The sequence below is a fragment of the Quercus lobata genome, chromosome 12 (genome assembly GCF_001633185.2).
Source record: "Quercus lobata isolate SW786 chromosome 12, ValleyOak3.0 Primary Assembly, whole genome shotgun sequence".
Classification (NCBI taxonomy): domain Eukaryota; kingdom Viridiplantae; phylum Streptophyta; class Magnoliopsida; order Fagales; family Fagaceae; genus Quercus; species Quercus lobata.
The window spans coordinates 41,300,871-41,370,841 of NC_044915.1; the positions used below are offsets into that span (position 1 = coordinate 41,300,871).

Genomic DNA, 69,971 nt, shown 5'->3' on the forward strand with positions numbered 1-69,971 from the left:
ATATTTATTGATAAAATTAAAATAAGAATAAATACAAGTTGGAATATCAGAATGAGAGGAAGCGATGTTTGCGGTGGTCACATGTAACTCTTCCATGGCCTCATGCACTCTTTGCCAGTATCCACTGGTTTATGATGCCATCACTAACACAAACCCACACCAGTTTGTGAAAAAAAAAAATGTCACGTACTCACGTAGTGCTCAATATTTTAATGTGTTAATAATATCTACAAAATTCTACTAAAAAAAAAAAATCAAATCATCTTTTCCTTAAAAAATCGAAGTGTAAATGTGGACTAATTGGTCAATTTTTTTGTGGAGACATATCAGTGAAAGAAGTTATATTATTATTACCTATTTTATTTTTTTTCCAAGTAATTATTAATTCTATAGCCTATACATACAATTAGTAAATTTAATGAATTTAAGTGTTTTTTTTTCTTTACGGGATCATCTAATGCATGTTATGGTAACATTTCATAACTTGATTTTGGCCAACAAATTAGTTTTCTTCCTTGAGTAATTTTCTAGTTAGAATTTTATTTGTGGTTAACATATTAAATTAAAATAAGATAGTCAAGAAAGAAAATATTAAGCGCCTAAAAAGTAAGGTAATTATGATATAAAAGTTTGTTTCTCTGTGAGAAATTGTTTGAGAAAAATATTTAAAAGTAGGACTTATTAGTCTGGTAAAAAAATTGTACTCCCTACTGTTTATTTGTAGAGAATAGTAAATTCTCGTGCATATTTTACTTTCAAGATATGTTTGGAACCAAAAGAGATGGAGAAGAGAACAGGGAAAAGTGTTTAGAATATATAACAAAAATTTTAATGCCATTTATTTCACTCAAAAGTATTTATAACTTTGAAAAGAGTTTTTAAGAAAAAGTTGGCCTTATCCTTAATTTTCTTATTTTTCTTCTATTTTTTGATTGGTCTGAGTCTTATCCTATAGGATTATGGCTGCTCATCTTATTTATTCACTCTTGTATATTTTGTAATTGAGTGACATTAAGCAAACACCAACCCTATGGGCTTTGGAGACGATTTTCCATGCTCATAGAGTAATTCCTAAGGAAAAGAAAAGCTTTTTGTTCTTTTTTAATGATTATTCAAGGGCATTAATTTCCAGAATTCTGATGATTTGTTGAACTAGCTTTCATGGAAGAAAAAGCAACTCCACTAAATAAATGGATGCCACCCTAATAAGGTAAGTGGTACCATGCATGCTGTTTGCTAAAGAGTAAAGACAATGATGATTATAATACTTATTATTATTATTATTATTTGATAATTATCATCAACTGCTAATTAATAGATGCATGGGGGAATATTTTCCATGTTCTTTCTCAACAGGCTGTCCTTTTCAGAGACACTTCTGCTGTAATCACTTGGGAGCCCTTTTTATTAGTGAAAACTTCCTCAATTGCCCTTACATGTTTAACAAGTGAACCTTTAAATTAAGCAGCATTATCTTTTCATTAATAATTAACACATGCTCAAACCCATTGTTAAGCATTTTTTCATCAAAATTCTAGCTAGAACAAACTAGTTTTTCCACAGAACAGAAGAGCCTTTATACGAAGTTCAAATCTTAGACACTCATAGATGAATGGATATGATTAATATTCTAGAATTGAAAAAGGCTTGAAATTTATATTCCCAAAAAAAACTAAAATTTTGACAATTTGATTTTATTGTATTCTCTCATATACCCAACATTAACTTGTGTCTTTCTTTTTTATTTTTCTATTCTTTCTTCTCTCTCCTCTCTCACTTTCCTCTTCAGTCTTCTCTCTTTCTCATAACTTCTGTTCCTCTTGGGTTCACGGTTTGAGCTCCACTTTGCCAAATGCCACTGGACACAAAATCCACTTCACCTTCGGAGTGTTGCCGCCGATATGGAGGTAGAGCTTGACAGTGGGGTGATTTGATTTTGTGACTTGGTAGGTTCGTAGGTCTCTAACTGGCGTGGGCATCAGCATTGAGGGGAGATTGGCATGGGTCATCGGCTAAGAGTTCAGTATGGGTCATCGAGTTGATCAGCGTGGGTCTCTGATCGGCGTGGTGGTTGTTGGAATTGTGGTTTGGTTGTGATTGTGATCAGCGTGGGTCTAGGTTGTGGGTTTGTGATTTGGAATTCTGGTCGGCTGGGTATGGGTTGTGGGTTTGTGATTTGGAATTGTGATCGGCTGGTGGTTTTATTTTATTTTGTTTTTTATGGTGGTGGTTGGCAGCGGCTAGCCGTGTGGGTTTGCAAAGAAAGGGGTGGGTTTCAGAGAAAGGCAGAGACATAGATACGAAGAGAGAGAAAGAAGAGAGAAAGCAACATACATAGAATAAAAAATAATATTTAAATGAAGTGCTAAAAGAAATAGAATCTTTGATGTATAATGTATTATAAAATGAGGTGTTAAAAGCTAAAAAATAGTATTTTGAGATGGTAAATGCTAAAAGTTTTGCCTCCTTTGATGGGAATGCTCTTAAGCATTTGTTCATCAAAATTCTGGAACAAACTAGCTAGTTTTCCCACAAAATAGAAGAGCCTTTATACAAAGTTCAGATCTTAAACACTCATAGTTGAATGGATATGATTAATATTCTAGAATAGAAAAAGGCTTGAAATTTATATTCCCAAAAAAAAACTAAAATTTTGACAATTTGATTTTATTGTATTCTCTCATATACCCAAATGGATAGTTAGGTATTGCAATCATGAATGAATGGTTGGGGGCAGGTACTGCAAGTATGAATTTGAATTCATACTCGAACGTTGAAATAATCTAACAATTCCACTAAACTACAAGGTTTTTGGCTAGTACGCGTATATCATCATGCATAAACACGCTCAATTCTCGCGAGTGGGCATGAGTAGACGTAGAGATGCAAAAGAAAATTCAGATAGTGAGTGGAGATAGAGAAAGACACGCAGAGTTTCCACATGCAAGTGTATTGTTATCATGGAGACATGGGCACCATGGCCAAGTCTCTTTTCAAAGAAATGGGAGACATTGCGACATTATCTCATAAACCTTCCCACTTCCTCACGTGCACTTCACGTCGCCTAAGAAGATAAATATCTTATATAGAAGATCTATATCACATATAAATCAGTTTATGGTAGATAAACCACGACTTTGTTACCTTTAACTCTTATAGAAGTACAAAATATGCACTTATCAAAAAGAAGTACAAAAGGGTTTTGAAATAAAAAAAGAAGTACAAAATGGTAGATGCCTGAGACAATCAATGCTGAGACAAATTTTAAGGAATTCTAGCAACAAGATGAGCCAGAGAATTGAATTCTTGCACCCAAATCCCAATCATACAGAACTGTCAAAAGCAACTCTTAGTGATAGTGAAAAGGACAGCCCAAGAAGAGCAGCATGACTCTGATCCATCAATCACTATCTTCTAACTGTAGTCTCATCGCGGCACGCTGAGACCTAGTTCTGAACAAAATTGAAAAAAGAAATGTATTAGCCAATGCAATACTAGTAAATGCTTCATAAAAGAAATGGGCTTATTATGATAGATAAGTCCTTAAGAAAGCTATTTGACTTTAATTTTTTCTATCCATCCGAAGAAGCTAATTAACTAAGGCAAATAATCCTTAGAAGTCAAATGAATTAAAAAAAAATCAGGATTAATTACTATAGTGCAAGAGTTAAATAGTTGCCATCTACCATTACCACAAGGATAGAAGAAAACAATATAAAAGTGATGCTCATGCAACTTCATAAAAGAAACTAATCCTTTAGTTCAAAACTATTAAGAAATTACTGGGGGAAAAGAAAATCTTAGTGGACATAATTATAGCTAATTAAATTAGCAGCAATAACCAGAAAGATAAACTAATTGCAACTGCAAGAGAGTACCAGCTGAAAGCTTGAAAATCCCCCACCACAAATAAGTACACACATTGGCACAAATTATTACATTCAAATTTGATAGTATCATTCTGAATCTTGGCCTGAGTTAATTGGTAACACTAGAAAATTTCTTCAAATCAAAATTAAAACAGTGGAAGTTTTGCATGGGAAACAGTCAAATTTGGACATTGTTTCAACTTGCTGGAGTCCTAGAAAAAACCCCAACTTTGGCAAGATGCGCATACTCATTGGTTCTTGAACCAATGATGAAAGCAAGACAATCTTACTATGAACACAAATTTCATATAGTCTAAAAGTGGTCAGGGATTCAGAAATAAATAAATAAGTGGTCAGGTGACCAGTGTGTGAAGAAAAAAAAAATTTACAAGATTGATTGTGCAACCAAGTCCATGTATTTTAAGCTCGTGAAATACAAGTAATCATGACACTTTAACCAGTGGACTTGGTTTATATATATATATATATATATATATTGGTAAGTTACAGAAATAACCAATAGGTGTTAAACCCACAACCTCACCCTCCATCCATTTTTATCAGACAAGGAAGTGTTATTTAAGTTGGAGTCTATTAGCCCCTTTAACCACTGGACTAGTTATCATTGAAAAGCTTCAAATTGGAAGCAAAAGGTATAGGGGCCAATGAGCTCTAGCTCAGCAGGCACCTCCTCTTTTTAAAGTACTAAGATGAGGGTAAGGTCTTGGGTTCAAGACCCATCGGGTGTGTGTGTAACTTATCAATCAAAAAAAAAAGAAAAAAGCAAAAGGTTTGCACCAACCCTTATATCTCTATGTAATTCATCAAAATGGTAAGAAAATGTGCAATTAAACAGGTCAAATTCCCAGTTATAAGAATTTAATACCATGGCATAATGAGCACTGGTACGACTAGCATAAAACTAAACAAGCTTTTGCAATCTATTAATTTTAGACTTAGTGCATACTTATCAAAGAAGCCTTTTTCAAATCAGTGTCAGGTGCCAGGTGGTCAGTTTGGTTTTCTCAGTTCTGCCTACACCCCTATCATGAGCTATCAAGTACTTCTAATCACATAACTTAAAAGTCTAGGGTCATGCCAACAATATAACCTATAACAATTTAATTTTACACCTCCTTGAGACAATACATTGATGTTTAAGTCAGTATATTTATGAGAAACGACTTTCTAGTAAACACATATTTCTTTTCCTGGAAAAAAGAAGGGAAAGGAAGGGAGTGGTTAGTGATATAATTCAGCAACTCACACTAAGAGATAATTTTGAGAATAACCATAATCTTATCATAAGAAAACAACATTGAAAGCCAAGAGCCATAATGTATATGACACTAAAATATGATGGAGACCATCACAAGCATGATAACATTGGGTCATACACCAGTATGCCTATGCAAGCAGAGCTCCACATCATACTTTCATAAAATATAAGAATAAACATCTTGTATTTATGAAAAAAGAAAAAGAAAACAGAGATTAAATTAAATTTTCATTGTGTTTTATTTGTTACGGATGATCTTCAGTAGGATACATACTGGTTATGTGAGTGTGTGTGTGTGTGTGTGAAAGAGAGGGAGAGAGCCCTATGTAACTAACCAATTATCATTAATAATTCCCCACACAACTCTCCCAACTTCTTTTCAAGCAAATGTTAATATTTCAGAAGTCTCTTCATTGGTAATATTTTCAAAGCTTCGTATAATAACTCCTTGTGCCAATCATGACAGAAACTTCACCATTCCACCCTTTATCTAAAAGGATGATACCATATAAGTCAAAAGTACCCCCTTTGGTTTTTTGTTTGATAAGAGGTGTAAGTCAAAATTACCTTATTATCTATTAATATAAATCTTAAGCAAAAATATAATAGGAAGCACCGTAATGTCTCCTCAATTTCCCCCTTTCTTGGTCTTCCTCTCCTACAAGCTACCTTTATAGCAGTCCCTTGATTATCTTTCCCTCTATCCATTTTCATCAATAAACTGGCCCTCTGACATTGAACAAATTGAGGAATTTGTGTGTGTGTGGTTGTGGTGGGTTTAGGTTAAGAGAATTTGTGGATCTTGGGTTTAAAACCTTTTAGAAGAAGAGTTAAGGTTCAAAAGAGAAGGAAAAGAAAGTAATTAATAGAACATAAACACACACACACACAAATATGTGTGTGTGTGTGTGTGTGTGAATAGTGAAAAGAAATGTGAACACATGTCAGTATTTGAGAGAAGAAGAAGAAGAAGAACCCTATGGCCAATGTGCCTCAATACTCAAAACACTCAATAGTTTTATTAATTAACTCTAACTTGTTTGAGTACAATAAGACACTCATAGAGCTCACTCTTAAGCTTAACTTCTCCTAGTAGAACTATGACTTTTTTTGTTTGTTGATAAGTTAGTAGAATTATGACTTCTACCTTGACTAGTAAACAAAACTTTAGTAGAATTATGACTTCTACCTTGACTAGTAAACAAAACCCTAAATAAATTAAATCAAAGCCCACACATAAAGACCTAAGTTGACAAGAGCCTATTATTGATAGAATTTTTATGAACGTAATTATTACGTATATTATCCTGCTGCAATTAGCTTTTAGCTTGTCCGAAAGGAAAAACTTTGGTGCAGATATGATTGAAGAACTGCCTCTTGCTCATATCTCTCATCAAAAGGTGCTATTCGATAATGTCCACCTAGCAAATCCCCCAATAGAAGTGACCAACCAGGGCCCTATTGATTAATGAAAGAGAGGGTTTATGCGATTGGGCAATTCTACTCCGGACAGCAGGCAGGTCCAAATATATGGCCTACCCCAAGCAATGCTTTTATAAAGTAGCTGGCATAAGCTTGTGTGATCCAGCAATGTCCATGGTAGTAACTAGCAATGCCTTGCTGCAAAAGGGTACATTAGGAAAAAGTCTAATACACACCCTCGGCTCTCTTATGAATTATGATGACAAACATTAGCCTACTAACTAATAGTTTACCTGAAATTATTATTTGACTTCCAAATTTTATTATTCAAGAGACTAGTTAGTTAATATGTCAATCCCACACAGACCGCTGCATCCCAAAGGCTGGTTCTTTTCATCTAGCATGCGTGCACACACACAAAATTACTATTTTTGTGTCTATATTCTTGATTTATCCACTATGTCGGTATGGTAGGTTCTTCGAGCCTAGTTCTCATGCCGCAGATAAATTTTGATTCATCCACTTTTTTCCAAGGGTTTCATGATTGAATATTGAACTCATTTCAAATATGTATTGGGCATTGCTTTTCTATGCCACACACACTCACCTTTTTCTTTTTTTCTATATTCTTGATCTATCACTAGGTCAATCTAGTTGGTTCTTTGCACCTAGTTTTTGTGTCACAGCTATATTTCAATTCATCCTCTTTTTCTAGTGGTTTCATAATTGGACATTGGACCTATTTTATATGATGGGAGTTGTCAGTGTGAATGTCACGCAGGTGTGGAATTGAAACTGGGACCTCATCCTCCACTCCACATTTGTGGGGGAGGAGATTCCATTTGGTCCCAACAATCATTGCCCCAGCACATGTCTAATAACCAAATATAAGTTAATATCAAAAAACAAGAAAGGTAACAGGGACGTTAAATAGTTCAGACCAAACCTTAAGCATTAAATTAAGTAAGAAAATTAAACTCTATCTTTGCAGTAGACCATTGATGAAGAATATTTGTGCCCCAAATAACAAATGTTAGTTCATCCAAGCAGAAAACCAACTGCTATAGAGGCAAAAGGATATGATCCTTTCAACTACACGCTAAATCTTTTCTTCCAATTCACTTTAGAGGCAAAAGATCAGAAAAACCAGATAGCCTGGACCTTTAAAGGAGTTATCAATATTGTATGCCTAAAAAAGACCCTATAAAATAACAAATGCTTATTCTTTTATAAGCAATCAATCAAATTACAAACACAGGAAGACTTAAAATCCAATAACAACTAATTATAGAGTAAAAAGTTGCTTACAGATACTACATATAAAACAGTGGAGAAAATCAAACTCCTGGGTTTGCACTGCAAAGCATACCCTGAGACAACGACCTGGAGCTCGTAGAATCGAGTCCAAGGCACGACGTGAGCCGGGCCGAAGAGACGGCTGAGTGGAGAGGAAGCAGAGACTGAAGAGCACCCAACTGAGGAACCGACCTGAAATTTCAAAATTTTGCAACTTTGTTAAAAATTTTGCTGATTTTAATGAAAACCCATTTGAGAAATCGACCTGAATTTACAAATTTCAAGCACCAACGGTCAAAATTCGAAGAATTGAAAAAAATGACAAAAATGGGGGAAAAAGGGTTTAAGGGGGGCTTGCCCTGGAGTTGTGAGAGGAGAACGGGCCGTGACTGTGCGAAAAGAAGGTGCCGATTTGGGCTTAACAGTGGGTTTGGTGAATGCCGATTTGAAGACAGAGAATGTTGGTTGTGAAAGAGATCTACATCGATAGGCCATTGGAGAAGACAGAAGAGAAAAATTGTTAGGTGTTAGTTTAGGGTTTTTGGTTTTGGCAACTGAGAGTGAGAGGGTTTAGCGTTCTTTTCTTTTCTTTTCTTTTTTTTTTTTAGAAGATTTTTTTTTAAAGGGAATTTCCAAAATGTTAGGCTATAAAAATGATTAAACAAGAAAAAAACTTTGTTTATTTTTATTTATTTATATAATAGATGAATTAAGCTCAACTACAAATTTAGACGTTGCTATAAAACAAGTGATACTCAAATAAAATAATGTTTTTGTAACTAAGATTTGATTTAAGTATATATAATATTATATATTTATTCAATCTGTATCATATAGCCTCTATATTGTATTGTGTAAAACTGTAAATTTGAAAACAAGTTCACAATATATCAAATAATAAAATTATTATTTATAATTTACTGATAATATAAATCCATTTTGTATTAAAGATTAAATTCTTTTTAACAATGATGGTAAATATAATTTTTATATGTTCAGGAGTAAAAATCGGTTTATATAATTAAATAAAAATATATAATTTAGTTGTTAATAATTAGCATAAATTTATGAAGTAAAAAATAAAAATTAGTCATGGTATTTACTGTTTATAAGAAAATAGAAAGCTAATTAAGTAATTTGTAAATAAGCTTGGATTTATTTGATAAGAAAATGAACTAAACTTAAATATGTAATATAGTTTATAGAATGTTCTCTTTCTTCCTCCTCACCCAACATTTTTTCCTCTCATTTATAACTCATTATTAATGTTTTTTTCTTTGTTGAAAAGAACTCTTTATTAGTGTTGATTATTGTTTAATAATTTGTTTGTTGTTTTATCTATTTGCTGATGGAGAATGCTAAAGTTATTGCAAACTGATGTGGACTTCAACAATCTAATAATTGAATTTTTTTTTTTTTTTTTTTTTTTTTTTTGTGTGATTTGTATCACTTCAGTTTGTAAGCTCTATGTAATAAAATTTATAATTCCTCTAGCATTACTCTTTGTTGTCATGCTAACCTTATAGAGTTAAGGATACATGGATAGTTGTCATTATACTCATTACTTTCAACATTGATGTGATTAGCAATGTTCAATCCCCCTCCCTCCCCACCCCCTTCATATCTGAATTTGGGTCCAAAGACATGCAAATCAAAGCTTGATACATGTTCGACAACAAAAACATAATCAAAGGCAAACCGGTAAGCCAATTATCAAATGGACCTAGTCCTGGTGGAGTGGATTGAACTCATGGGCTACTTATAGAGCAAGTGCCACAAGCAATTGGAGTTGTAAACAACCTAAATTGAGCTAAGTATTAAAAGTTAAAGATTGTTCATTTTATTTTATTTCAAATATGAACAGAACTTGAACTCATCACCAAACTAATTAGATTATACATTCAAACTTGGTTCATTTTCTTATCGAACAAGCTAGAGCTTCATCGTAAGCTACTTGAATAACTTGTTTTTTTTTTTTTTTCCCATAGATTAACTTGTTCTTAGAATCTCTAAAACCAGAAGAAATGGATATTCAGAAGTCTGTTTCTAGCAATCTCTGATGGAAGTAATGAGGCTACCAAACAGACTACCTAGAATTTTTATTATAGAGGCATGGATTATGAAAGTTGACCTGCCAAAAACAGAGGTGCTGTGAGAGGTGTTCATCTGAATTTTCTTATGTTTCTGGGCTCTGAAGAAAGAAACAACTAAGGTATATAGGATGATGCAACATTCATTCAAGTGTACATGGAGTACCTTATGTGATATTGGCATATTGCAACTCTTTGTGGATGCACACAAGAGTATACCGGTAAAGCATTTTCAGATGTTTTTTAGACTTTAGAGAGAGAGACCTGGTGAGCTTAAGGTTGTTTCGACTCTAATGATCTAATCATCACCTTGGTGTCACTCCATCGCAACTTTCAGGAAGGATAGATAGGCTGGTCATATTTTCTCATATTCTGATGTCTAACATACTTGGAACAAAATATAAATTTTCAAATAAAGTGGAAGTGACCGGTAGTATAACACAAAGAAACATTGATACAATTCATGTCCTTTTTAATTGCCAAAAGAATGAATATTAAGTTAAAAATTTGCACTTCTACATTTGATCTTACATATATTCAAATCAGTATAAAGGAAAATTCAGGATACCTAACTCCCTTTCTATTACTTAACTTTCTCCAGCTATCTAGGGATTATGTGTACAAGACACCTAATGGCATTTTGTATTAAAAAATAAATAACATTTCTCCTACGGAAAATGGACTAAGAAAAATAAAATCTCAATCAGCCACTGCTTGAAGCATAGAAAAATAAAATCTCAATCAGCCACTGCTTGAAGCATGGTCTGCAGCACCTTGGCCATGTTCTCTTCTCTGGATCACAAAACATTCTCTCCCATCAGAAATGCAGCAAAAGTATTGTACAGAAAACTGACCGGAACTTAGAGACACAATGAAAAAGGTGTTTTTTCTTCAACAATGTCAGAGCAAGCACAGTTTTCCTGTCACTGAATCCACTGATTCTTTTGGTCCTGCTCAAATTAAAAGCAGCAATTAATAGATTTACAATAGAGAAAAAGGTATTTTTGGTTGGTGACTTTATCCAATAAACATCAGTAGCTACAAGGCAATAATATTAATAGCTGATTGTTTCATCATCTAAATAAAAACTTTCACAATACTTACTGTGGCCTTGCTAAAAGTTGTATGAAAAACAAGCAACAAATAACCACTTTAGTGGCAGAGAGAAAAGCATACCAGGTCCAACGGCAAGAACTGTCTTTGACCCAGACAACACCTGAGCAAAAAATGTAAATCAACTGAAGCTGAGACCCAAAATGCATACTTAACACAAATCCTTTAAGATATCTATAATCACATTGATATTACAAAAGTACTCAAAAGGTTCCATAACCCGGAGTTCCATAATATGCATAAATTTGACAGAGAATATAGCTTCAACATTTATTGTAGCATTTACAGGAATCTCGCAAAAGTAATACTAATAAAATAAAGCTATAACATTTACTGCAGTCTAATTGAGGTAAAGTTCTGATCCCTTCATTACACAGAACAACAAAACCTGCAGCCTATGAGGTGAAGCTTGTGACTCAAATCCAAATTATTAAGTGCTTAATACCTGAGTACCTTGTAATTCTAGATTGCAAAAAAAAATGAAGGTTCAAATGGTTCTACTGCATGTTAATCCACCAAGTCTTACACCAGTCAGCAAATGAAAGAACAAACACCACCCAAATGAGAAGTGGGGATGTAATTGCATAACAGTGGACCAATCATCAGTATCATTCGCTGAAAGCCACAAAAAGAGCTCATTCCATATTTTCAGGACAATACCTGTGTTCTTCCAGCATCGGCAACAACAAAAGTTGGAAGGCCAATGTTCTCAGCTGCTTCCTTCAGCTTATTCCTGATAAAAAGCAATACCCACAAATCAGCAAACAAAGAGATTTGTCTCCAATAAATAAATAAATAAGAATGTTTCAAACAAGAGAGATGTTGCCATATCTAGTGAATAATCTATCATTTGCAATGAAATCACATGCTTACATTTCTTGTTGATTCTTGCATGTAACAACTATTTTGGGTTGCCCACATTGCTCCCACTGTCTTAAAAGGGATCGATGGCTGCACTGAAACTTGATGGTATTATTTTCAATCGTAATATGAAAAATATTAATAAATACATAATAAAAGTGGGGTTGTCTAGATTCACTTCATTATTAAACATCTTCACGAAAAGTAAGAAAATACACACTTATTGTCATCTCTGTATTCAAGACTAGAAACTTGAAAAATTACCATCTTTGGTTGCACGCTGCACTTTTAGATACTGTAAATTTTCTTGAGTTAAAAGGAAAAGGAACTAATTTTTTCCTTACATGTGACCAAGTACACAGTTTTTGACATTTTCTAAACAATTCTACCAAGCAAATAATTTTTATTTTAACCATATGGCTAAAGATGGTGAAGAAAGGACAAAATATAATAGTGGTTGCTATTAGAATAACTTTTAAAGATGTAAAAAAGGGTGCGTGGTCGATCAAGCTGACAGTCTGAAGCTTGAAAATTTAGTGCACATGCAATATAATAAGGAACAAAGTTGCAGGTTCCTCTGCGCAAGGAGGAGACTCATAATCAGAACAATGATACCTTTGCATCAATTCCGCATACATGCCAGTGGCAGCATCTGCAAGATCATAAAAAGAATATTTAGTCATCTGTTTAACAAAAAAAGAAAAACAAGAATTCACTGCTGAGTGAAGAGAGACGGGAAGTACTGGACCAGAAGAAATTAAAAATTGCAATCAAATGGAACACCACAATATTAATAGGAGTTTTAGTATCTTACGAGCACATTGAGATGCAATCTTTCCTGATTTCATCTTTAAGTCTTGTCTAACTATGAGAACCTGAGATAAGCACTTCACCCTTTGAAAACAGAGAATTTTTCAAGAAACAGAAATGTCAAATCTACCCAACTACCACAACCGGATATAAACACGCCATTTGAGAAAACATAGAATTTTTCAAAAAAACAGAAACATCAAATCTGCCCCATCAATTGATCTGAAGCCCAACACATAACTAACTCCATAGTTTCAGACATCCAAACAACTGTCTTGGAGAGGTACAACTGTATTGGCTGTGTGCATATAATGATCATTTTTTTTTTACTAAAGCAAGTCCCTAAACAAACCCAATAAGGTTCACTTTGTTCTTTCCATGTCTTAAATCTACAGCTATAAACTGACTATACTCATCAACACAAGAGAGTAAGAGAGTCACAACATTTATCATTAAAATTGAGGATGCATTTGACAGGCCCGAAAAAATTTTATGGCTTTATTGTTTTATATGTAGCATCTGAATTAAACTGGCACCCTAGAAGCTAGAAGCATCAGAAAGAACTAACAAAAGGTCAGTATTCCGCAACCCCCCCCACAACACACACACACACTATATATATATATATATCTCAACAAAACAATTATAGGAATTCAATAAATGTAGCAATACATAATTTTCTACTACCATTTGTGAGCATCACTACTAGTTCCATTGGAAAGTGCTGCTCATGATATAAATTCATAATAAATGATAACCAAACAAGATTGGACACTTCAAGTTAACCTCCAAATGTAACCCATATGGCAAAACAACTTAAAAAAGCATAACCCATGAAGTAAAATTCTACAATAACAAAGTTGCAAGCATAAAAATTTCGTATGGAGGTCAAGTAAATAAGGCAAAACAAACCATTTTGAGCTCTTGGTCACTGTTATTTGAGACAGCAAATTGCGGTTTGCCTGGTGCGAAATTTTTCTTATTGGTTTTGTTTTTGGAGGGCTTAGATAGATCCAACAAAAGCCCAAGAATGAAACCAATGACAAGGCCTGGAATAAAGTTCTCTGGGTTGAAACTTAATGCTAACCATTGTCCTTCTTGCTTTTGCTGCTGCTGCTGCTTCTAATTGTAAAAAAAAAAAAAAAAAAAAAAAAAAAAAAAAAAAAAAAAAAAAAAACAAAACAAAAAACAAAAAACAAAAAAACAAGAAAAAAACAACTTAAGGGAGGATATTCCGGATTGTCTTTTCCTTCTCCTCTATTATCTTGGAAGCCAAACAGAGAGAAAACAAGGAAATTTAATTTAATTTAAAAAAAAAATTAAACCCAGAAAGAAAAAAAAGGAAGAGATGAAGAGAAATACTCACCTTCTTTGGAGACTGGGAAGAGTTCCCAAACGAGCCTAACATGGTGTTTGTTGTGGCTTTTTAGAGAGAGAGAGAGAGAGAGAGAGAGAGAGAGAGAGAGTCACTGTGATGTTATGGGCAGAGAGATTGGGTGGTGACTGGTGAGTATGGACGAGTGGTGCTGTTGCCTGTGGAAGAAAATGGGAAAAGTCATGGCAGTGTCCCACCATGCTTATGTGTCCTTAGATTATTTCTCTCTCTCTCTCTCTCTCTCTTCTTCTTCTTTTTCTCTTTTTTTTTTTTTTTAATTTAATTTTTTCAAAATATTAATTGTAGGCAATAAGCACTTTAAAAGACCCAATAAAAAACCCTAAATTTATGTTATCAAAAGTTTTAAGATATTTTAAAAGAATTTTATTGTTTATATTAAATAATTTCAATCAATCAACCATGATTTTTTTATATTATAGATTTGAGATAGAAATTATACTTTAACTTAGTTAATCTAAACATATATATATGTGTGTGTGTGTGAAGTTCTGAAAACTTGAACCTCGGTCAGAAACACATGAAAAAGTCAAATTCATTTGAGTTATTCTCTCAATTTTTCACCCTACAAAAACTTATATTTATAAAGTGATTATCATGTCAAGGGTACACGATAATTGTTTTAATTATTATAACCCATGAGGCCCAAATATGTTGTAAGCTTATGCATTTGTAGAATAAACAAATTAACCCTATGAGTAATCTAGATATGGTTTATGGCTAACCTAAGATTCTCTAGTATATAATAAATCATTCATTAAGTTAATTGTAAACACTATTCTCAAAAAAAAAAGTTAATTGTAAACACAAGTTAATTGCAAAGATGTAGATGTCAAAGGTGCTTGTTGCCTACCTAGAGCTAATAGGCTGAATCATGTTATATTTTTGCTATTGTTTTTCTCTCTCCTCTGACTCAGTTAACTTTCGTTTTTTGCTTCGGTAAAAGGACACTCAAAGAATATATTATTTATGCTTTCTATGTTCCCCTTGCAAAATACACATAGGAAAACTCCAAAATAACCCCACTGAACAAGTTTATCTCTTGTTGTTAATGCGTTTTTCATTGTAAACCACAATATTCTTAACCACACTCCTCAACTTCCTTCATTCTAAGTGCATTAACAAGTTGCTGCACATAATTAAGTAATAGCCAGAGTTCGTGATGGTCCATCTTGCTGCATCCTCATCATCAAATCCTCATATCTAACAGGTTTCCAAACCTATGTTTTGTTGATAAAGTTATAGTTCACCTTTGCTTCAGCCTTGCTTGCTACATCATATAAGCCAAACTTTTTTTTTTTTTGATAAGATAACAGCCAAACTTTATGAACAAGATAGCAAGGTGCCAATTATGATGCCATATATAGTTCTTGGAAAATGTTAACAAGCATCATTTTGTGCTTGTTAAGGTTGGATTAATATGGGTCATTCTTAACAAACAAAAAAAAAAAAAAACAAAAAAACATAAAGCTGACCCCATAGCTTATATTAATATTTCTTTCTCTCTATGAAACTGGCCCTACAACTTATAAGACTGCTAAAAAAATGACATAAAGTTGTTAACAATCGCCTTACGCTGCTTGTTAACACAACCCTTCAAAATTTATAAACTTTTTGACTTCATCTCTATTAAGTTTGAGGTAAGTCAATTACAAACACAAAGAAAGTACGAAAGATGTTGGAAATATGCATGATCCGTATGAATATATACAACTTCCTCATGTGGTGTAAGAGCATTCATAATTGATATGGTATATGCCAAATGTAAGGAAAATTTAGCATGTGAGGCCCAAAGTAGTTCAATAGACAGAATGCTAAACATGTAAAAATGTAAAAAAATTTGTCATAGTGCTATAGTACCATCGTAAATATATGATAGTACTGTAGCTGAATGGTATAAACAAATATAATATTTTAATATACTCTCTCTCATTATTTCTCTTCCTTCTCTCTTTCTCATCTACTATCTCCTCTCTTTAGACCCAAAACCCCATTTGCTCTCTTCGATGACCCTCTCTCTCTCTCTCTCTCTCATCTGGTGGTTGTTGTGGGTTTCTCTATCTCTCTCTCACCGGTTTTTTTTCCCTGGTGGTGGGTTTGTGACTGATGTGGATGTGGGTCAGGTGGTGCAGCGGCAGCAAGGGCAGGGGATTGTGGTGGCGTGGGCCTAGTGGCTTGGCTGCCGCCGATGAAGCATAAGCTGGGGCCACCGATGAAGCATAACCCTCTCTCTCTCTCTCTCTCTCTCATCTGGTGGTTTGTTGGGGTTCGGCTATGGATTTTGGAATTTGGTTTATTGGTGGTTTGTTGATGATTGGTGGTTTTCTAATTTTGGTTTGTTGGCGTGGTGGTGGTGATTTTGCTATGGATTTTGGATTTTGATTTGCTATGGATTTTGGCTGGGTGGCGAGATCGGTGGCTGAGTTTGATTTTGCTATGAATTTTGGGTTTTGATTTTGCTATGGATTATGGCTAGGTGACAAGACTAGGATTCTGGGTGGCTGGGTGGGTGTTGTAACTATGTTGCTCAGCGGAGGTGGGTGGTGTGACTCAGAAGCTGGACGGTGGTAGTAGTGGTGGGTGGTTGAGAGAGTAAGAGAAATAGAGATCAAAGAGAGAAGTGATAAATATTTTTATATTATTTCTATTTTATTTTATATTATTTTAATGTGTAGTATGGTAAAATAAAAGTTGAGATGTTAGGTGTATTGTAAAATGATACTGTATAATTGATAAAGTAAATTTTTGAGATGGCAAAATAGAATGAGATATGATTTGCAATTGTGAATGCTCTAATGATAAGCATTGATGCAAAACTTTTCCTTTGTTGTTTGCAAATGTAATAGCTTGGTGTTCAATTTATATCACAAAAAGAAAATCATTAAGCCATGTGGGGTCAAGTCACAAGTCACATTCCTTTGGGTTTTAGAAAAAAAAATCATCTACCATAAAAAAAAAAAAATAAAATAAAAATCATATATTATTATATATATGGTTTTGAAACGAGGTTTGACTAATAATATTCTGTGACATTAACCTATTGGATGGACATCTTTATGGGTTTCGTATATCCAGAGGCTCAACCATATATTTATCTCGTATAAGACCATACGGCTCTACGAAAGGCCCATGACGTGCCTTATAGTTTTCCATTACTACAATTTACACACAAAGACACCAAACTCATCAAGCTCTGGCATTCTCCACCTTAATGGTTAATACTGTTTCCCATACCCACCCGCAATCCTTCACGTGTCCCACAAAACTACACAAAGAATCTCTTCCAAATTCCCCTCCTCCCTACAAAACCCCCGTATCCGACACGTATCTCATTTTCCTATAAGGACTCCATCCTTAAAACCAATAACGACACGTATCAAAAAACGACACGCTTCATTTTCTCAAAACCAAAATTTACCACCTTAACTCCCGATGGAGTCTGTTGCCTCCACTTCTTCATCAACATCACACAACCACCGTCCTCAGCCGCGGTTCAAACCCACGCAGCCCATCGCAGACAGGATAGTCCGAGCCCTCCGCCACCAACTCCGCCTCCTCCACCGCTCAGAATCCAAGTTCTTCGTCTTGGGTGCCACGGGAAATGTTTACACTGTAACCTTATCAGCCACACCTTCATGCTCGTGCCCTGACCGTTTAACACCATGCAAGCACATCTTGTTCATCTTTATTCGAGCACTGGGTGTTCCTGTAGATGATGTTTGTCTTCGTAGGAGGACTCTGAGGCCATGCCAGCTCAACCGACTACTCGGCTCGCCTACCTTGCCTGACTCACTTGCAGGGGCTAGCGTACGCGAGAGGTTTCATCAGCTATTCGTTCAAGCAAGGCAAGGTGACAATTTGAGACCAGTCGTTGAGGTAGAAGATGGAACTACGTGCCCAGTTTGCTTGGACGAGATGGGAAAGGAAGAGAGAGTTGTGAGGTGTGGGACTTGTAGGAATCCAATTCATGAAGAATGTTTATTGAAGTGGAGGAGAATTAGGGGAAGAAGGTCAGCTAGTTGTGTGATATGTAGGGCAAGGTGGAGGGGGAGTGATCAAGAACAGTACTTGAACCTGGCTGCTTTTGTTAGCGAGGAGGACAACACAGGTGATCACGGCGGCGGTGGGGGTCTGGGTCTTGGTCTTTGTGGTGGTTAAGTCTATTTCATCATCTGATCTCCGGCAAGAAGGAAAATGCATGTTAGGCTTTGGGTTTGGGATATTTGTTAATTTGTATATATTACATGCGTAGAACTTTGTAAATTTTTAAGGGTTAAACAGTGTTTTCGACTTCAGTTTTTGTTTAGGAAATTAAATTATGTTGTTCACTTCATTCTTAAGATTATAACATCCTGGAATAACGAAAAAAAGAAAGAAAAAAGAAACCACCAAGATAATGATGAAGTAATTCATGGCTTTCTTCTCAAACAAAGAGGAAAAAATCATGGCTTAGATGTTTCCTGATATTAAGGTCCAAGCTAGCGATCTTGGTAATAGAAGTTCCCAATTTCATAAATCCTATCATTCTTTCACTGTATTGCATGCCAACCTTTTTCCTGCAACAATCTCCTAAGAGGAATGTGATTTGCCCCTGCAATAAATGCATGTCTTCTTCTAATTAACCTCAACCCCAGCTGCACCTCTGTTTCCTTCTCAATGCCATTTCCCTCGTAATAACTCTTGCTCCGGTTATCGCAGAGACGCAAACACATCTTGTTCATCTTCGTAAGATGGTATACTTCTGATTGTATTTTATTTTTTTAAGTTACATATTGTGTATGTTAGTTTTTTCAACCCATAAGACATAGCCCAACCAATCATATGTATAATTTTTTTTTTTTTTTGGTTGAGATATAAATATTTTTTTAGTACCCTTATTTTAATTTTATTCGTTATGATTTATTTTAGTATTTTGAGAATTTATTTGAATGAATTTGAAAATTTAGAATATAATTTAGGGATATTATGTGAATTATAACAATCTATTGAAAAGAGAGCTTTAAATAGTTGATAAAACCTTAATTTTTTACTATACTTGGAATATGTAAGCACAACTTATTGACCCAACTCATATTGGTTTCTACATATGTGATGGGTTGGGTTGAAAGAACTTTCTAACCAAACCCATGCATAATTTGTTATTTGAGAGAGAAAAAGAGATTTTATTGGATGTATATGAGTTTGAGTTTTCTTGCTAAAAGTCAAGAATATTATTAAAACTACACAAAAGCAGCATCCTTCCTACAGGCATCCAAGACTGCAGCAGGAAGAATATGTGAATTACAACAAATAGAAGACCTATGAATAACAGCAAATTTAGCTAGACAATGAGTTGCAGAGTTAAACTCTCTTCTAACCAAGTTAAAATTACAACTAACAAAAAATTTGCTAAAGTCTACAACATCACAAATCATAGATTGGAATCATTGGATAGGCCAAGCAACGGTGGAACAACCTTTTTTTAATAGCATCAAAACAACTTTTAGCATCACCATCCACTTCAATTTTTCATCAGAGTATTGTTATCTCTTTTGTATCATCTATATTTGTTCATGGTGTTGACTTTTGTGTGTTTGTCTATTGTTTTTTTGAAGTTATATTTGTTTTTATATTTTTCTAGCTTATAATAATTTTCACAATTAACCTGTGTGAGAGTGCTATCTAGAGGTCTTTCGTGAAACAAACTAAGTTCGATACCTAGGAATTTGAATGTGTTCTCTTTAGAGATTTTGCTAATTATTTTGTGGATCCAATTATATTGAGAAGAAATATGTCAAGTGAGTCATTTACGAAACCTTTGACAATTAGCACTATGATCTCTTATGCCGAAATGAGAGAGAGATAACAAACAATTTTAACATGTGGCAATGCAAAATTATGGATTTCTTAGTCCAACAAGAGTTGGATATTGATTTGTAAGACAAAACTAAAGAGATGTCAGATAAAGGTTGAGAAATATTAATAGATAGACTTGTGGCGCGCCATCCATATGTATTTGACCAATAATTAAAAATATTTTTTTACTAGGGAAACATAGGCTAAGGAATTGTGGGAAAAAATTGGCCGACAAATATATGACCAAGAATGTGGAGAATCAACTCTATTCTAAGAAAAAACAAAATATTAAACTCACTACCACACAATTGAATTATTTCAACAAAATATTAGCTAATTTGCAATATTTAGAAGTAGATATTAGGGATGAGAATTTGCTATTAAACTCACTACTTGATATATATGAATATCTTATTAGCGCATTTTTTTTTCTTTCTAAAATCTTATTACCACATTTTTTTATGAGGATTAATACTACATTTTTGTATGGAAATTATGAGATTAAATGATGATGTGTACAGTGCTTTGATTAACAATGAATATTATAAGAAAGATAAATAAGCTTATAGGGATAGTTTAGTGAGGCTTTGACAATTACAAATATGGATAAGTGAAGAGTTAGAAGGTTGTTCAGTCTTAAAAAAAAAAAAAAAAAGAAGGTGGTTCAATTTTCATGAGAAATAATCAAACATATGAGATTTTATATAAGATTAATATTTTGAAAATTCAATTGATGGATTAATTTTCACTTCTCTTAATAATGTGAACATCAGATTTTACAATTATTCACAAACTCACGTTTTGTATATATTTTTAAAAGATAAAAAGGTTTAAATATTAATTATTCTTATAATGAGATAGTTATTAATCTTAGTCCATCTTGAGATTTTGCAAGTAAAGAGAATAAAAGCATATAATATAATCTAACAATTATTTTTCCCAATCGCCAAAGGGGGCTTGGCTGAGTGGGTAAGGCTCGGACACTTCATGCAACACACTTAGGTTCGAGTCCCGCTGCCCACAAGAGTTTGTTGGTGGGCATCCTTAGTGGGGTTAAAATCCCGCACAGGCAACAACTATAAATATGGTTCGTCTGGTGCCCTACCTGGGGGTGTAATATAACCATAAATCCCCATTTTTATTTATCAAAAAAAAAAAAAATATATATATATATATATTCCCAATCAAAGTTATGGATTATACACATTGAATTGAACCCATATTTTCCTCAAAAAAAAAAAAAAAAAAGGTGTTTTGGACCCTTCACTCTTCAGTCGTGCCCCTTGTGCACGTTAGCATGCCCAAGAGTCTCTCCACACACTCTTCGCAAACCCTCCCAAAACCCTAGAACACTCTCATACACTCCGACTCTCAGCTTCTCCGTCCACAATGCCCGGTGTAACCTCAGGCACCGGCGACGGAGCCTCCGTATCCGGCACCGGAGCTCTCGTCCCGTTATCTCCAGAGGCCCGAAGCCCCTCCGTCTACCCGCTCCACCACGGCCTCAAGCCCCCACTCGCTCGCATTGCTATCTCGTGGGCCAGAGGCAACGCCCTCCGAGTATCGTTCTTTAGTCAGCCCTCCGGCGACGACTCCAACGGCGCCGTCGAGGTCGGTGGGAAGGTGATCGAGGTGAAGCTCACCGACGGAGATGGAGATATCGGCGACGCGCAGTTCCGGAAAATCGCGTACGGTTCGGTCTCGCCGTTCGCGCTTCTTCAGAGCCGGAGGAACTCGCTCGCGACCATGTCGAAGATCTCGTCGCCGTATCACTTTGAGTGGTGAGGAATTTTGAGGAATTTGTTTGTTTTTGCTTTTGTTTGAATATGTTTGGTTGCCTAGAAAGCTGAGCAGAAAGATGCAAAAGCAAAAGAAAAGTTTAAATATTGCTTTAATTTTTTTTTTTTGAGCAACGAGGAATTCACATAAAGAAATTTAAGAATTTTGAAGCTCTTAGTATTGGTCTTGTTGTTGTTATGTATGTTTTCAATTTTGCTTTACTTAGATTTTGTTATTTGTTTGAAGCTTACAATGATTTTCAATATATTAAGAAGGCTGAAATATGATTTTTCTGGCTGTTCAATTTGAATCCATTCCATTTAAATAGCAAATTCATTCAATTTGAGAATGCCCTTCACTGTATTTTGCTGGAGCAATAGTTGAATGTGTTAAACTGTTAACAACATTGGGAGCTATTCTTTTCATAGGTAACATTGGGAGCTTTTCTGTAGAGAAGTGGATGCCTTATTCATTTGAGGATTTCTGATACATATACTGTTTCTTCATAGAATTTTGTGTTTACTATATGGTATTTGACTCTTTCTGCGAAAACCAGGTGGGAGTATGTGATGGAGTATAGCAGGGACATAAAGGCACTTCTGGGCAATCCTAAGTCGCTTGCTAGTCCGTTGATTGATGACCCAAAGACTGTTTTAAAGGTGAATCTGCAAATCTTGATGTTGGGGCTCTTTGACTGTGTACTAATGGACATGGGTTCAACATTAGAATTATAACTTTGAAACTCAATTTAAAAAACATTTATGTAGAATGTTGAGGAGCCAACCAGTTTGAAAGCTGCGTGGGAGCTGATGGAAATATTTTATGCAGACAAGCAATCTCAATCATGGCTACCTGAGCGGCTTGTTGATTGGTTAGCTGTAAGGATCTTTCTTCCACTCTCGATCTGTTGATTAAGTACATTTTGCCATTCTTTCCTTAGTGGTGATCATTTGTGGCTCTGTCATTCTAATGGTGCCATCTTTTGGCAGGATTACGATTGTCTCCTCTCCTCTACACAAGCAACAATCCATTCAAAACTTGTGGATTTTCAGGAAGAGCTTGTTACTTTACAGGTTTGACACTATTCTGTTCTTTCCATTTTGTTCATTCTCATGATCTTTTATCACATGAGACTTCACCATGGTTCATACATATTTAGCTGGGTTGCAGAACATTTTGCTATCAAATTATTGTTACTAGTTTTTAGAGTGGCTATCAAAAGTAGGGTGTTTTTTTTTTTTTTTTTTTTTTTTTTTTTTTTTTTTTTTTTTTTTTTAAATTGAATGCAAACTTTGTTGGCGCAAGGATGTTAATTATGAAATTACTTCTGCGGCATACCATTTTGACTGTTTACCTGTTATTTTTAAGTTCTCTTACTGGTAATATTTTATTTTTACTTATCAAAAAAATTGTTTTATTATTTAGTTTCTCTAGGAAGGTTGGAAATTTTATGATATTCTTCTATGCAGGTCATTGAGGATAATCCTAAATACTGGGAAGTAATATCATCAGCACTTGCAGTTGGCTGGCTAGATATTGTGGTTAGTCAAGTCCTCTTTTCCCCATCTTTTTCTTATTTGTACAGTCTTGTCTTTATTAATTTACTTTGTTGTGCTTTACATTTTATGGTGCCAAAGGACTAGATATATGCTGTTTGTTTTCATGCAGGTGAAAATGTTGCGATTGCATGGGTCTTATCAACTAGATCAGATAAACAATCGTGAGGTTTGATAAATTTACTATGACTTATTGAGTATAATAGTATGTTTTAATATATGTACAAGTGGATCACAGGTTCAAGCTCTAGGGGGAGCATTATAAGGTAGATTAGGATTTCTAACTCAACTCCACCAATATATATATATGATGCGGGAGACACAAGAAGATTTTTATTTAAAATTATTTATGTTTGCAAGTCAGTTTTATTTATATGTTTTAGGTACTAGTAGTTTATTAGGTTGTTAGGATTTTAATTTGGAAGGAAGGTTTTTTTTGCAATAAGGCAATTAGGGTTTCCTACGCGAATTAGAACTAGGGTTTAGTAATCCCTTTATAAGCAACCTATTGTACTTCTTGAGGAGATAGTTGATATTTTAATGAATGAAAAAAAGAGAGACCGCATATTAGAAATCCTTCATACAAGAGAAAGTAGGGGAATGCATCCTCAAAATGATTCTTTTTTCTTTTAGTGGTTATCTCCTAGACAATAATGCAAACAACCATTTGATTGGTAAATGGGTTTATTAAAACCTGGGAACTTGTAAAATTTGTGCTGTACTTAGCCAAACAAATTTAGATAAATGTGGGTCATTTGATGGTCCTTTTTAACTATATCTATGATTTATGTCCAGAAGTTAGTGATGATACTGCAACAATTGGATTTTTTGTCCCACTCTTGACTTATCTCATCTCTGTCCTGCATGTAATTAAACAGACAGAAAATGGACTGGTAGAGGCAGTTGCTGTTCTTATTTCAAAAATGCCACGGCTGCGTCCTGAACTGGAATCTGGAAGATTAGGTGAATGCTATAAAGCCAAGCCTGATTTTGTCAAGGTATGTTTTAGTGTGCCAAATATGAATCATTCTTTCTGGTTTTTGAGATTTTTCTTCCTTCATTAAAAAAATAAAAAAATAAAAAATAAATAAAAAAAACTTAATATCTTTTTCATTACATAGGCTTGGGAGAAATGGAGGGCACAAATTACTAAGCTGGACTGTAGTGCATATTGGGTTCGCTGTGGTCACCACCAGACCAGGGAGGGTTTGAGAAATATGCTACAACTCATGCTGGGAAATACTAACAGTCTCTGCACCGCAACGTGTCATTGGATAGAGTTGTTTATTTCTCACTTTCTATACATAAGGCCTTTCACTGCGGTAATGCTCATTACTATTCTGATTTGTTTGTCTGGACATAAATAAAATTTTATTATCTGTGTTTCTATTGTCTTGCTATTAATTTTTTGTCTGTTTGTTGGAGTCTGAAGTGTCTACTAATTTCTTGTCTTGAATCAGGGTTTAGAAAGCATGTATAATGTGGCGCAGAAATGCATGCAGTTCAAACCAATGTCTGGTTCCCATGGGTTGTTAGGATTAATTATTGGAATTCTAGGAGAAAATACTGAGGTGAGTAATGTTAATAAGATAACGGTACTATACAATCTCTATAAATTTCAATGTTCTTTATGTTAATAAGATAATGGTACTAAACAATCTCTATAAATTTCAATGTTCTTTTTCCTTTTGCCTTTCACGCTCTCTTAAACTCTATCGGACTTTTTAAAATCAGGTTGTCTTAGCAGAATGCTCCAGAGAATTTGGCCCTTGGTGAGTTATGACTTTATCTTCTCTTTCTAATTTTTTATATATAAAGCCATGATTGGAGGTGCCATTATTTTTCCCCTTTTATTTAACTTGAAGTTAGGAATTATAGATTGCTAAACGAAATAAAACTTCAACATGCTTCTGTTTTATTTTTGAGATTTTTTAATGTAACGTTATATGTCACTTATCAATAGGATGGTTGCCCATGCCATAGAGTTGTTGACTGCTGAGAGTGATCAAGCAGAAACTCTTTTATGTGAAGAGCATGATAACTTGGGGGGAATCAGCATAGAGGAACTCCATCGGCTTGTCTATGCTCAAGTTCTATCTTCACATTCATTGACTTGGCAAGTGAGTACAAGGGACTTGGATAGATTGACAATACTGTCATAGTTGAAGTATGACTTATAATGGCAACTAGATTATTACCTTTTAATATATATCATTTTGAGAATCACTTTTACGATACTGTCCAAAGGAATTGGTAACCAATTATGTTTTCCTGATGACTGAGGAAATTTTATATACAACCGAATTGGCCATTTGAAGCTTTTATTCCTCATTTGGCCCAATGACGCTATTATTTAAATTATTTGATAAAATTAATAGTTTTCAAAATTAATTATGTGGCAAATTAACATGGTCATAATTTTTTTTTTAAATGATTATATCAAATTCTTTATTTCAAGAAAATTTTTAAGACATTTTCATCGTCAATTCCATGAAATGTTGTATCTTGTTCCTTATGATATCATACCCTTCCAACCATAATTGCCTTTGTGCTACCCAGTGTTCAGTAGTTTCAATAGATTTTTAGTGCCATCTCTAAGGGTCACTTTCTTATTCCAGACTGTGCCTTGTAAATATGAAGTTCTTTTTCTTTCTGTGTGCATATGAACTGTTGGAAGTTGACTTGTGCCTAGCTATTAATCAACAGGTCTATCAGTATCTCTACTTAGGTGCTTTTTGATATTTGAACTAATGTGTGTTTTTCTCATCTCAAGTAATGCTTATAAAGTTTCGTGCCCCTATATGCTTATATCAAGTAATCCACACTAACATATTCTAGATTGCACCTTGTAAAATATCATATCTTTTTAATTTTTGCACGCATGTGTGTGTATGAATTGTAAAAGTTGACTTGTGGTTGGCTGTTAATCAACATGTCTATCAGTATCTCTTCTTAGGTGCTTTTTGTTTTGTTTTGTTTTTTTTTATTATTATTTTTTTATTATTATTATTATTTATTTGAACTAGTGTATGTGCTCATCTCAAGTAATCCTCATAAAGTTTGATGCTCCTATGTCTTCAGATAGCTCCAATTTATTTGGCATCATGCATAAAGCAGGGAATGGGTTTGCTAGAGATTTTATTGAGCAAGCAACCTGTTCAAAATAATCAAGTACTGCTTAAGGTAATTAATTCACCTTTCAATGTAAGGTTTTTTGGATTTTAGTGTCCTATAATTTAACGGAGATATTTGTGACTGATTCAAGTTGCATATATTTTTATGCAGATTATAGAGATATGCCGTCTGTATGAACTTGACAGTGTTAGTTCAAACATTATGAAGGTATATATTATTTGGTGTAGCATGCTTGTACTATATATGATTATAGGGAATGCACTGCATGCTGTGTTGGAATTATGCAGCATGGAGTTTGGTAAAGATTATCTCCGTGTTCTTTCAAAGTTACATTTTTGAAAGAGTTGCCAGAAATTATCTTTATGTGGAATTCTTGTTAAAGATTTTCAATGTGTAGATTGCTGGAGTATACCACTGGAAGCATGGTAGGAAAGGTTCTGGAGTATTTTGGCTTCAGCAAGCCCGCGATGAAGTTCGTCTTAATAGGATTGCTCAGCAGTTGTTTGATTCTGTTGGAAAGTCGATCTCTGATGAAAGTTTCAAGGTGTATATCTTATGATTCCGTTAAGTCAGGCAACCTGGGATTTCTGTTATATTTTTGTTTACATCCTTTGATACTTAAAGCCTCCTGCAAAACCATGAAGTCTTGATTCTAATTAAATTACTTGATGAAACTCATGTTGTCTATTATTCGTCCGTGCAGCAATGGGAAGGTTTGATTGAATTATTGGGTTCTGAATCTAAGACTGCTGGCGGTTTAGAGTTTCTGCACAAGTAGGATTTTTCTCATATATGCATTCTTTGAGCAGTGGTTTTCTTCATCATTTTTTCTCCAGTCTTTTTCTGGTCTAATCCTTAAATGCATCACAGGTACAGGGATTTCAAAAAATCCCTAAAGCAGGTTAATGATGGAAAAACTAATGATGCGGCTCGGCAAGCTGTAGAATCGCTTATATCGGTAGGTGTTACTTCTACGTTTTTTATTAGTTGCCGTCCTCTATAGTTTTTAGTTTGTTGTATTCAAGCTCTTCCAAATTAAGCGGTCAACATTTGTGCCCTCAAAACAAACTAAATTATCAATCTACCGGTCCATCATATATAGAGGACCCCCCCATGGTGGCAAATGTTTTGGGATTTGATTTGTCATCTCCCATTATAGAGTAATGCTTGTTCTTTTGCTATCTACTGAGTGAGGGTTTCCAATCTTTTTAATAATTTCTTTTATAATGATTCTGTAGCTTATGAAACCGTTCAACACCTCAGTATTCAGCACCTGTAATTTCTTTTTAGATTTGATTTTTGATCATTTCTTTTATCTTGATTTTGTAGCTTATGAAAAACCCATCAACACCTCAGCGTTTTTGGCTGCCTCTTCTATTTGACTCGGTAAGTTCTCATACGGTACAAGCCTCAAGGGTTAGTGATTGCTAAATTAAGACTTTCTCTTTCTGCAAGTTATAGTCTTTGCAATAGATACAACAACAATAATAAAGTCTAAAGGCCAAAATTTGATTTCAGCTATAGATCATTGACAGATAATTGGGTTTGGTCCCATCTATTCCTCTCTGCATTTTATTCCATCTAAAATCACACTTTCTATCACCTCCTTCCAAAGTAAATTTAGGCTTTCCTCTACCTTTGTTTTTTTCATTCCTTTGACTTGAATCAAATCTGTGAACACATATAGGAAATGGCATAGCTGATCCTTATTATTCACTTTTCATTATATCTAGGTCCAATGAAGCACATTACTAATATGAGATGCCCCAACTTGTATTTGTAAAGGATTATGTGGCAAAAAGATATTTTAGATTTAAGGTATAATCTATACAGGCCTGTACTATTATTGACTTATTCTAATTCTTTTGTGCAGTTGAAGCTTCTCAGTTGGCAGGAGCGTCCTCTGCTAAATGTCTCACAGACCAACCTTTTGTTGAATAAACTGCAAGAGTTATCCATGGCGAGGCTGCGTCCAGATTTCATTGAAGCTGACTTGCCGAAACAGGCCTTAAGCTCTGTGAGGCTGGCTCTTGCTACAAACCTTGGACGTGCTATCCTGGAAGAATGATGGGGCCTACTTTCTGCATAACCAGCTTGCCATTTCGGTACTGGGGCTGTTGGACAGCATGTAGGATGGCTGTTTCAATGTGTTCTGCTGAACATAGCATGACAAGCAGTCTTAACAAAAAGTTTAGAGAAGCTGAAGATCATTATGTTGCAAAAGGTTTTTGACAGTCGCATATGTTGTAAATTGGCATGATAGTCAACTGATGCATCCACATATCACATGAGAAGGGCAGTTGCAAAGCGCTTATTAGCAAATTTTGTCTAGGATTGCAACCAAGAGAGAGACAGAGCACTGGTTAGGTTTTCCTGCCTTGATGTTTATTTGTATGTTAACCATTCTGTTGCTTTAGTAAATATCTGAACAGAATTAAGCTCAAAGTAACAGTGTAACGGAATTCAGAGAACATACTCCGATAGCTTAGAGGCCCCATATTTATTGGGTTTTTGAGTGGGGTGTGACCGCTAAAAAATCATTTGGAATGAATTTCAATGTACGTTTATAGTAGTAGAATCATTCATGAGAAAGTATAAACAGGAGCCTGTCACATTATCTATTTATTGATCAGTATTTCAATTCTTTAAAAGGCAATAGACTGAAATTCCAGTCAGTATCTGATGTAACCTCTGAATAATCTTCTTTCTACACTAGTTCGAACATGATGGAAGCTAGAATGAAGTTATCACAACTTAGGCATTGCAAAGTAAATACTCCTCGAGATGCACCAAAAGAATAATCTAGAGTCGATCATATACAAACTAGCGCACACAGTATACACACTGAATATAAATCTGACTGCAATAAGAGCAGCCTGGTTTATAATACATACTAATAACAAATACCAGTACTTGTATGAAAACAATAATGCTATACTATGCCTTGTACCGGTAAGGCCTACAAGCCACTACAATGAAATTCAACCAAAAGAGGGGGGCAGCAAAAACAAAAGAATGGGGGGAAGATTTAGGAAGAGGAAAGAACCACTAGTGGGAAAAAAATTTGCTGCAGATTGCGGTATGGAACAGACAAGAATATCATCGAAGGAATCTCATGGCTTTATACGATGAATATGAATCTCAAAGAATATCCACTATTCTTCACAAGCAAGCCTCTTGGAAGTTCCGCACTCTTTTTGTCTCTACTTGGACTTTGAATCGTCACAAATGGTGGCCAAAGTAAACCAAGACGCTTGGAATGTAATATACAAAGATCACTGCTATTTCTTAAGGCACCTAAAGCTCACCCACCCATGAAAATAAGGAGCCCTCTCAATTGGGCCATCTTTACTAAATACAAGCAGAACTACGAGTAGGTTCTGCAAATGCAGTACCAATGCAAGAAGAGATTTCCCTAGTTTCCATGCCCATGCACCGCAGCCAAGTTTCTCACAGCTTTTTAGGCAAATTATAAGTCTTCTTTAGAAACCTCGTAGCTGCTTCATCATTCCTGTAGCACAAAACACGTAGAAGTGTGTTTGGTTCAGTTGGGTTCCAATTCCCAGAAGTTGGAGGTAATGGAAGTTTGGACCTGGCAGAAGAGCCATATGTCTCCAAGGTCACACGTCTAAACCGCTCAATGAGGCTCTCAGTATCGGTTCGGAAAAGTGGAAGCACACCTGTCACCATAGGAGAAAACTTGTCTATCAACTCAGAAGGCAAGCCATCCCCACCAGCCAAGAATAGATCTTTGAGAGATCTGTAATCATCCTCTATTATCTGAGAGTCTTGCCGGGAGAAAGCACGGGAGGGGCCTCCAGCAAGCAACACCAGCAAGAACCCATCAAAGGATGCTCTCATTATGTCAGTAATCATCCGTGTTCGAACTCTTTCATGCACAGTGTCTGAAATGATCATCAAGTTTTTCTCAAGTTCCTGAATAAAAGGCTCAATCCTAGAAGACGATGGCTCTCCAATGTATAAACCATCCCATAGAACATGACTTAAATCATGGAAAACAATTCTATAAGCCACAGCCTCACACAGTTGCTGAACTCCTTCCACACAAGCAACTGGTGAAAGCTCAAATTTCTTTCCTAAACCATTAGAAAAGTCCTCTGCATGAGCAGATTCAGAATTCCTGAGATAAGTGATTATCCTCTTCTCCAAGGCTTCCAACTCAGTTCGGATTTGTTGCAAAGTGTTTATACGAACACATAGCTGAGATATCCCAAAGGAGTTATCACCATTCACTGTTGCAACCTGAGGATTTCTCTTCTGAGAATTTGGTGTTTTTTCTTTCTTCTTCCCAAAGCTGCCAAACTTTGATCCTACAGTACATCTGGTTAATGATGGCATGGTGGGAACAAACGTAGTTCGTGACCCTGATTTCAAAATAAAGAGTGATGATTACCACATATATCACGCATCTGAAGCTATATGTTCATAATTTGAGATTTGTGAAAGCACTTACCACAGCCTGATTTTGCCTTGGTTATGTAGTATTGAACACATCTGTCAAGACCAGCCATCAAGTCAGGAAGCAATGCAGGATGCATTGGTATTGGCAACTGAAAGAATGCAACCAAAGTTTCATCTAGAATTCGCAAAACTTCAACAGCAGATGGAGCAAATCCTTCTTGGTTTGCTCTTGGATTCCAGACCTAAATATCATAATGAACAAGGTTAGGTGAAGGAAAGATGATAAAGATCTTTGTTCATTTGCCAATGGTCCCTGGACCAAATGCCATCTGCTCCCCTCACAAGTGACAGATGGAGGGTAAGATCATGGATTCACTCCCATGTTGGTGCATGGGTTGTGTATTTCCCTAATTTGAGATAATTGTTCATTTTTATAACAGAATTATTAGTGTCCATCTTTAATTGTTTATCTGCAATAAAGGATGCATAATAAGAAAGGGCATTTAGCATGGTCAAGTAACCAATGTTTGTCACAAGATTTGACAAATGTTGTGTTCAAAATATTCAGGATATTCATTTTTATTTATTTATAAATAATAATAATAATTGTGGGGGATGGACAAACCACAGGCATTAGGTACCACAGATAGTGCTAGACTGCTAGTACCACTGGGCTATCACTTGAACCCCAAAATATTTAGGAAATTCCACCCAAGGAAACTTGATATCATAACTGGTATGATGTTAGATAAATTCTATGCGTGCAACCACACATATAAAACAAGTCAAGCTTTTCACTTATACTACAATGAATAGAAAATATAAAGATGGAAAAAAAAGGGGGTGGGGGGGGACTGAGACGCTTCTTATCCAGCTGCAATACATTTGCCCATGAGCCCACAATAGGATCCAATATAATTGCCAATGAGCTGTGACTCAAATGGCACTTCCTCCTCCCAAAAGGTGTAGAGAGAGTACGGTTGCGGGTTCATAACCCATAGGGCGTGTAACTTATTAAAAATAAAAGACCCAGTATAATTACTAATTAGTCATGATGACAAACTTCAATAACAATGCATCAATAGAGTGAACATATCCTCAAATGAATAATGAGTGCACACCTCTTGTTGCAGATTCCTATCAACCCATTCCTTCAGTGTGTCTAATCTTGTTTTCATCCACCCTTTCACCAGATTGGCAATAGCAGCTTCAGCCTCATAAGGAGGCATCTCACGGATTATTGCCTTCCCCCCATCATCACTGTCCACCGAATCTTCCACAGCTATCTGCACAAGATCCTTCTCCAGCTTATCTGCAGCCCTCAACACTTGAACTGCATCTGGTGTCAACTCCATTATACCTGATACAAATTGTTTTAGCTCATTCCCATAGCAAGCATGAAGGGTGGCTACAGCCACCCCAGCTGCTAAAGGATGCCATATCTTCAATATTGGACTGAACACCTTCTTCTCATTACTTGCCAGCTCACCAACATCCTTAGCAAGGATGGCCAGCACAGGAAGAGGATTTGGCTGGTTTTTGGATGCTCTCCTGCTAGAGTCTGCCTTTTCCATTCGCTATATAATAAAAATTCAAACATTATTTCAGGTGATACATCCAACTTAAAAGAACCCAAAATAATATACTGCAAAAATATGAGTAAAAAAAATGCTTGCTGCCAGGCAGAAATAACACAACCAATAGGTATCCTCATCTCTCTCTCTCTCTCTCTCTCTCTCTCTCTCTCTCTCTAATAAAAAATTCATGCCACCCAAACCTATGTTCAGTGTCCGCTTGAGTCTTGGTTGAGTTCAAACTTAAAATGAGGAAAGGTACAGCCATACAGGTGTATTGAACTAAATTTGAGCAACACAGACAACCTAACTTGAATACTAGAATGCTAAGATTGTTATATAAACATGTCAACATGTCAAGCATATAATACATGGTCTCTCAGTAAATAGGGGACTGACATAATAAAGTTGGTTGCTCATCATGCCCCCAAAAAAATTTGTTCTTTACGGTTATAAAATCTAAAAATTTAGGACAATTAATGTCTTGCACAAATATTTGCTTTTTTTTGGACACCTCTCCCACAGCATTATGGTCTTGTAATTTTACATGTTCTGAAAATGAAACAATGCACATGCTATTTTGTTGAAAGTTTTTTGGGAGGTATATTAAGAAAGCATCCAACATATTGCAACAGACTTGCTTACCAAATTCAATTCTTTATACATGCAATGTAAATAACATAGGGTCTACTAACAATGCAAAATCCCCACCGTATCACATTTTAGACCCTCTTAATAAAAGAGGGGGGGGGGGGGGTGGGGATGAGATGCAGACTGTATGGACTTGCCTGTGCAAAAGCTGTGCGTATTGATGACCTGATGTAAGTGTCAATCCTGTTGCGAGCCACATCAACTTCACCTTTCCTTTTTCTGCGATACTCATTAGATATATCTTCAACCAAAATCCTAGCAGCTGATACCCCCAGAGACACAATGCCCTGCATGGAATCGATATTTCCAGCATCAAAAGTATCATGATATGCAAGGAGCCTTTTCTCTGCCCAACCCAATATCGAACTCAATGTAGAACTCAAGACCTTGGAGTACTCTGGATCCTTTGTTATTTTTGCATCTTTTGCAACTTCTGCAAGCTGAGCATCAGCTGCATACAGCAGGTCCATCTCAACTTGGCCAGTTGCAACAAAACGGTGAAATAAAATCCACGTGAAGCAAATGTTATGGAATATTTGGTTTATTCCAAGAATTACCCAGGTCTTCTTAATGTGTTCCATTAGCTCATCAACTTCATCAGCAATAGACGTTTCGTCATTAGCATCAAAGCAAGCTTCTAGAAGCATTTCATAGAGCCGGAGATTCAGCGGAAATCCATCTGCCCAGTGGCATGTCTCATAGATAGAACCTTCAGATGATCTGCTAGCAAGAGCCGTAACAGCACTACGAAGGACTTGCAGCGATTCATTATTCTTCCCAGTTTCAATGGGTCTATCCAAAGCCCCACGAATAAGTTGCCGCAGCCGCTGTGCAGCAGAATTTGACTTATCCAATGGCATTTGGGGATGCAAAATTAGACCAGCCTCAAGAACTCTCAGAGTCCTCTTTTGCCACGCATCATATTCTTCATGATCAGTAAAGTCCGAAAGCTTGAGCTGCTGTAATAGCTCTAATGGAACTACTACTGATTCAATTCTCCTTCCAACCTGTCACCAAAACACGAAAACAAGGCCATGAAAAGCCGATTACTTAAATGCAACAACGGTTATAGTTGTTTATCCAACACTGAAACCACATTGTAGCATAGTAACAAAAGCTCAAAACTTTCAAAAGTAGTCAATAATTATATCCAGAACTATAGGAGACAATCCAATAAGGAAATGTATTTGAAACCCAAATATCAAAAATTGAATAGAATATCCAAAAATTTATCATGATCCATATAAACTCAATTCCATCAGATCAAACAACAATTAGCATAAACCCAATAAAACATTCAACCAAAATTCCAAACTTTATCAAATGGGTTAAAATTTAATAGAACTAACAATCAGAAAAGACTAAAATTGAGTAATTCAAAAGCAGAAAAGTTAGATCAACGAATCGAAAAGCAAAAAGACCTGACTAGCAACGATTCTGAGAAGAGCTCTACGAACTCTGGAATCCATAGCCTCAGAGACACCCATTTGAGTTCTCATAAGCTCTCCAACGGTCAAGGGCCTCCTCGGCTTGCCGTGACCCGAACCCGAACCCGACCCCGACCCGGGGCTTTTCTTAGGGGACTTGAGTCCGAAAGCTTTCTTGACTTTACTAGCTGCGGTGGAAGTGATGGATCGCTGTAACCCGGGCGAGTTGGGCGAATGGTGACCCGGACCCGAACTCGGCGAGTCGGAATTGCTGGCGCCGTTGTTGAAGTTGTTGGAGGAGGAGACGAAGCTGAGGGGTTTTGCGGTGGAGGTACGGCAGACGGCGACGAAGATCTCGTAGGCGGTGAGGCGGAGGTCGGAATCGGTGAGTTGGGTGGTGGCGAGTTGGCCGAGTGGGGAAGGGAGATCGGGGGCCGTGGGTTTGGCAGGCATTATTGGTGGCGGAATTGGTGGTTGAATTGGCGGCGGAGTCATCTCTCTCTTGGAGTGGCCCAGAGACAAGTCTCTGAAGAGATGAGCCATTGTAGAGAGAGAGAGAGAGAGAGAGAAGGAAATGAGAAGAAACAGTCAGAAAATATATGGACTCAGTGGTGATGAGACAGTAAAATGTAGAGTATACAGACAGAATATAATAAAAAGCAAAAGCCATCTGTATCCGTGAAACTATATGATATGTTGCTGTTGTGTTCTTACCTTTTTGTTTTTTTATTTTATTTTATTTATTTATTTATTTATTTTTGGAAATAAAATGGATGAATAGGTTTTTGTTCATGCTTGTATGATAGAAAAAAGTAATATCTTTTAGCTAATTATACCCAAAATCTAGCTAAAAAAATAGATAAAGTAGTTTTTTGAGATGTCAAATAACTAAAAAAATAACTCCACTGTTATGAATGTTCTAATAGAAAAAGTACTACATTTTAGCTAATTATATTCAAAATTTATCCACATTAGTTTATATAAAGTTGTGTAAAAATATATAGTTGTTACAAATTTACGGTAACCGTGTAAATTTACTAAACTTTCGCCGACACTTTTTTTTTTTTTTTCTTTATGTATTTTGAGAATGATAGAAGAGAGCGTATGATATTTGTTGCATGTGAAAAATGATATTTTTTTTACTAAATTTGATATTTTAAAGAAATATAATGTAAAATATATAATTTGATGAAATGTTTTAAAAAGTGAGTATGTAAAATAGGAAAAAAAATCTTATGTTAAAATAGACAAAGTTTGCGTAAACTAATGTGAATACTATAAATGTACAAAATGAAAAATAACAAAAACTAATAGAAATATAAACTTTAGAATGAAAATGACAAGACTACCTTAAGGTACACAAAAACACCCTTGGACCCTTTTTCTTTTGATATAATCAATTTTACATTTTAGTTTCTATTTGGCATAGTTTCAATTTATATTGTAAGTTTTATAAAAGTATGTGTGGGTACCTAAGGCATGCTTGGTAACGTCTTCAGCATGCTTGCAACGTCCTAGTCGTCCCATATCGAATAGAAACCCCCCCCCCCACTTTCTACCTTATAAGCATTGACGCAAAGGAGTAGTGGTAAGAAGTAGTGGTACACTACTCCTTCGCGTCAATGCTTATAAGGTAGAAAGTGGGGGAGTTTCTATTCGATGTGGGACGACTAGGACTTTGCAAGCATGCCAAGGACGGCCAAGGACGTTACTTGCATGCCTAGGACGTTGCCAAGCATGCCTTAAGTACCCACAGTATGATTATTGTTATTTTTTTAAGATAGTTTCAACTTAAAACGTCCGTTTCTTATGATAATTCTGATAAAAGTATGATTTAGTGAAATTTTAAAATGTAGTATTTAAAGTTATACAAGAAATCTATAGGCACCAAATTTTTTAACAAAATTTTCAAATACTCAAATTTTTTTTCTTATGTTTTAAGGTGTGTAATAAGGTGAGTAACGGATTTGGGCCAATAAGAATTCGGTCTTGGGTTCGAGTGTCCTTCACTAGTGAGCACATTAGTGTTTATCTTTATCTCAATTGCTTTGGACACCCTCTACACATTTTTCTTTTTCAAAAAATATTGTAAATTTTATATAAATTCTGGTGCCTCTAGTGTGTGTCTTTATATATATATATATATATATATATATATATTTATTTATTTATTTGAAATGGCCTATAGTATTAAATAAGCGGACACTTTTTTTTTTTTTTTGGATAAGAATAAGCGGACACTTAAAAAGGCGTGAAGTTGAATATTAGAGGGTGGATTTTGTGGACTTTCTAGGTAACACAATCTTGTCTGAGTGAATTCATCTCCGAGCACTATGTATTAATTTTGAGTTTAAACAGTGTTTCTTCTCGCTTAAGTTTATGAGTTCAAACAGTGTTATTTTTTTCCTAAGTTTCTCAACAACAAAAAAAACTTACAATTTTGATCAAAGCTTTGTTGACAAGCTAGTTAAAATCAACATGATAGAACTTTATATAAAGAGAGACTAACTCATTAAAGTAATAATTTACGTAGTCAGTATGCACGACAATTTTACCATCCAATTTGTTTTATTTTTATTAAAGAAAAATAATAATAAATAAAAGTATGCGGGGATATTATATGTTTCTGAATTCTGACACAAATTTACAATTATTTATTTATTTATTTAATTTTCATTTAAAAGGAAGTATTTATTAATTAAGAGTGTTCTAAAGTTACATAATTGGCGTCGGTATAGAAAATATATGGTCGATTTGGTCTCCACATGTTTGTAAAAAAGGTCAAGCACATTTCATGTTCTTAATTTTATTTATCAAAACTAAAAAAGCTTTCTCATATATCCCATCTCACTTGTATTTATGTTTTGTTTGATATTTGTTCTAAAATTCTATTGGTGCTCCTATCCAATCCATTAATTCTGGCTTTAGCAGTGACCCATTCTTTCATGGGAACCTAACCATAAAAGTAAATGAAACAGTTCTAAAAGAAAAGTAGTTGGTGTGCTGAATTATTTTCAGCCAACTATACACTAATGTCAAATACATTTTATTCATACGTTCACATTAATTTTACTCAGTCCTATATATTCATCCAAAACACTATTAAAAGTCTACGTCTTAAAAAAATGTTTCAAATCAAATTCAAACAAACCCAATACATGTCACTTTCACACCATCAAATCAATAGAATATAGATTATTTGATGAGGAAAAAAAATAATTATTTGTTCTAGAAATGATGATCTTTTATTCGCAAAGAAAAGAAGGTATAGTTTCTAATAAGTTTTAAAAAAATGGATTGTCATATAGTATTGTATTTTGAGTATTTGACCTTAGGCACTTTCTGGGGTAGTCTGTTTTTGTTTTCGTTGGTATGCATAATAATACAAATTGACAAAGATCTAAATAGTGACTGGTTGAGAATGCGCGTAAAATAAACACACATAATTAGGAAAAGTAGAAATGAAAGCTGTAATGGAACATGGAATTTCGGTGGTTAAAGAGAGAAGCATGAGATTAGAAAAAGTAGTTGGTGTTTTTTTTGGGTATTTAAAATTAACACAATAATGACAGAGATTTGTTTATTATACACAACTCAACAACCAATCCTTGCCAAACAGAAGCTGAGAATTGTTCAATAATATAGGGCAAGAGCAGCGTGGCTAATAGCTGGAGATAAGGACAGAGAGCAGCCATATAGCCTATTTGACCTTTTACTTCCTCTGAAATCCAATGTAATTTACCTTGTTAAGTAATTGAAAATTTCCGAGTTTATTGTTCATCACTTTTATCTTTATCTTGTACCAATAGTCCAACACAACCAACCATCATAAACAAAATTCGTGGGTCTATATAGGTACTGCATAAATTTGTGTCTGAGGATGGGCTACCTTACTAAATTTTTATGCTTAAAGTGAAATCTTGAGTTTAATAGGTAAGATAAGACGTTAAAATGTGACTAGACTTGAACAAGCAATGAAAATACGCACCAAACACCAATTATTAGAAAATGCATCAACCACCAATTATTAGAAAATGCATCAACGAATTAAAGTGTTGCAGTGACCAAAATATGTATTGGACATTGACAAATGGATTGGTGAGTGCATGGGTTTAGTGATTTTGTGGACGATCGCTTTAACAAATTGTGTGCGTGTTTTTTTTTGGGGGGCAGGGTAGAGATTGAATTTTGCTATGATTTGATGTGTCATATATATCTTTAAAACTACATTGTGAGGAAAAAAAAAGGGGAGGTCGATGGGTGACTTAAGTTGGCGTTTTCCACCTAGGTGTGATTATAGTGGCACCCTACCCATTGAATTCGAGTTTGTAGGAATCCGGATGAATTATAACTGTGCACTTAGTTCCATCGAGAATGTTAGTGAGCATGAGCCAAAAGTAAGAATTTTTTTTTTCCTAAGCGCTTCCTATTGCAGAATTTGAACTTGAAATCTTCACTACCCAAATCCTTAGGAGTGAACCCATGACTAAGAGAGAGAAACTTTGAACTAACTTTGTTGTTAAAAAAAAAAAAAAAAACGCTAGACAAACTCTAATGTTGTTTCATGTTTGTTGTACTTACAGACAAGTAGGATTAGGATTTCTTTAATGAAATCAGAATTTTCACCTTTGGAATCTAAATTTTAAGAGTTGGAGGTCAAGTATGATATCCGTACAATTTGTTGGGGGGTCACCATAAAAGTTTTAAAATATTAATCTTATTTGAAAAAGTAAAAAAACCAATTTGCATTTCCTTGGAGAATCATCGAAACATGGTGTAGATAATCCTTGTGACCTTGTCTGCTAGGTAAGATAGCGTTAGTGTCAAATGTCTTTTAAGGTACTTTAGTTTAGGTTCCTCTTAGCCTCTTTGGCCTGATTGTCGGTAGAGTCTAGTTGCATGTAACCACTGGTGCACCAATTTTCGGGTAGATTGTTACTTTCTTTAGGAAGTCGGTAGTTTTTACAAACACAGGGCAAAGAAAAAGTAAAAAAGTAAAAAATTAAAAAATGATTTCTTGTGTTTCTCTTCTTTGTTATTGATTTTGACTAAAGTGGATCTGAAAACCATAGTTTAACACTAAGTGTCGTATAATGATTCCTATTATTAAAAAGGTGCATTCAATATGATTAAAGAAAAATTTAGGAGAACAAGACAAGTAACAAAGATGGAACAAGCTTAAGGAACAGAACTGGGTCGTCAATAATACGAGCCCAGGCAAGTTAAATGGCCAAATGGGCCTGCAGCTTGGTTTGTTACGAGAGAGTGATAACAAAAACGGCAAAAATGGCCCATTAGCATTAATTTTTGAAATATTTAGCAACAGAGCACTGTTTCGGAAATAATTAGGGAAATACCACTTTTTCCGAAAACGCCGCTATAGGGCCCGAAAACGTCACTATAGGGCTTAAAAAACGCCACTATAGGGCCCCTTGAAACTGTTATGGGACTTACAAAAAAAATTTTTGCAGGAAAACGCCGCTGTAGGGCCAAAAAACGTCACTATAGGGCTTAAAAACGCCACTATAGGGCCCCTTGAACCTGTTATGGGACTTATAAAATTTTTTTTCAGAAAAACGCCGCTATAGGCCCGAAAAAGTGGTAGATTGCTATATAGTTCGGAAACAGTGTTTCTGAGCAAATTATTTCCAAAATTGATGGTAATGGGCCATTTTTGCCTAACAAAAACAGATAAACAGTTAATTTTTTTTTTTTTTTTTGAGAAAGAGATAAACAGTTAAGCTAAGCGTACATTGAAGAGAAACTTATTTCCTTCTAGTTGAGTAAGTGATTAAAATTAAAAGATTAATAATCAAACTAGCCTCTAAGCACGCACGTTCACAACATATTCTTAATCTACGTACATTATGAATATAGACAGTGATTTTTTTTTCCTTTTTGCATTATTATATAATTATATACTTGATTGGAATTTCCTTTTATGAGAAAGCATATTTTTATCTCTTAAAGTTAGGCTGTAAATTTAAACACATTTAACCTTTTTACGGTCTTTTTTTTTTTTGGTAATATCCAAGCATTTATGGTATTTTTGAAACTTAAGCTACACAATACCTCATACTAATAATAAAAACAAAAATGTCACTGAATATTTTATTCTGTTGCTTATTAAAAAAAACAAAATTTTAGATACACTAAATAATTTTCTATTTTTAGGATGATTCACCACATTTTATGTATACAGAGCATCCACATTGGTGGAACTAAAAATTTTAACATTTAACATCTCAAAAAGTAATTTTATCTATTTTAACATATAATTTTACAACACACACTATATTGATAGTCTTATTTTTACCATCAGCCAAATACTATTCATTTTTTTTTATCAATTCCTCTCTCAATTCCACTATGTCACGAAACCCATCTAAGTGATAATATAATATTTTTTTAATACCTTTTTTTATCTGCTGCTGTCTTCGATACATTGTGTATAGCTTGTTGGATGATTTGGACATGCAGGAACAGAGTTGTTTTTAACAACAAGGCTCCTTGTTATCATGGGCTATGGAACCGGGCTGACCTGTACAGAATGGAATATGTAGAAGTACAGCAGAAAAACATGCAGGACGGCAGTTTGAAGACAGCAAGGTGGATTCCCCCTCAGTCAGATGGTATTTATAAACTTAATGTGGCTCTCTCCCAATCAAAACAGTCATATTCAGTGGGTATTGGACTCATTATCCGAAATAAATTTGGAGAAGTGTTAGCGGCTGCTTGTGATAAAGGTGTGAAGGAATTAAACCCTCTGTGTACTGCCGCTTGTGTGGTGAGGAAAGCTTTACTATTCTGTCAAAGTACAAGTTTTTCCAATGTGGAGGTGGAGTGTAATTTTGCAGAGTTGGTGGACTTGCTGAATTCTGATCGAATATGCTCTCTAGAGGTGGCGTGGATTTTGGAAGATATTGCCATTATTAAGGATAGTTTCAATTTTATTTCTTTTTCTAGTATCCCTTTGAGATGTAATCGAGCTGCACTAGCTTTAGCTAATGCTGCAAAAGAGAAAGAGGAGGTCATTGTTTGGTTAGAAGAATGCCCCTCTTTTCTCTTCCCCATTGTACATAGTGATATACATCAATAAAGTCTACTATCGTTTCTGCTCAAAAAAAAAAAAGTCTAGGCAGTTCACTGTAGCAAGAAGGCAAAAATATTTGCCTTTAGCTCCATTGATGTTGGGCACTAAATTACTTTTTTTTTTTTTTTTTGAGAAAGCACTAAATTACTTAATTGGAGTTTGAGGTGGAAACCACCTACGGTGATGCTAAGATGACAGTACGAGTGATTGTGTAGATAATTTATGATGTGACATGCTATTATTGCTAATTGGTTTTAGAGAAAGGGAAAGTAATGTAGAGGGGATGGGCACTTGGGACTTGGGAGAGCGATAGAGGGAATGAGAGAGAGAGAAAGCGACAAGAAAGATTTTGGTGCCTTCGCAGTTTGACAAAGTATGGGCTGTTCGTGAAAATCCTTAGATTTTTGTTTTGTTTTGTTTGTTTGTTTTTTTTTTTTTTTTAATGACCTACCGTCTTTGTAAATCACTTTTAATGCTTTCTTTATAGATTTCATTATAATTCAAAACACAATAAATCAATTGTGTAAAAATGCAGTTTTTTAATTTTGGAAGAATGTGTTGGATATATTTCAACAATTTACTTTTACGATAAAGCAAAAGGAACAAAATACATATCTAATAATAAGCAATGACAAATAGAAGTGATAGGCATAAGCAATAAACAAACATTGAATATTTGTAAAGAAAAATCTGCAAATAATTAAAAACTCACAGACTAAATGCGTGAAATGATGAACAATTCAGATCAAGTCTTGTATTTGACACAATCTCTTGAAAGCAAATTTCGCCCCTCACACAATCATTGTGGTGCTTTTAGACTCGCGGACGTCTGCCTCCTAGGATAAAATGATCTACAACATGAAAACAAAGCACTCAAGGTCGTGCTCTACAAATTACTCAATGTCTCTTTCTCTCTCTTTGACACAAAATGAATGCACAAAATATTATCACTGGAAGAATTTTCTCTAAAAAGTTTTTTTTTTTTTAAAATAAAAAAAATTATGAATGAGAGACTATGAAATTATATGTAACTTAAAACCAAAACAATGTTTTAGAGATAACTGCTGTATACAGACTTACTGACTCAAAAATAAAATAATAAAATATTATTATTAATTGGATAAGTGGGCCTAGTCCACACATGCCTAAAGTCCAACCCTATATCCAGCCCAAACTCATATTCTCTATCATTTCCAATGTGAGATTCAAGGATTTTCACCACTTATAATAACATCTTCAAGTGAACATAGAAAATATCAATTTCTTATTCATTCCATACTATTTTTCCAATAGAATGCTCAATGGAACTTGGAAGGAATGACTCACGAGGTGAATTGTAAACTCAAACAACAAAGGCGAAAGACATGAGAGCTAAATTAATTTTATAAATATTAGGGGAACTTTGAGAATAACAATGTGCTTTTCTTTGTTGAGGTGGTTCTTGATTCCCCATACAAATTGAAACTGTGAAATTTTCTTTTGGAAAACTGTATGATAATGTCATATTTTAAAAGAGTTGATTTTTTTTTTTTTTGGGATGCATTGACTGAATTGTATGGTTGGTGTGTGGCAAATAATTCAAGCATTTGTGTCTGAAAAGGAAAGAGTTTGCTAATGAGGGGAAGCAAGAAGGTCATTGGTCATGCATTATTTGTCTCTCAATTTAGGAGACGCTTGGTGGCAGAAGTAAACTATGGAAAGCATGTTAGAGGTGGAAAAATGATTGATTGAGAGTTGTGAAGCAAGAAACAATAAATGATATCTTGTGAAAGAAGAAGTTATTAGATATTCCGTCCTTTTCCAAGTAGCATGGAATGTTCTTTCCTAAAGCTTACATTTACCTAATCTGCATTTAGCATTGAAGTCATATTCTTATCCATTCTCTAGTTCTTAGTCATCAACAATGGCTGGTCCTTCATATATATATATATATATATATATATATTTTAATAAAATTGGTTTGGAATAGAGTTTTACTATGGGATTAATTATATGGAAGTATGAAAAACTTGAATTATTTGATAATAAATTTACTTTCATAAGGTTGTACTATAAGCTGAACATGTTATGTCAAAATGCATTCTACTAGAATGCATTATAATAATGAAAAATTACGTTTGGTATTTGTAAGGTGGTGGGCCTTGTTTGTAATGTTGGGCTACTTCTTACTGCACTAGGCCCGAATTTTCTGGATAGGGGAATTGAGACCGGTCCAACTGGAACTCACCTTGATCCGACTTGTACACAAACTACACCACGTCTGCCAAGCTTTGGTTACATGCCCATGGCAAGCAAAGCCGATATAAAGAAGTTATGGCGGGCAGATATAATACAGATAACACAAGAAAATACAATCATTACTTTTAGCCACAATAAATAAAAGTGAGCAACAAAAGACTTTTCGTACACAGAATAAGCTAAGTGAAGGATAAACAGAGTGAACAAAATCAAAGTGTTAGTCTGTCATGCCAACTAATACACGGGATTGAAACCAAGAAGGGAAAACCGTTCCCTCAACACGAGTAATCTTAGAGAAGAAATTAATTGCTTTAAGGGAACATGCCTAAATGGTTTATGCCCAAATACAGATCTTTTGCCTTTTATAGAGAGCAAGGCTATTGAGGGAGAGAGGAGATCAACCTATTGGTGCATGTCTGTTGTTTTAAACTCTCTATTTTTCTTTTCCTCTCGTTACTTCTTACTCTTTTTTTTTTTTTTACTTCCTTTCCTTCTCAATGCTTACTTCTGGTTATGATTTTTTCTAAAAATTCCTATTACTGTGATTTTTTCCAAATCCCCTTTAGTGCATAGCAAGGGATCTTTTATATAGAGCCTACTGTGACTGGTATTTACTGTTTTAGTCCTTAATTGCCTTTGTCTGGTGTGGGTGTCCTTGCCGACCACTTACTGGTCGTCAGTTGTTCAGCCATCATCACTTACTTGTGCTGGCTGTGCCGTTCCCCTCTGCCAAACAAAGAAGACTATTTTGTTTGTTTGCTTGCTTGTTGGGGTTTTTCTACTCGTTATAATGTGTGTGCTCTCTCTCTCTATCCCTCATTGCATGCACCTAGTGGTTCCAACTCATCATTGCTTTTTTTGTGTGGCATGTTATCTCAGTAAGACATTTCCCCCAAAAGAGCCTGAGTAAGAACCCTAGAATATGTTTTTTCTCTCTCCCCACCGCCAGACCATGCCCTCCCTTACCTCTGACCCATGACCCACCACTTCTTATATTGGCTAGGTACAGGCTGGTGGTGTTTGGGTCTTACGCGTGCTTCACCTTCTTCGCTTGCTACTCATGCATTTGCCATGATCTGGAGATTGGTTTGTATTCTGTCGTGCACTTTTGGCTTCTTATGACGTGGGTTGTTTTTTGATCTGGCATTCTTTATGACTTGCTTCTTTTGGGGATTGGGCCTTGTCGGATCATGGGCCTTCCTTCCCTCGGCTTACTCTGTATTTACTCTGTAACCTCGTTAGCATTTCTTGCCATACCACTCTGCTATTCCTGCTGTAATGTCGTTTGTCTCAATCCTGCTGGGCCTTTTTGAGCCTATTGTTTATTTCCCTCCTAATGACTCAGTGTGTTCACTGGGCCTTTTCTTACATTGTTTGCGGGCTCCTGTGTCCCATTTTCTTCTTGGGCATCCTTGGGCTTCCTCGACTCTTTTCCAATCCTGCTTTTCTATGTGCCTTTACTAACTCTTTTAGGCTTCTCTAACCCAATTACTTTATACCTCATCCTTGGGGCTTATGGGTCTTCCATTAGTCCCTTACTTTCTTTGCTTGTATTACTTTGTGCCTGTTGTGGCCTCTTCTCGCTTTTCTACATACTGCCTATGGGTTTGCTTCTTCTCTCTTTCCAGGCCCATTCAAGCTCGTTTGCTTCCTAAGGACCCACTTTATGAGCCCGTGAGCCGTTCATTCCTGCCACTTGAGCTCAATGGCTTTTTCTTGCTTGCTAACTTTGGTCTGCTTGTGTTGTTGGGCTTTTTCTCTTATTGGGCTTGTCAAAATGAGCCTCAACAGTATTATGTTGTGAGAACCACGAATTTGAAATTATTAGTAATCCATGATAGTGAGTCTCATGGTGGAGATTGAACAATGGAGATGTCCTTTTAATGACTTACATTGGATTCACCATTTAATTTTATTGTACAACAGAAAAATTAAGAAAAGTATTAGGCATATTTTTTTAATGAATAATGCTATGTCTATAAAAGAATTTTTTTTTAGCTCAGATAAAAATCTTAATCTAATGAATATAATATACTACCCCACCCCTCCCCACCCAAGACCACTTAAACTTGGGTCCTCAAACCCCACAAGCCCTTAAGGCTTGGGGAAGTACAATTCCACCCAATGTGAGCGGTGGTATAATGGAAAACAAAAAAAAAAAATTAAGACAAATGTATTTTTTTGGTCATCTTTTATTTGTTGAAATTTATGTTTATAGTGGAAAAGAAAGAAAGAAACCATATTGGAAATGAAATGAATAAATAAAAATGATGGTGATTTGATAAATACCAAAAAAGGCCCCATGGGTGGTTTTGAATCTTTTGATAGTAATCAAACGGCTGTTAAGGCAGGATCAGATTTAAGATTAACGGTGGCAAACAAATTCGCTTCAATCGTGGTGAAGGGCCACCAAATTGACACTTGGCTTAGGTTCAGCGAAAGTCTCCTCACTCCTCGTTAACAAATTTATGTTTGTGAAAGTGGAGTGAAGAGGCCATTTGACTTGTTCTTCTTCAGCTAAACTAAAAGTGTCACTCCAAGCCAAAATTTTAAGGCAAGCTTTCAGATTTCAGATACTTTTTCTTTGAGTCTCTTGGTTTGCTTAACTAGCCTGGTTTGATAGTTGATACTACTTTGTATATTTTTATAGCTACTCTTGGCAATAACCAATTAGAGTAACATTAAGGTTTTGCAATTTACATTTATTTTCATTTGTGTATATGTTTTTTTTTTTTTTTTTAACATTTGATTCCTAGCACAAATAACACAAATTGAGAGTTATGTCAATGTCATCATTGTGTGATGATGAACTAGGCTTAATACTCGAGCGGGTCCATGACCCATGTGACAGAAAGTCGGTCTCTTTAGTTTGCAAGCAATGGCTGAGAGTGGAGGGTCTTACCCGCTTATCCATACGGGTTTTCGAACTCGATTCCCTTCGTCGGTTCCTACCCAGATACCCAAATATAGTCACATTTGAATGTTCAACACTAATCAATGATGATGAGCTTAAATTCTTGGCCAAAACATGTCCCAAGCTCGAGGTCCTTAACCTTAGTTTAGAACGCCCATTCCACGACGAGTTTACAACTGTTTTTGATAATGTTTACGACGATGGTTTATGTGCTTTAGGAAATGGGTGTCACAAATTGTCGAAAGTTTTACTAAGGAGGAGAATTTGCTGGACTGTTGTTTCGCTTGTTAAGTTGGCGCAAAATTTGACAATTATGGATTTGGCAAAGTGCTGTTTAGTTACAGATCAAGACCTTGAAGCTATTGGGGCATTGAATTCTATTACTATTTTGAATTTGGAAGGCTGTTCAATTACAGATGTTGGATTGGTTTCTTTGGCAACAGGGGCTTCATCGAGGTCTTTGAAAAAGTTGGTTCTCGAGGGATGTTATCAAATTACAGATTATGGGGTGTCAAGTTTGAGACAAATGTGTTGCTTGGAGGAGCTTAACATGGCAGATTGTGGCACGAAAGTTTCGAATATTGGATGTGTGGAACTTGCTGCAATTCAAACTCTCAAGAGACTAAATTTGTCGTGGTTGTCAAATGTATCAGATCCTACACTTTTAGCACTAGCTGAGAACTGCCGGAATTTGAAGCAGGTTGATTTAACAGGTTGTGAGTTAATTACTGGAGCTGGAATTCGTGCTTTTGCAAATCATGGGTGTGTACAAGCTCTTGTGTTGAGTTATTGTCGCAATATTTTTGCTTATGATTTGGAACATTTAGCACTTGGATGCCGCTCATTAAAGTATGTTGTGCTGGATAGAGGATGGAAAGCGGCGATGCCTATGAAGATGGTAGAGAATATTAGCAGGTTCTGTGACATAATTTGTAGGCTTTAATGAACAAATAAACATCAATTTGGTTGGCTTGGATTATATCCAGGCTAGTAACTGTTTGTGTCATTTCTTGCTTCTTGATGTGTCAAATTGATGTTTACTATTTGATTTCTGTTGGTTGTGTCATGAAGGTAATGTAGCTGGCCAAATGGGCCCTTAGACGTAAGTTCTGTGGTATTATTAGAAGCCAGGGCTCTCTCTAGTTCGTTTTAGGAGGCCCTTGGGTTAGGTAACCTCATCTGAGGTTCTTTTGTTCCTTTTTTTCTTTTTTAAAGTATGTTTCTGCATTTAAACTTTATATCAAGCAAAACGATGTATTAGGAATTGCAAGCCAGGTGCTATTATCTTCTGTGTCCTTTGATTCATAGGGCTTGATTTTGTATGAGCTATTTTATTTTATATATATAATTTTATAGTTGGGGGATTTGAACCTAGATATCTCAGTTAGGAGGTGTCACTTAAGCTACAAGGTCTTGGCCTATATGAGCTTTTGAGTAAAGCGCATTTTATTGCTTTCTGTTCTAGAGACTAAATTTTTAATCTGAATCTACTAATAGTATAATACAACCTTTTTTGCACATATAAAGAACAGAAAGAAAGGGAAGAGAGAGGGGGGGGGGGGTGGGGGGTTGTGCCCTGAGTAGGGGATGGTGGGAGGTTAAACAAAAATATCTCTTGCATTTCGTTCTACACAGGCTTTGAGAATAGTACAATTGTACAGGATACTGACAAGATGATTTTGAGGTTAAACATTTTTTCTATTTACAACACAATGAAAGTTCAAGGGAAGATATTAACCGAGAGTTCTAGCCAATAGGCCCAATACTATAGTCATTACAAATCCAAAATATGTTCATGAACTTTTGGAGGCAAGAATGCAGGATTAGCTAGTTGTTGCGGTTCTTGCAGCCCAGCTTGATGCATGGCATGAATTATTTATCTTCTGTGCCAAGATGCTTTGATATTCTGCAACTAAGGACTCTGCTCTCCATTAGATGCATTTGTTGCCTTTGTTCATTTCCTCGATTTCCTTACTAATAATTAAAGTTGATAAAATGAAATGATGTTTAGGTGATTTGTTTTCTAAAGAGCTTCTCTGATTGCTAAGCATCTCACCCCCAGTCTATACTGCATCAATTCACTAAAACATCCTGCACAATTTTTCTTTCCTTCCCTTGACTTTGCCACCATGTTAGTCTGCATAATCTTTGGTGTTTCTCTTTGCAACTCAGATTAACATTTTTTTTTTTTTTTTTGAGAAACACTCAGATTAACTTGACTTGTGTTTAGATCTTCAAAGGCTCCGGCGTATCTGAGTGGAAGAATGCTTTGACTGTTGAGCTTAAACAATTTGTCATGAACATAATTATTCTTGGTATAAATTTTAATTTTTATTGGGATTGGATGTATCTGTGAATTAGTGCTCTCATTTATATGTGTGACAGTGTGAGAGACATGAAACATCCTACTATTTAAATACTAAGAACCTGTAATTGGAGTAGCTCTCCCTGATTGCTAGTAAATTAAATGCAGGATGTTCGTAGTTACAGGGTAGTTGCAAGTATAACTTGCAATAGTGAAAAGCTAAACTCGAACCAGAACACCATGGGTCCGTTTGGATTGAATTTATTGTTGCTGAAACTGAAAACTGAAAATACTGTAACAAAATAATTTTTAAATGTGTGAATAGTGCCGTGGGACCTATTTTTAATATTTTTAAATATGTGAACAGTGCTACTATAGTGCATGAACAGTGTTGCTACAGTGGTGAATAGTGATTTTTGTCTCTGCATAATAAATTCATATGATTTTACTGTTCATGCGCTGAAAAAAAAAAAAGGCTGAAACTGAAACGCGCAAAACGCGCAATCCAAATGGGAACCATGTTGCTTCTTGTAAGTTACATGGCCTTTAAGTGCCATATTATATAATTTATATATTTTTGAATGTCTATCAATTATTTGAGCAATATCATTATAATTATATGTTAAGTTTTGATTATCATGATAATTTCATTAAAAAAATGTGAAATTTGAAGCTTAAAAATTTTATTTGTACTGAAATTATAAAAATATAATGAGAATATGGACTACTTCAAAAAAAGAATAATATCAATAAAAACATAAAAAATAATAAAATAATATATTTGTAAAATCAAAGAGATATAAATTACTTTTAGAAATTATTTAATTTGTAAGGAGAACAAATTATTTAAGAATAAATTATATATTATACAAAATTTCAAAATAATTATATATTTTCACCCATGACTAATAGTTTTACATCATAAATAATTCAATAATTAATTATATAAATATAAAAATAATTAAAAATAAATGATGACAAGTTGATGGATAATAAAAATAAAAATTTAACTAAAAAGATATCTAAAAAGTTTATATAGGTAAAGAAAAGATAAAGAAAAGAAGATAAAGATAAAGATAAAGATAAAAAAGGAAAGATTGAAAGCAAAGAAAAGATAAAGAAAGAAACCATAAAGGACAAGAAAAAAGAAAAAAAAAAACAAATAAAAGAATGATGTCGATTTGGAAAATAAATAAAAAAACAAAAACAGGGGGGACAATGAGTAGTATAAATAATCAAACGGTTGGTTCCTCGAAATAATCAAAAGAATAATAATAATCAAACGGTTATACTGAAGAGAAGAGACGGAACAGATTTAAGATGAATCCAATTCAAAGTCTGAAACTTTGACACTTAGCTTTGTGAACGAGGAGAGAGAGAAAGAAGGAATCTGATCTGACTTCTGAGTCCACCCACTGGTCCTTCTTCAGCTAAAGTAGGCATTTCAGATCCTTTCTCTCTCTGAGTGTCTGGGTTTGCTTTACTATAGTCTTTGTTTTATACAATATAGTTTTGTGTTTGTGTTTGTGTTAGTACAATTTTACATTTATATTCAGTTTGTGTTTTTATAAATTTTGATTCCAAACACAAACTGGGCTATGTCACAATTGGAAGATCATCAACTAGGCTTGATACTCGAGTGGGTCAATGACCAGCAGGACAGAAAGTCAGTCTCTCTCGTCTGTAAGCAATGGATGAGAGTGGAGGGTCTTACCCGGTTGTCCATACGGGTTTTGGAACCCGATTTCCTTTGTGGGTTCATACCAAGATTCCCAAATATATTCACATTTGAATGTTCAAGGTTGATCAACAATGACAACCTTAAACTGTTGTCCAAAACATGTCCCGAGATCAAGGTCCTCAACCTTAATTTAGATTGCCCAGTTGAATTTTCTTCTGAAGAATATCTGTTGGCTTCTGATGATGTTGGGGACGATGGAGTATGTGCTTTAGCAAATGGGTGTCGTAAATTGTCAAAGGTTTCACTGAGGACGAGGAAGAATATGGGCGATGTTGGACTTGTTTCGCTTATTAAGTTGGCACAAAATTTGACCAATTTGGATTTGGGTTGGTGCAATAAGATTACAGATCAAGCCGTTGAAGCGATTGGGGCAGCAAATTCTATTACCATTTTGAATTTGGAAGGTTGTTCCTTAATTACAGATGTTGGATTGGCTTATTTGGCAACAGGGGCTTTGTCGAGGTCTTTAAAAAAGTTGGTTCTTGAGAGTTGTTATCAAATTACAGATAATGGGGTGTTGCTTTTGCGGCAAATGTGTTGCTTGGAGGAGCTAAACATCGCATATTGTGGGCGTAAAGTTACGGATATTGGATGTACGGAAATTGCTGCAATTCAAACTCTCAAGATACTAAATTTGTCATGGTTGTGTAATATGTCGGATCCTACACTTTTTGCACTAGCCGAGAACTGCCAGAATTTGATGCTGGTTGATTTAACAGGTTGTAAGTTAGTTACTGGAGCTGGAATTCGTGCTTTTACAAATCATGGGTGTGTCGAAACTCTTGTGTTGCTTTCTTGTTGCAAAATTTCTGGTAATGATTTGGAACATTTAGCACTTGGATGCCGCTCTCTGAAGTATGTTGTGCTTGATAAAGGAAAGAAATTGAGGATACCTATGATGATGCAACGGAATATTAGCAGGTTCTATGACTTAATTTGGAGGTGATTTGATGAACAAAGAAATATCAATTTGGTTGGATTGGATGTGGTAAATAATTCCAAGCCAACATGCTATTTTCTTCTGTGTCCCATTGGGCATAATTCTGTTTAAGCTTTTAAGTAATGTACATTTTTGTGCTTTCTGTTCTACTCATCTTAATTTTTTTCTGAACTTACTAATTGTCAAATTATATATAGGGTTTGAGAATAGTACAGTTGCAATACTGAAGTCTTGCATTTAATTATATAAGAATAGTACAGTTGCACAGGCTACTGACAAGATGATATTGAGCTTAAACAATTTGTTCTGATTAGTAGTTCTTGGCATAGATTTCAATTTTTATTGAGATTGGATGAACAGTGAATTAGTGCTCTCATATGTATGTGGGACATGATTTTTTCCCCACCACTAATTAAATACTAAGTACCTGTCATAAAGGTTGCTCTACCTGATTGCAAGTAAATTAAATGCAGGATGCTCAAGGTAATATGCTAGTTTAAGTATAACTTGCAGTAGTGAAAAGCGACATTCACATCAAAACAATACTTTGTTTCTTCTTTTAAATTACATGGCCTTAAGTTCTGTACTTAATAGAATGAGGTGCTCTATCTGTTCTCTACTTTCAAATTTAAACTTCAGAATTATGTTTATTTTTATATAGGCATGAAATAATATTCCTGCCTGGACTTCATAGTCCATTTTTATCGTAGTAGTTGTCATTGGACATATGATTTACTTGGGTGGGTTATTCTGCATATCAATACTGCCTGACCATTCATGTTTAACCGATTGCCACTTTCATGGATCCTTAAATCTTTTCTAAGCTGTTGCAGCTTAATAAGTTTCCATCTAATATGGAGAATCTCACCAAAAATGATCAGGCTTATCCCTGATTCTTCTACCCCAAACCCATCAAAGCTGATACATAGATTGAAAACAAATGTGCCTATTATATGAAGAATCTTGTTCACAGACTTGGGATAGGGACAGATGTCTGTCCCATTTCTTGTTGCATGAATAGGGCTCAATTTTGTTTCAGAGAATAGAAAATAAATAAAAATTGCTGTAATTCCGTCAAATTTAACGTTGCAATAATATCTATTGGTTAACGCTGCTCAAATATGTGGACTCAGTTTTGTTGTATACAATAGAAAAAGAAAGGTTAATTTAGCTATGTACTAGGGCGCTGGTTAGAAAATGTTGAATTCTCCATCTCATGTTACTCCATAAATTATCATTGATCAATCAATTTGTGTTTGTCCATAAATGGGTCATACATCAGTATAGTATCTGGGATTGTTGTGAGGAGCAATGAGTGTGTATGCCAAGCTAATGCTTCAGTCAGCTTGGTTGGGCCTTTTTCTGTTTGTTAATGTAACGAATTCAAATAAAGTGTGACGAACTGACAATCAATCTAAGAAACATTCATTGACAAAGAAGAGCAAAAGCTTTTCAGTATTTGGACCTAAGCTAGGAGTATCCATCTCATTATAGTTGAGGTGTTTTTTTATAGATGCATCATGACAACAAAAGTGAGCGATATAATAGTAGTATTTCAATGTCGACTTTCATTGTGGTTGCCTTGTGTGGTTTCTTCTACATATTGGGTGCATGGCGTAGTTGTTTTTTTCCATCTAAGGTAAGAAGGTTTTTCAAAAATGTTTAAAGAATGCGATAGCTTAAAGATGTAAGAATGGAATGTGAGAGGTGAAGATAATGCCACAACGATTTTTGATGATATCTAAGAAACGTGGAAATATATCAAGAAGGGGCATCCAAATGGTTTCATAAATGAACATGTTCATGGGAAAGGTGAGGTGAATAGTGAATGAAGTCCCACTTACCTCAATGGGAAAACTAAATAAGCAAAATTTTTGTCACCAAGATCTTCGAAGCCTAAGTCAAAGAAACATAATAGTTAACAAGAACATAAATAATTCCACACCTACGCTATCGGTTAACACAATAAATACTAGTAAGATCCTTTTGTTAATCCTAGATAAATTTAGATTGATTCTAACATTTGGTCACCTCACACCTAAGTATATGTTAGGGGTGTGCAGAAAACCTGCCAACCCACCAACTTGCCAAACCTGACCTGAACTGACCCGACTCGACTCGTCGAGTCGAGTCGGGTTGGTTTTTAGGGCTTGGTGGGTTGGGTTGGGTTACAAAATTTTTTTATAGCAAATCGGGTTGGGTTTGGGTCATAAAATTACAAACCCGCCAAACCCGACCCGACCCGACCCACCCATATTTTAATATATGTTTAAAATATATTATATATTTAATAAATTAAAAAAAAAACCACCTGTAGGGATAAAGGCCCAGAATGACGTGTTGGGCCTTGGGCTTTTGTCCGGGAAAGCTGAATTGTCCGAAGAGAAGCAAGTAGTTATCAGAAGTCCCCAGTGAAAGACTTATAAATGAGGAACGAACGGAAGGTGATCCGAGGAGAAGCTCCTTCTCGGATATGATGAAGATAGCTCAAGTACATATTCCAGCCACTAAGGTAAACCTCCAAAAAGCTCTAGTGATAAGAACGTGTCTCATGATCGTGCAAGAAGGAAAGAGATTCAAAAATATCTATGGGAAAGCTGCTACCACCGCATTAAATGCACTACAGCTACTTTTCTGGCCGCATTTATATGGAGAAGACCTTTGCACAGTGTTGCCTTAGCAAACGCAACTCACAGAAAGCCAAAAAGGGTGTCTGATAGGACAGGTACTCAAGTAAGGGCTCAGATGATTAACAAGTGTAGGATCAAGATGGTCCAGAGAGGGCTATATAACATGAAAGACCCTCCATGAAAAGAGGGAGAAAAAACTTAAAACAAATCTGTAATAAAGCTTTACGAGTAAATATTTAAGAATCGGTGTTCTCGGACCAATCTGAGAACGTTATTCCTTAACAAGCTTTCGTTATCTTTCTCTTTTTAGCATCAAGACCTGTTTTTCTGTTATCTGGTTCACGAAAGCCCAGTTTTCCAATCCATTCTCTACAAATTTATTGTTTTGGGCTGTTTTGGGCTTAAGTCCATATTCCTGTTGGGTTAGGAGTCTAAATCAAGTCCTTACACCAGCTGTAGAACACTTCCTTGATTCCTATTATCATATATAATATAAAATCCTATTAGTTCTTTTAATATATATTTAAATATATTATATAATTAATAAAAAAATTTAATTTTTTTTAGATATATCTTGTTTATAACTGAGTTAGGAACTCATATATATTTTGTTTATAAGTGAATTAGGATATTAGTTTATTTATATTTTGTTTATCAACTCAGTTGGATACTTAAACATTTTTTGTTTACAACTAAATTGGAATATTAGTTTATATATTAATGTATATTTTGTTTATCAACTCAGGTGGCAAGTGTGATATATTTTTTTCTGCTCAATTTAATAGTAATAAAAAAAAATTTGTCTAACCCATGGGTTCAACTCGACTCAACTCAACCCATGTGGGTTGGGTTGGACTTATGTGATGAGTTGGGTTGGGTTGAATTTTTTTTTGACCCACCATGGTGGGTTAGGTCAAAAAATCCCCTCAACTCAACCCAACCCGATCCGACCCGACCCATGCACACTCCTACTATATGTTCAAACTTGTAATTATGTATCTTAATTTGATAAGTGCATTAAGGGCACCCCAATTTACATAAACAAATTAAGAGCAAAAAGCCAAAGTTTGACATAAATTATAATCTTAGCAATTTTTATTCTTCCATTAATCATAAATCTATGATGTTTTTGCTTGATTGGTGTTATCAAACCCTGATTGGATGTCCCAAATACAAATTATTTCATCCAATTTGGTTAAAACTCTTACCGGATTGAAAAACCCTAATTCTCATAATAAACATAATGCTTGAAAACCTATCTTCTGTTAAATCCTTTCACTCTGGTAAAGCTCTGAACAAATGGAGAGTTAAAATCCTTAATTGAGACTTTTAATTAAATTATTGAGCAACTAATTTAATGGAGTGATAGCCAAATTATAAAATCCTCAAATTGAGGTATAAAACCGTAATTCTAATATGTGAAATGTTAAGAGATAACAAAATATAACTAAACAATGTAAACACAAAAAAAGAAAAAAAACAATGAATATTACAATATCAAAGGCAATAAAACATTACCACCGCATACCTTTGGTGCGATAGTCACTCTACAATTACAAATGTTTGTGGGGTGTGGGAGGTAAGGGTCGGGTTCAAGATTTTAAGAAGAGGCTTCACACACATATACATTTAGATTACTTTATAGTAGAATTTTTATCCTGTAAAAAAAAAAAAACATTAAACAGCCATTTTTTTAATTAATTTTTATTAATTTTGTAATGTGTGGTTAAAATTTGTTTTTAAAGAAAGAGAAAAAAGCAAAAAGAAAAAATGATGAAGATTTGGTAAATACCAACCACAAAAAAAAGAAAAAGAAAAAGCGTGAAACTCTCTTCAATAACAAATTTGCTTTGTGAACGAGAAGAGAAGAAGCGATCTATCCCCATCCACCAGTTCTTCTTCAAATTCGCATCTTGGCAACGTAAAGGCTTCTTGGTCAGCAATCTGGGTTTGCATAACTTGCTTCTTTTTCTTTCAAAAGAAACTAGTACATTTGTAGCTAAACATTATTGATTTACATTTCATATTCATTTGTGTATGTGTTTATTTTAAATTTTGATTCCGAGAACAAAGAAGAAAGAGCACAATCTGGGTCATGTCACAATTGGGAGATGATGAATTAGGATCTATACTCGAGTGGGTCCATGACCCAGATGACAGAAACTCATTCTCTCTTGTCTGCAAGCAATGGAAGAGAATGGAGTGTCTTACCCGCTCATCCATTCGGGTTTTCGAACCCGATTCCCTTTCTGGGTTCTTACCAAGATTCCCAAATCTTGTAACGTTTGAATGTTCAAAATCCATCACAGATGATGACCTTAAATTCATGGCCAAAACATGTCCCAAGATTAAGGTCCTCAACCTCAATTTCAAACGCACACCGTATGATGAATTTATACTGGTTTGTGATGATGTTGGGGACGATGGTCTATGTGCTTTAGCAAATGGGTGTCGCAAGTTGTCGAAAGTTTTACTAAGGAGGAGGAAGAATGTTGGGAATGTTGGAGTTGTTTTGCTTGTTAAGTTGGCACAAAATTTGACCAATTTGGATTTGACTTGGTGCAATAAGATCACGGATCAAGCTCTTGAAGCAATTGGTGTAGCAAATTCTATTGCTTCTTTGAATTTGGAAGGGTGTTCATTAATTACAGATGCTGGATTGGCTTCATTGGCAACAGGGGCTTCGTCCAGGTCTTTGAAAAAGTTGGTTCTTGCGGAATGTGATCAAATTACAGATTATGGGGTATCACTTTTGCGGCAAATGTGTTACTTGGAGGAGCTAAACATGGCAGAATGTGGGCCGAAAGTTACGGATGTTGGATGTGTGGCAATTGCTACAATTCAAACTCTCAAGAAACTGAATTTGTCGTGGTTGATTAATGTTTCGGATCCTACACTTGTTGCACTAGCTGAGAACTGCCGGAATATGAAGCAGGTTAATTTAACGGGTTGCGAGTTAATTACTGGGGTTGGAATTCGTGCTTTTGCAAATCATGAGTGTGTAGAAGGTCTTAAGTTGATTTCTTGTTACAATATTTCTGGTTCTGATTTGGAACAGTTAACACTTGGATGCTGCTCTTTGAAGTATGTTGTGCTGGATAAAAGACGGAGAATGTGGATACCTATGGTGATGCTACAGAATATTAGCAGATTCTATGACTTAATTTGGATGTAATTGATGAGTAAAGAAACATCAATTTTATCTCCAGGCTATTGATAGTTTGTGTTATTTCTTGCTTTTTGATGTGGTGAGTAATTGCAAGCCATATGCTATTTTCTTCTGTGCCCTTTAATTCATTGGGCATACTTCTGTTAAGCTTTTTAGTAATGCGCATTTTTGCTAAACAAGCTTGGCGTTTGATTCAGAACACTCACTCTGTGTTCTATCGGGTATATAAATCAAGATATTTTCCAAATTGCTCTTTTATGGATGCAGAGATGGGCAACAATCCTTCATATGGGTGGAGAAGTCTTTTAGCAGCTATAGATATTATTAAAGAGGGATCAAAGTGGCAGGTAGGGGATGGAAGGTACATTGAAGTTTCAACACATAAATGGTAGACACACAAACCGGTTTTCCTGGGAGAGATTCAGCCTAATTTTAATGTGAAAGACCTTATTGATAGTGCCACAGGACAATGGGATAGGGAGAAGCTATTTGATCATTTTGCATATAGGACACGTACGGAAATAGCAGCTGCCTCTGCTAAGGTTGTCTTCAAGGGATGCATTGGTTTGGAAGGAAAACAAGTCCCAAAAATTTACGGTTAAATCAGCTTACCAGATGGCACAACAGATGAAAGAGCAATCACGGGTTGAACACTCAAGGATGGTGGCTGACCGTGGAATATGGAGAAGGCTGTGGAGTTTGAATGTACCACCAAAAGTACGTATGTTTGTATGGAGAGCATGTTCAAATATTTTGCCTACTAGGAACAACTTGCATTGTCGAAAGACAATCCACAGTGTGAGTTCTGTTGTCAACAAGTGGAGTCTGCTGCACACTTGCTTTGGGAATGTCCTTTTGCAAGAAATGTATGAGCCCTTTGCCGAGGAAAAATTCAGAAACACCCTAACAATGCTCAAGATATTTTCATGTTATTTCGTTGGTTGATAGATAAACTTTCACAGCAGGAATTGGAAAGATGGGTGGTAATTGCTTGGGCAATTTGGAATGCTCGAAATAAATTTTATTTTGAACATATCCAAACTCACCCCAAGTCTATATTTGATGAAGCAATTGGATTTTTGCAGGAATATCAAAGATTGGTAGTTGCTCAAATAGATAGTTGAATGGTCTACTTGTGTAGGTTTTGTTTGTTTTTTTTTTTTGTAATGTATGTCAATGGCCTCTGTGTTGTATTTTTTGCATATTTGCTGGACTGAGAACTAGCTCCTGCACTGTGTGTTGTAATGGTCATCGGCTGTTTAAGGCTTTGGCTGTTTGTATCTTCTGCAAAATTACCACATCCTTGTGTTTTTCTGCATAATTGTCTGGTATGCAGATGGCCTTGTGTTATTGTAATGGTCATGGTCATGTGTTTTTTTTTGCATTGTGTGCTGTTTGTATTTTCTGCAGAATTGCAGGAATGAAAACCAGCTTCTGCTAGTCATGGCCTTGTGTTTTGTTTCTGCATAATTGTTTGGTTTGCAGACTAGCTGTTGCTTCCCCTGATGGCCTTGTGCTATTGTAATGGCCAGGGTGGCCTTGATGTATTGTAATAGTCAAAGTTGTCACATGTCATGTATATTTATCATCAATAAAATTTCCACCTTTTACCTCAAAAAAAAGAAAAGAAAAGTAATGTGCATTTTTGTGCCTTTTTTTCTATACACTTAAATTTTTATCTAAACCTATTAATTGTCTAACTAAACCTTTTCTGCACATATAATTAAACAGCTTTGAGGAAGTTTATGCCTTTCCATTATCAAAGTCACAAAATAATTAAACAGCTTTGAGGAAATTTATCTTCACATCTCATTTAATGCAGGGTTTGCGAATAGTTCAGTTACACTGGCTACTGACAAGATTATATTGAGCTTAAACAGTTTATTATGAGCATTGGTAGGTCTTGATATAAGTTTCAATTTTTGTTGAGATTGAATGTATCTGTGAATTAGTGCCCTTATATGTATATAATGTGTGTGTGGGGGAGATGATTTGTTTTTCTTACTAGTTAAATACTAAGAACCTGTAATAAAAGTAGCTCTCCCTGATTGCAACTAAATTGAAATGCTGGATGTTCATGGTAAAATGGTTGTTCTAGGTATAACTTGCAATGGTGAAAAGCCGCATTGGCACCTGAACACCGCTTTGTCTCTTCTATTAAATTACATGGCCTTAAGTGCTGCCCTTAATAAAATGAGGTTTAATTATTGGAATCTGTTCTCTACTTTCAAAGTGGAACTTCTGAATTATGTTTACATTCTTTTGTGGACTTCTTAGTCCATTTTGGTATTTGTCATTTGACATATCTTTTACATGGGTAAGATTATTCTGCATATCCACACTGCCTGATTGTTCATGTTTCCCACTTGCCATTTTTATTGGCCCTTCAATCTCTTCTAAGCTGTTAAAGATCATGCTATCTCCTACATCAGTATAATTATCAGGATCTGTGAAGAGAAATCAGTGTGTATGCCGAGCTAATATGGGCAATCCAATGTGCTTTAGGAAAATTGAAGTTGCAAGAAAAATAGTTGGCAAGTGGCATGCTGTTATATCTGATGACTTTGTTCATATTCATGGAACTTTGCCTAATGTAGCTTTTGATCGGGGCTGATAGATTTTAATGTCCCATCATTTTTTTTTAGAAGTATTATGTTTCATAACATTTTTATAATACTTTTACAACAAATCTTAGGTGGTAAGTTATTATGAGTTTTTAATTTGAATTCACCACTAAAATTACTTTCTTACTCACTAATAACAGAAAGTAACAACTGACCACCTAAGATTTGTTGTGAAAGTATTGTGGACATAACATTTTTCAATATATATATATATATATTTTGGTGCTAAGTAAGTTAATTCAATGCAAAATACGAGTTCAATATAAATGAAGTATAAAGAACCAAATCATGTATCTAATTCTATATCTAAAATTAGAAGAAAATAGAGTTAGAAAGAGTTTGCTTTCCAATGCAATTTGTTTTTTGCTTTCCAATGCAATTTGTTTGCCTAGCTAGAAACAACTAAAATTTATTAACTTTTTATATAATGCTATGAATGGTTTGTTACTTATTAGTTAGAAACTTATATAAGTATATGATATGTGAGTGTGTTTATTATTCAATGTACTCATATGTGTATTTCTAACAATAATGACTTAGGAGAAGAAAACCATTTCCAAGACAAAAAAAAGAAAAAGAAAGAAAGAAGAGATTCCATTTACAAATGTTTGCCTAGTTGCCGCATAAATAAAATGTCTCCTCGGCCCCTCCCATGCACAAATAAAATAATAAAGGAAGAAAAATAAAATTTTTGATTGAAGGAAGATAGTTTGTTAATTTTATTGAGATTAAATTCAATCTGGACGGGTGTAAAAGATTTAGGCCCTCCAGTAGCAACTTGACACGCTAGATTTTTTATGCAATGCTGGACCAAATTTTAATTTTTTAGGGAGACCGGTGTTACTGGCTCTCTAAACAAAATGTTTAACTTTGTTTAATTGCCATGTAGCGTCTCCAAAGTTTCCACAAGCTCCAAATGTTATAGAGGAGCAATCATCTGGCAAATTTGGTGGTTATGAATTAGCTGAAGGAGATATTCCCTGATTTAGCTAGAGGAGCATCCTCTGTTCGATACAGTGGAGCCACATACTCTCTTCCTAATGTTACTAGTCCAGTGCCAATGTTAGTACTCTCTTCCTAATTTGCCATGAAAGGAAATGAATGAAAGGATACAATGCTTAGTGTTGGTTTATGTACTGTGCACGGGTTTCTTTTTAATGTTAATCTAACTTATATTATAATGATTCATCGAAAAAAAAAAACTTATATTATAATTTAAAAAAGAATGAAGATAATCCCTCAAAAGAAACATTTAATAATAAGAACTTAATAATCATCTCCTCTTTATAAAGAGTATTTACAGCAAAAGCCATTTACATTCCTTAAATTGTATTTTAGACCAAGGCCATTTTTTTTTTTATTTTAAAATTCAATGAGGTGTAAATTACATACTTATCTATTAATAAAATGATGCATTTTTACATTGTAGTTTTCTTCCTTGTCCTGTTTAATAAAATAATTAAATAAGTGACAAATTCATATAAAATACTTGAATCTAGAGGGACAAATGATTCTAGTTAAAACACACATTCTGATAGGCACCTAATATTACCTCCCCCAATCACACAGACATACAAAAAAAAAAAAAAAAAAAAAAAACAGTTAGGCGGTTGAATAAACTGAGTTTGGAGTTTGGACATAGCTTCAAAGTTGAGAAAACAAAGTATAAAAGGCATTGAGATCCAAACCACTGAGAAAGAAAAACAAAAAGAGAGAGAAATCCAAACCCTCTGTCTCTGTTTATTGCTCCTGCACTTACACCATGAATCTCTCCCCAATACCCTCGACCCCTTCCTTTCCTCCCAACTCCAAGGAGCCCAACACCCAAATTCTACTAATAGTCCTACCAATACTAGTAGTCATTTTTGTTGTGATCATTTGCTTCGTTTTTGATTTTTTCCAAGAATCTAATACCCATCAACAAGTACATCGCCATCGGCAAGAAGTGCCGGAACTGGAAATGCGTGAAATTGTTGGTGGAGTTGACCCTCATTTACGTGACAACATACCCAACTTCGTCTACCAACCTGGCATTAGTGGCACGGTTCCCTTCGAAGAAAGAAAGTGTGCATGGTGCCAAGAAGAGTTCACTAATGGAGACCGACTCTCATCCTTACCATCTTGTGGCCATGTGTTCCACTCCGACTGCATAGGTGAGTACATGATCCGCAGGAATACCTGTCCTTTTTGCCGTCAGCCTATCGCCCTTTCCAGCGGTCCAAGATTGAATCTTTAATTGTTCCATCATTCTTGTTCTTGATTATCATCATCATTTGGGTTTTTCAGTATGTGAATCTAGTTAGTACATCATGATTAATTTGTAGGATAGCTAGGTAGGTACAACAAATTAGTGGCTTGATTTCTTGTAGCTACTTGGAATAAAAAATACATTTAAATCCACTGTAGTATGGGATTCTTTTTCCACGTCTTTATGAGAAATTGTTTCTGTTTCTACTGTTTCTGGAGGTGTCTTTGAAGCAGTTGAGTTCTTGCTGAAATTGGATTAATTAGACTGGAGTTTACGTAGGAAAGTTAAATGTAATGAATGAAGATTTCATTTGGAAATGGCAATGTTGAAGAACTGTTCATCCCATTAGTTTTTCTTTTGTTCTTTATGTGCTTTACAATGATTTCTTGAATATCTTGTTATATCTGTGTCCGTATAGGGTGGTCAAGAGCGTTTTAACTTAATTACATTGTTTGTATTCCTTTATTAAAAGAGACATGTTTCAAATCTTTCATTTTCCATGCCATTTGTTTGTCTAGCTAAAAATAATTCAAATTTATTAACTTTTTATATAATGCTATGAATGGTTTGTTACTTATTAGTTAGAAACTTATATAAGTATATGATATGTGTGTATGTTTATTATTTAATGTAGGATTTTACTCATACGTGTATTTCTAATAATAATGACTTAGGAGAAGAAATCAATTTCCAAGACCAAATAAAAGAAAAAGAAAATAGAAATTCCATTTACAAATGTTTGCCTAGTTGCCGCATATCTCCTTGGCCCCTCCCACAAATAAAATAATTAAGGAAGAAAAATAAAATTTTTGATTTTCTGTTTTTGAGAAGGAAGATAGTTTGTTAATTTTATTGAGATTAAATTCAATCTCGACGGGGTGTAAAAGACTTAGGCCCTCCAATAGCAACTTGACACACTAGATTTTTTATGCAATGTTGGACCAAATTTTAATTTTTAGGGAGACCGGTGTTACTGGCTCTCTAAACAAAATGTTTAACTTTGTTTAATTGCCATATAGCGTCTCTAAACAAAAAGTTTCCACAAGCTCCAAATGTTATAGAGGAGCAATCATCTGGCAATTTGGTGGTTGATAATCAGCTGAAGGAGATATTCCCTGATTCAGCTAGAGGAGCATCCTCTGTTCGATACAGTGGAGCCACATACTCTCTTCCTAATGTTGGTAGTCCAGTGCCAATGTTAGTACTCTCTTCCTAATTTGTCGTGAAAGGAAATGAATGAAAGGATACAATGCTTAGTGTTGGTTTATGTACTGTGCACGGGTTTCTTTTAATGTTAATCTAACTTATATTATAATGTAAAAAAGAATAAACTCAAAAGAAACATTTAATAATAACAACTTAATAATCACCTCCTCTTTATAAAGAGTATTTACAGCAAAAGCCATTTACATTTCCTAAATTGTATTTAGGACCAAGGCTAAATATATATATATATATATATATATATTTTTTAAAAATTTCAGTGAGGTGTAAATTACATACTTATCTATTAATAAAATGATGCATTTTTACATTGTAGTTTTCTTACTTGTCCGGTTTAATAAAATAAGTGACAAATTCATATAAAATCCTTAATCTAGAAGGACAAATGACTCTAGTTAAAACACACTCTCTGATAGACCCCTAACATTACCTCCCCCATTCAAATGAGTCTCGACTTGAGCCAAACAAACGAGTCCCCTCCTCAAGCCTCTCTCTCTCTTCCTCTCTAAACTAAATCTCTCTCCAACATTTGGAGAAAAATAATTAAAAAATTTGAATCCGAATATTCAACATGTATAAGAATTCACTTTTGTAAAAAAATAATAATAACAATAATAATAAAAAATAATAAGCATGGATCTTTAAGATCCAGATTCCTATCAAATAATTAATTAATTTCGCTATTAGCAATAAGTTGCCTCTTTTGGTCTCTCTTTTATCATGTGTGAAAATAAATTCACACAAAAAATGTGCAAAATACCAAACTTAGAGCATTAGCATCAGTATGTTTAAAATCTTGCAAAATAGAAAAAGTTGCTTATTTTACACATTTTGAGCAAAAAAACACCCATATCAATGGGTGTAATATGGGCATTTATACATAATTGCTACAGTAACCATGCATATATGCACGGTTACTGTAACTCTTCTATTTATTATTTTATATTTTTTCTCTTTCCTCTATCATCTATCATTTCTTATCTGATTATCTCTCCTCTCTCATCTGATCTCTATCTTCCTCTTCCCTCTTAATCCTTTTATCTTCTCTTAAATCCAACAACAAATCATAAAATTCTTCAAACTTGATCTAAATCAAGATCCCAAATTCATCAAACCCTCTCCTAAAAAAAAAAAATCATCATACCCTTATAAATAATCAATCCGAAATTGCAAAAGAACAAGAAGAAAATGTAGAAATAGTAGAAGAATAAGCGTCACTAATGGCGGCTTTAGTGTTCCTCAACAGCAACTCAAAGCCTCTGAGTACTTTATCACAACCTCTTTTTTTATTTTGGATGGGATCACAGCCTCTTCAATGTACCTAGACCGAAACATTAAATTTACGTTCTTTTTAAGCTTACCCACCATCTTCTCAAAAAAAAAAAAAAAAAAAAAAAGAAGCTTACCCACCAAGAGTTTTCTCTCTTTAGCTTCTTGTTTCAGCATTAGCAGAAAAAGAAGGAAGAAGAAGATGTTGAAGAAGAAAAAATGGAGAAGAAAAAGAAAGGAGAAGGAAAAGAAAAAAAAGAAGAAAGAGAAAAAGAAAAAGAAAGAGATAGAGATCAGATATAGTTGGCATGTGTGTTAAAGTTGGTGGAGCCTTAGGTAGCTGTGAAATAATAAAAAAATGTGAGGAAAATATTATTTAAGTAAAAGAAGGTGTAAAATAAACAAATTGGCGTGAAAGTTTTGTAAAATTAACTGTGAAAAATAGAAAAAGAAAATTTTTTTTTTTGGCAAAATAAAAGGAAAATTTACATCCACATGCTCTTAAAGTTTTCAACCAGCAATAGACGCGCCTCTGTTAGAACCTCACAAGTTGCGTCATTGCCCAAAGCGCAAAGATACTAAAATTAAAGTTACTTTTATATATATATATATATATATATATATATAATTTGTGGGGTGTATTCTTGGGGTCGGGGTAAAGTTTTGGGCTGCTGTCTTTTACACACAGACATATAAAAAAAAAAAAAAAAAAAATCAGTTAGGCGGTTGAATTAACTGAGTTTGGAGTTTGAACTTGGCTTGAAAGTTGAGAAAACAAAGTATAAAAGGCATTGAGATCCAAACCACTGAGAAAGAAAAACAAAAAGAGAGAGAAATCCAAACCCTCTGTTTCTGTTTATTGCTCCTGCGCTTACACCATGAATCTCTCCCCAAAACCCTCCACCCCTTCCTTTCCTCCCAACTCCAAGGGGGCCAACACCCTATTTCTACTAATCGTCCTAAAAATACTAGTAGTCATTTGTGTTGTTTTGATCATTTGGATCGTTTTTGATTGTATCCAAGAATCTAATACCTATCAACAAGTACATCCGCAAGAAGTGCCGGAATTGGAAATGTGTGAAATTGTTGGTGGAGTTGACCCTCATTTACGTGACAACATACCCAACTTTGTCTACCAACCTGCAGGCATTAGTGGCACGGTTCCCTACGAAGAAAGAAAGTGTGCATGGTGCCAAGAAGAGTTCACTAATGGAGACCGACTCTCATCCATACCATCTTGTGGCCATGTGTTCCACTCCGACTGCATAGGTGAGTACATGCTCCGCAGGAATACCTGTCCTTTCTGCCGTCAGCCTATCGCCCTTTCCAGCGGTCCAAGATTGAATCTTTAATTGTTCCATCTTTCTTGATATTGATTATCATCATCATTTGGGTTTTTCAGTATGTGAATCTAGTTAGTACATCACGATTAATTTGTAGGATAGCTAGCTAGGTACAACAAATAAATGGCTTGATTTCTTGTAGCTACTTGGAAAAAAAAAATACATTTATAAAATCCACTGTAGTATAGGATTCTTTTTCCACATCTTTAGGAGAAATTGTTTCTGTTTCTACTGTTTCTGGAAGTGTCTTTGAAGCAGTTGAGTTCTTGCTAAAATTGGATTAATTAGACTGAAGTTTACGCAGGCAAGTTAAATATAATGAATGAAGTTTTTATTTGGAAATGGCAAGTTAAATATCATATAGGGTGATTCTTCAAAAAAAAAAAAAAAAAAAAATCATATAGGGTGGTCAAGAGCGTTTTAATTTAATGACATTTTTTATATTCCTTTATTAAAAGAGACATGTTTTAAATCTTTCCTTCTCCATTGTGGCAATTATAAATTATCAAAAATGTAATATTATATATGATGAGATCTTTAAAGGTCAAAATGAAGTTCATAGGCTACAAAGCATTTTCAAAAATTTCATTAATAAGGTTTTATAGCCAAATTCTAAGTACAAGCATAAAGGTGAGCATTGGTTGGTTGGATTGGGTTTGAGGTATTTCTCAACCCTATCCAACTTTTTTTGTTTAAGAAATCTTCAACCAAAACCCAACCCATATGGATTGAGTTGGTTTCGGTACCTTGTTGAGTTGTTACCATTTTGTCAAGGCTAGTAAGAAAATTGAAGTTATTTTATTCAATAAATGATTACATACTACAGAATTGGACGTATTATTATAGTTTTTAAAACTTAAATCTCAAATCCTATAAAAAAAAAGATTCAAATAACAAATTTAAAATAAGACCACAAAATCCATAATGAGTCAAATAAACAAACTTATAATACACACACACATATATATATATATATATTATATTAAAATTATTAATAGCATGAGTTGGATTGGATTAGTTGAATGAAAATCTTGCCAATCCAAACATGACCTAACCTAAGCGTTAAAAAATGACCTTAATCCATCAACCCACCATAAAGCCAACCTCTAAAGATCAAGTTGGGTTTGTGGGGGTGAATGCACACCCTTAATTCTATCTAGCCCGCCTCTTAAATATTGCTCCAACAATCTAGCTAGCTTTGAGCTAGCTAAATTGTCTAACAGTTATAGTTACTTATTATACTAATCACAATGAATTTAGTAAAAACTTTTCTAGAAGGTCATTTGTCTATTTTAGCTACCTATCTTTTTAAATACACATATCATCAAACTCTTTATATAGGAATGGGTTCAAATTGCACTTAGTCTTACAAAATTTAAAAAAAATCAAAGATTAATAGTCACATAATTAATCAATTTTTAAAATTTAAGTTTTTGTAATTTAAAATAATTCATAAAAGATGAGTTTATAGATCAAATGGTAAATTACATCCAATTGACATAAAAATTAGTGTGCATGTTATAAATATATAGAATATGTAATCAATGGTTAAATTTTTAAAATATGAATTTAATAACAAGTTATTGGATGGTGTAACTTGAACCCAACCATATATATATATATATATATATATATATATATAGTGGCGGAGCCAGAATTTTAGTCTAGAGGGGGCAAAATTAAAAGACGATATTAAAAGTGAAATTAATCTAAAAAAATTAATCAACAATAAATAAGAAATAAATAAAAAATTGTTAGCAAATATGAATATATTTCACATTATTAAATAAATAAACAAAAATAACCAATTCATAGCTACTAAAAAATTTACAAACTGATGGAGTAAAAATGTGATTTGTGTTTCTTAAAAAATATAATGAATAAATGTTTAAAATTATTTTTTTGTGATTGGTGACATGCCAATTTGTAAGATATAAGTAGTACAGTTTGTAGTATCTCAAGCATCATTCAATAATAAAATGCTGTAAATAGTATCATAAATAGTAAAAATGGTGTAAATAATGATATAAAATAAAAAATAAAAAATAGTGAAATAGGTGAAACATGTAGCCACATAGGACAAGACAAAAGTTACTTAGAAGAGCAGTGAAATTGGTGAAAAGCTTACATGGTTTGGTGTTTAAGAACTTTTTTTTCTTTCTTTTTCTTGTGTCAGAGTCATTTTCAACCAAGTAAAAGTCATTTTTTTCCCTCTATGTCAGTAAGTAATTACTTTAGACTACTAATACTAGAAAATTTTAGGAGGAGTCAGGGGGGTAGGTGTCCCCCCTGAGCCCCCCTCTTGCTCCGCCAGTGTATATATATATATTCTTTTTTTTTTTTTTGCATTTTTTTTTTTTTGGAAGAAAGGAAGTTTATGAAGGAGCACATTTCCCACCAGGTCCCCCCAAAGGTGAAGGCTTCCCCAGTATATGGATCTGGCTCATCATGAAACTACAAGCCATTACATTGTTCATAATCAAAAAAAATACCTCGATCATCAATTTTGAGGGATCAACGTTGACTAAATTGAATGTAATTCCAAAATATAGAGACCAAATTAATATTTTGGCCATAATAAAATTTGTAGCAGTTATAATATATTTTTTTTAAAAAAAGAAAATAAAAGAAGGAATGAAATCTGTGAGGAAGATAAGATAATTCAAATGCATTTTTGGTTAGGTAGTTTCATATGTGGGAGGATGAAGAAAATAAAAGTAATTTTCTCATGAGTTTTGTATTATTTCTTTTATACCGTTTTAAACTAATTGGTATTTATTTATTTTTTTAATTTATTTTATTTTATTTTTATTTTTTTTTACCGATTACAAACTAATTGGTTTTTAAAAGAAGAGATTATTTTGTTGCTTCTTAGCATAGCAATTCGAGGACTAATGTAAATATTTTTTAATTCTATACTTGTGCTATGAGCCTATGACATGGTCTTCCTCTCAAAAATAAGTGAATAACAATACTGGTGTGAATAAGAAAAAGGATTTATTAGGCAGTTGAATAAACTGAGTTTCGAGTTTGGACCCATAGCTTGAAAGGCTACAAGTTGAGAAAACAAAGTATAAAAGGCATTGAGATGCAAATCACTGAGAAGAAAAACATAAAGAGAAAGAAATACAAACCCTCTGTTTCAATCTGTTTCTTACTCCTGCGCTTACACAATGAATCTCTCCGCAATACCCTCGACCCCTTCCTTTCCTCCCGACTTCAACGTGCCCAACACCCCAATTCCACTAATAGTCCTACTACTAGTAGCCATTTTCGTTGTCGTCATTGCCGTCGTTTATTATATCTACCGAGAATCTTATACCTATCAACCTGGCGTTGATCCTCATTTACGTGACAACATGCCGAACTTCATCTACCAACCTGGCGTCAGTGGCATGGTTCCCTTCGAAGAAAGAAAGTGTGCATGGTGCCAGGAAGAGTTCACTTGTGGAGACCAACTCTCATCCTTGCCATCTTGTGGCCATGTGTTCCACTCGGACTGCATAGGTGAGTACATGCTCCGCAGGAATACCTGTCCTGTTTGCCGTCAGCCTATCGCCCTTCCGGAGGTCCAAGATTGAATCTTTGTTCCATCATTCTTGATCTTGATCGATTGTCATCATCATTTGGGTTTTTCAGTATGTGAATCTAGTTAGTACATCATGATTAATTTGTAGGATAGTTAGCTAGGTACAACAAATAAATGGCTTGATTTCTTGTA

General features: G+C 34.8%; 9 protein-coding genes and 1 non-coding gene across 15 annotated transcripts; 6 read left to right on the forward strand and 4 right to left on the reverse strand.

The window, feature by feature from the left end:
* Positions 1-3,060: 3,060 nt before the first annotated feature.
* Positions 3,061-8,459, reverse strand: LOC115970721. Of its 2 annotated transcripts, none has more exons than XM_031090315.1 (3): positions 8,225-8,459; positions 7,940-8,058; positions 3,061-3,452 (listed from the first exon to the last, which is right to left on the reverse strand). In XM_031090315.1, exons 1-3 carry the CDS (start codon positions 8,359-8,361, stop codon positions 3,427-3,429), a joined length of 282 nt encoding a protein of 93 aa, XP_030946175.1. In that variant the 5' UTR covers positions 8,362-8,459; the 3' UTR covers positions 3,061-3,426. The 2 variants fall into 2 exon arrangements, with proteins under 2 accessions (XP_030946175.1, XP_030946176.1); XM_031090316.1 differs by having other exon boundaries at positions 7,879-8,058.
* Positions 8,460-10,846: 2,387 nt separating this feature from the next.
* LOC115971572 (peptidyl-tRNA hydrolase 2, mitochondrial) lies at positions 10,847-14,305 on the reverse strand. Of its 4 annotated transcripts, none has more exons than XM_031091571.1 (8): positions 14,107-14,305; positions 13,653-13,853; positions 12,745-12,805; positions 12,546-12,582; positions 11,943-12,020; positions 11,730-11,802; positions 11,133-11,172; positions 10,847-10,906 (listed from the first exon to the last, which is right to left on the reverse strand). In XM_031091571.1, exons 1-8 carry the CDS (start codon positions 14,146-14,148, stop codon positions 10,857-10,859), a joined length of 582 nt encoding a protein of 193 aa, XP_030947431.1. In that variant the 5' UTR covers positions 14,149-14,305; the 3' UTR covers positions 10,847-10,856. The 4 variants fall into 4 exon arrangements, with proteins under 4 accessions (XP_030947431.1, XP_030947430.1, XP_030947429.1 ...); XM_031091570.1 differs by having other exon boundaries at positions 13,653-13,856; XM_031091569.1 differs by having other exon boundaries at positions 13,653-13,859; positions 14,107-14,304.
* Positions 14,306-17,492: 3,187 nt separating this feature from the next.
* LOC115971571 (mitogen-activated protein kinase kinase kinase 1) lies at positions 17,493-18,433 on the forward strand. The gene has a single exon (XM_031091567.1). The coding sequence runs from the start codon at positions 17,566-17,568 to the stop codon at positions 18,289-18,291; it is 726 nt and encodes a 241-aa protein (XP_030947427.1). The 5' UTR covers positions 17,493-17,565; the 3' UTR covers positions 18,292-18,433.
* A 2,758-nt stretch (positions 18,434-21,191) lies between these two features.
* On the forward strand, positions 21,192-29,113 carry LOC115971777 (nuclear pore complex protein NUP85). Of its 2 annotated transcripts, none has more exons than XM_031091805.1 (18): positions 21,192-21,749; positions 22,304-22,406; positions 22,515-22,625; positions 22,737-22,820; positions 23,217-23,288; positions 23,416-23,472; positions 24,182-24,301; positions 24,425-24,625; positions 24,764-24,874; positions 25,038-25,075; positions 25,267-25,423; positions 26,385-26,486; positions 26,589-26,645; positions 26,836-26,982; positions 27,142-27,212; positions 27,309-27,396; positions 27,768-27,854; positions 28,312-29,113. In XM_031091805.1, exons 1-18 carry the CDS (start codon positions 21,358-21,360, stop codon positions 28,504-28,506), a joined length of 2,193 nt encoding a protein of 730 aa, XP_030947665.1. In that variant the 5' UTR covers positions 21,192-21,357; the 3' UTR covers positions 28,507-29,113. The 2 variants fall into 2 exon arrangements, with proteins under 2 accessions (XP_030947665.1, XP_030947666.1); XM_031091806.1 differs by having other exon boundaries at positions 21,193-21,749; positions 27,768-27,824.
* Positions 29,114-29,223: 110 nt separating this feature from the next.
* LOC115971776 (protein unc-13 homolog) lies at positions 29,224-35,148 on the reverse strand. The gene is made up of 5 exons (XM_031091804.1): positions 34,507-35,148; positions 33,223-34,092; positions 31,982-32,437; positions 30,913-31,102; positions 29,224-30,823 (listed from the first exon to the last, which is right to left on the reverse strand). The coding sequence occupies exons 1-5, from the start codon at positions 35,053-35,055 to the stop codon at positions 29,889-29,891; spliced, it is 3,000 nt and encodes a 999-aa protein (XP_030947664.1). The 5' UTR covers positions 35,056-35,148; the 3' UTR covers positions 29,224-29,888.
* Positions 35,149-41,062: 5,914 nt separating this feature from the next.
* LOC115970658 lies at positions 41,063-41,611 on the forward strand. Its single transcript, XM_031090251.1, has one exon. It carries the CDS (start codon positions 41,063-41,065, stop codon positions 41,609-41,611), a length of 549 nt encoding a protein of 182 aa, XP_030946111.1.
* Positions 41,612-46,604: 4,993 nt separating this feature from the next.
* Positions 46,605-47,772, forward strand: LOC115972519 (F-box protein SKP2A-like). The gene has a single exon (XM_031092832.1). The coding sequence runs from the start codon at positions 46,624-46,626 to the stop codon at positions 47,698-47,700; it is 1,077 nt and encodes a 358-aa protein (XP_030948692.1). The 5' UTR covers positions 46,605-46,623; the 3' UTR covers positions 47,701-47,772.
* A 2,549-nt stretch (positions 47,773-50,321) lies between these two features.
* On the forward strand, positions 50,322-52,027 carry LOC115971890 (F-box/LRR-repeat protein 4-like). The gene has a single exon (XM_031091992.1). The coding sequence runs from the start codon at positions 50,661-50,663 to the stop codon at positions 51,747-51,749; it is 1,089 nt and encodes a 362-aa protein (XP_030947852.1). The 5' UTR covers positions 50,322-50,660; the 3' UTR covers positions 51,750-52,027.
* Positions 52,028-56,335: 4,308 nt separating this feature from the next.
* LOC115970783 (F-box/LRR-repeat protein 3-like) lies at positions 56,336-58,090 on the forward strand. The gene has a single exon (XM_031090388.1). The coding sequence runs from the start codon at positions 56,469-56,471 to the stop codon at positions 57,546-57,548; it is 1,080 nt and encodes a 359-aa protein (XP_030946248.1). The 5' UTR covers positions 56,336-56,468; the 3' UTR covers positions 57,549-58,090.
* Positions 58,091-65,327: 7,237 nt separating this feature from the next.
* Positions 65,328-65,484, reverse strand: LOC115972645. Its single transcript, XR_004087509.1, has one exon. It is a non-coding gene; the product is annotated as a U4 spliceosomal RNA (small nuclear RNA).
* Positions 65,485-69,971: the final 4,487 nt, after the last annotated feature.

What these genes read in the sequence shown, in the direction of transcription:
- LOC115970721 (XM_031090316.1), bottom strand. Translation starts at nt 8,361, where the DNA reads ATGGCCTATCGATGTAGATCTCTTTCACAACCAACATTCTCTGTCTTC. An exon ending in TCTCCTCTCACAACTCCAGG is followed by an intron (nt 8,059 to 8,224) that starts GCAAGCCCCCCT and finishes TTGAAATTTCAG; the next exon opens with GTCGGTTCCTCAGTTGGGTG.
- LOC115971571 (XM_031091567.1), top strand. Translation starts at nt 17,566, where the DNA reads ATGGAGTCTGTTGCCTCCACTTCTTCATCAACATCACACAACCACCGT.
- LOC115971572 (XM_031091568.1), bottom strand. Translation starts at nt 14,148, where the DNA reads ATGTTAGGCTCGTTTGGGAACTCTTCCCAGTCTCCAAAGAAG. An exon ending in CTTCCCAGTCTCCAAAGAAG is followed by an intron (nt 13,863 to 14,106) that starts GTGAGTATTTCT and finishes TTTTACAATTAG; the next exon opens with AAGCAGCAGCAGCAGCAAAA. An exon ending in AGTTCTTGCCGTTGGACCTG is followed by an intron (nt 10,907 to 11,132) that starts GTATGCTTTTCT and finishes TAATTTGAGCAG; the next exon opens with GACCAAAAGAATCAGTGGAT.
- LOC115971776 (XM_031091804.1), bottom strand. Translation starts at nt 35,055, where the DNA reads ATGGCTCATCTCTTCAGAGACTTGTCTCTGGGCCACTCCAAGAGAGAG. An exon ending in TACGCACAGCTTTTGCACAG is followed by an intron (nt 32,438 to 33,222) that starts GCAAGTCCATAC and finishes TTTATTATATAG; the next exon opens with CGAATGGAAAAGGCAGACTC. An exon ending in ATAGGAATCTGCAACAAGAG is followed by an intron (nt 31,103 to 31,981) that starts GTGTGCACTCAT and finishes TATGATATTTAG; the next exon opens with GTCTGGAATCCAAGAGCAAA.
- LOC115971777 (XM_031091805.1), top strand. Translation starts at nt 21,358, where the DNA reads ATGCCCGGTGTAACCTCAGGCACCGGCGACGGAGCCTCCGTATCCGGC. An exon ending in TCGCCGTATCACTTTGAGTG is followed by an intron (nt 21,750 to 22,303) that starts GTGAGGAATTTT and finishes TGCGAAAACCAG; the next exon opens with GTGGGAGTATGTGATGGAGT. An exon ending in TCCAGAGAATTTGGCCCTTG is followed by an intron (nt 25,076 to 25,266) that starts GTGAGTTATGAC and finishes ACTTATCAATAG; the next exon opens with GATGGTTGCCCATGCCATAG.
- LOC115972519 (XM_031092832.1), top strand. Translation starts at nt 46,624, where the DNA reads ATGTCAATGTCATCATTGTGTGATGATGAACTAGGCTTAATACTCGAG.
- LOC115971890 (XM_031091992.1), top strand. Translation starts at nt 50,661, where the DNA reads ATGTCACAATTGGAAGATCATCAACTAGGCTTGATACTCGAGTGGGTC.
- LOC115970658 (XM_031090251.1), top strand. Translation starts at nt 41,063, where the DNA reads ATGGAATATGTAGAAGTACAGCAGAAAAACATGCAGGACGGCAGTTTG.
- LOC115970783 (XM_031090388.1), top strand. Translation starts at nt 56,469, where the DNA reads ATGTCACAATTGGGAGATGATGAATTAGGATCTATACTCGAGTGGGTC.